At 61.6% G+C, this 64,974-nt stretch overlaps 7 protein-coding genes and 1 long non-coding RNA gene across 11 annotated transcripts; 1 reads left to right on the forward strand and 7 right to left on the reverse strand.

The window, feature by feature from the left end:
- The first annotated feature begins 519 nt into the window (after positions 1 to 519).
- Positions 520 to 11,374, forward strand: FMNL3 (formin like 3). 4 transcript variants are annotated; one of them, XM_057401019.1, is made up of 27 exons: positions 520 to 756; positions 2,670 to 2,753; positions 2,849 to 2,929; positions 3,015 to 3,091; positions 4,037 to 4,120; positions 4,435 to 4,584; positions 5,507 to 5,615; positions 5,704 to 5,780; positions 5,879 to 5,972; positions 6,117 to 6,191; positions 6,268 to 6,378; positions 6,455 to 6,604; positions 6,694 to 6,795; positions 6,865 to 7,111; positions 7,265 to 7,333; positions 7,424 to 7,548; positions 7,620 to 7,822; positions 8,670 to 8,904; positions 8,985 to 9,053; positions 9,134 to 9,214; positions 9,301 to 9,430; positions 9,513 to 9,673; positions 9,804 to 9,905; positions 9,988 to 10,077; positions 10,158 to 10,269; positions 10,358 to 10,455; positions 11,127 to 11,374. In XM_057401019.1, the coding sequence occupies exons 1-26, from the start codon at positions 607 to 609 to the stop codon at positions 10,447 to 10,449; spliced, it is 3,060 nt and encodes a 1,019-aa protein (XP_057257002.1). In that variant the 5' UTR covers positions 520 to 606; the 3' UTR covers positions 10,450 to 10,455; positions 11,127 to 11,374. The 4 variants fall into 4 exon arrangements, with proteins under 4 accessions (XP_057257002.1, XP_057257161.1, XP_057257089.1 ...); XM_057401178.1 differs by having other exon boundaries at positions 6,458 to 6,604; XM_057401106.1 differs by having other exon boundaries at positions 3,018 to 3,091.
- Positions 11,375 to 12,612: 1,238 nt separating this feature from the next.
- ATG101 (autophagy related 101) lies at positions 12,613 to 14,395 on the reverse strand. Its single transcript, XM_057400808.1, has 3 exons — positions 14,241 to 14,395; positions 13,829 to 14,117; positions 12,613 to 13,398 (listed from the first exon to the last, which is right to left on the reverse strand). The coding sequence occupies exons 1-3, from the start codon at positions 14,318 to 14,320 to the stop codon at positions 12,994 to 12,996; spliced, it is 774 nt and encodes a 257-aa protein (XP_057256791.1). The 5' UTR covers positions 14,321 to 14,395; the 3' UTR covers positions 12,613 to 12,993.
- On the reverse strand, positions 13,400 to 13,811 carry LOC130594764 (uncharacterized). Its single transcript, XR_008971166.1, has 3 exons — positions 13,757 to 13,811; positions 13,613 to 13,648; positions 13,400 to 13,465 (listed from the first exon to the last, which is right to left on the reverse strand). It is a non-coding gene; the product is annotated as an uncharacterized LOC130594764 (long non-coding RNA).
- Positions 14,396 to 15,913: 1,518 nt separating the features above from the next.
- Positions 15,914 to 19,171, reverse strand: NR4A1 (nuclear receptor subfamily 4 group A member 1). The gene is made up of 7 exons (XM_057402069.1): positions 18,907 to 19,171; positions 17,704 to 18,503; positions 17,326 to 17,455; positions 17,076 to 17,227; positions 16,788 to 16,990; positions 16,536 to 16,714; positions 15,914 to 16,453 (listed from the first exon to the last, which is right to left on the reverse strand). The coding sequence occupies exons 1-7, from the start codon at positions 18,944 to 18,946 to the stop codon at positions 16,197 to 16,199; spliced, it is 1,761 nt and encodes a 586-aa protein (XP_057258052.1). The 5' UTR covers positions 18,947 to 19,171; the 3' UTR covers positions 15,914 to 16,196.
- A 4,837-nt stretch (positions 19,172 to 24,008) lies between these two features.
- Positions 24,009 to 27,883, reverse strand: TAMALIN (trafficking regulator and scaffold protein tamalin). The gene is made up of 9 exons (XM_057402455.1): positions 27,720 to 27,883; positions 26,356 to 26,405; positions 26,033 to 26,087; positions 25,196 to 25,298; positions 25,016 to 25,109; positions 24,879 to 24,945; positions 24,729 to 24,795; positions 24,165 to 24,651; positions 24,009 to 24,051 (listed from the first exon to the last, which is right to left on the reverse strand). Exons 1-8 carry the CDS (start codon positions 27,855 to 27,857, stop codon positions 24,209 to 24,211), a joined length of 1,017 nt encoding a protein of 338 aa, XP_057258438.1. The 5' UTR covers positions 27,858 to 27,883; the 3' UTR covers positions 24,009 to 24,051; positions 24,165 to 24,208.
- Positions 27,884 to 31,128: 3,245 nt separating this feature from the next.
- ACVR1B (activin A receptor type 1B) lies at positions 31,129 to 43,489 on the reverse strand. The gene is made up of 9 exons (XM_057402330.1): positions 43,418 to 43,489; positions 36,297 to 36,536; positions 35,070 to 35,318; positions 34,579 to 34,809; positions 34,089 to 34,256; positions 33,483 to 33,639; positions 32,941 to 33,065; positions 32,231 to 32,361; positions 31,129 to 32,071 (listed from the first exon to the last, which is right to left on the reverse strand). Exons 2-9 carry the CDS (start codon positions 36,469 to 36,471, stop codon positions 31,946 to 31,948), a joined length of 1,362 nt encoding a protein of 453 aa, XP_057258313.1. The 5' UTR covers positions 36,472 to 36,536; positions 43,418 to 43,489; the 3' UTR covers positions 31,129 to 31,945.
- A 1,941-nt stretch (positions 43,490 to 45,430) lies between these two features.
- On the reverse strand, positions 45,431 to 52,631 carry LOC130595439 (serine/threonine-protein kinase receptor R3-like). Its single transcript, XM_057402201.1, has 11 exons — positions 52,514 to 52,631; positions 52,041 to 52,227; positions 50,073 to 50,149; positions 49,245 to 49,469; positions 48,855 to 49,054; positions 48,665 to 48,764; positions 48,271 to 48,417; positions 47,837 to 48,112; positions 47,383 to 47,580; positions 46,410 to 46,540; positions 45,431 to 46,322 (listed from the first exon to the last, which is right to left on the reverse strand). The coding sequence occupies exons 3-11, from the start codon at positions 50,143 to 50,145 to the stop codon at positions 46,188 to 46,190; spliced, it is 1,485 nt and encodes a 494-aa protein (XP_057258184.1). The 5' UTR covers positions 50,146 to 50,149; positions 52,041 to 52,227; positions 52,514 to 52,631; the 3' UTR covers positions 45,431 to 46,187.
- A 1,523-nt stretch (positions 52,632 to 54,154) lies between these two features.
- ANKRD33 (ankyrin repeat domain 33) lies at positions 54,155 to 57,185 on the reverse strand. The gene is made up of 5 exons (XM_057400565.1): positions 57,151 to 57,185; positions 55,804 to 56,202; positions 55,486 to 55,615; positions 55,010 to 55,150; positions 54,155 to 54,933 (listed from the first exon to the last, which is right to left on the reverse strand). The coding sequence occupies exons 2-5, from the start codon at positions 56,095 to 56,097 to the stop codon at positions 54,155 to 54,157; spliced, it is 1,344 nt and encodes a 447-aa protein (XP_057256548.1). The 5' UTR covers positions 56,098 to 56,202; positions 57,151 to 57,185.
- Between the last annotated feature and the right edge of the window lie 7,789 nt (positions 57,186 to 64,974).

The following is a 64,974-nucleotide window of genomic DNA, read 5'->3' on the forward strand; positions in this document are numbered from 1 at the left end:
CCCCGGTGAGGGCCATGGGGGGCCCGGAGCCGTCGGGATTCCCCCCCCCCGTGCGGCCCTTTCGGGGCGGGCGCTGCCCGGTGCCTCCCCCCAGGCCCCGCCGAGCCCCCCCCGCGTCGCCGCCGCCGCCCTCACCTGCGCGGCTCCGCGTCCGTGCCAGGCCTCGAACGGTCCCCACTCCGCCACGCCTCCGCCGCTCATTGGCCAGCGCGCCCCCAGGCCCGCCCTCCGCTTCGTTCTATTGGCTAACAACCGCCCCCCGGGGTGAGGCGGGGCTAGCGGCGGCTGACGCTCATTGGCGGCCGGCCGCGCCCGAGAGACGCAATTGGTCACACACCGCCTCCCCCGCACAGAAGCGCGACGCTCATTGGTCGGCGTAGCCGTCGCCGAGCCAATCGTAACCTCCTCACTGGCTGCCGTTCCTCTTGAGCGCCCCCCGGTGGAGCCGCCGTTACCCGCCCGTCCTTGCGCGCCCCCTGGCGGCGCCGCCGCGCTCAGGGCCGGGACGGGGCGGGGCCGGGCGGGGCGGGGCGGGGCCGGGAGGTGGCGGCGGCCGGACGCGACGGGCAGAGCCTCCCCCGCCGCCCCCCGGTGCCTGGGCCGGGGATGGGGAACGTGGAGAGCGCGGACGGGGAGGCGCTGTCCCGGGGACCGGGAGCGGCGGCGGCGGCCCAGGGGGGGCCCGGGCTGCTGGCCCCGGGCAAGATGCCGATGCCGGAGCCCTGCGAGCTGGAGGAGCGCTTCGCCCTGGTGCTGGTGAGACCCCGATCCCCGCCGCGGCCACGGGCGCCTGCTGCGCCCCTCAAGTTCCCGGTTCTCCCCGCCCCGTTCCCCGTTGCGCTTCCCCCGCGCTCCGTTCCCGGTCCCGGGGGCTCCTCCTCCAGGTCCCGCCGCGCTCTCCCGGTCCGCCCCTACCCGCGGCCCCTCCCGGTGCGCCCGCCCGGGCCGAACCCTCCCGCGCAGCGCTCCCCTCCCGGCGTCCGGCTGCGGGCGGACACCGGCGCCAAGAGGAACCGGGGGCGGGCGGACAGCGCCGGTGCCGCGGGCGTGGGCAGCGGCTGCGGGGCGGGGGGAGCCCGGCCCGGGACATCCCCGGGGGGTGACGCCGCTCCCGGTGCCAGCGGGGGGGGGGCCCTCGGGACCCGGAGTTTGTTGCCGGGAAGGTCTCGTCGAGGTGGCGGACGGGGCTGGATGCGGATCCCAGCGCGCTCCCGGGGCCGCTGTCCCGGCCGGGGCGGTGGCTACCGCGCTGCGGTCACCGGCCAAGACTGCGGTGCCCCCCGGTACCGGGGCGTCTCTGCGGTGACCCCGGCAGCGCCGCTGTCACGGGAGGCACCGCGTCCCCGGTGGCCGGTTCGCAGGGGTGGGATGCGGCGGCAGGGCCACCAGGACCGGGTGACACCGGGGGCTCCCGGTGGTGGCGGAAGCCACGGCCGGGCAGGAAATACCGAGCGTGGTCCCGCGGGGCTCTGGGAGCAGGAACCGGGGGGTACCGGTGGCTCACCGGCACCACCGTGCCAGGGGGACCCATTGCCCGTCCCCACGTCCCACGCGGGGCGGATGCGGGAGCCGGTCCCGGTGGGGCCGGTGGCGGGGGGGGCGCATCCTGCTGGGCGAGGCCGATGGCGGGGGGAGGAAGCTGACATACTGGGGGGGTGGCACTGGGAGACCCCGGCTCTGTTTCCCCCCCGGTCCCGGTTGCTTCTCACGGGCTGGGGCTTCAGCGCCGGTGGCCAGGGACGATCCAGCCCCGGTGTCCCGGGATGGTCTCCCGGGGGGCGGAGGCTCATTCAACCGAGGGGGGGGTCCCCGGTGCGGGGGGGCGGTGGCGGAGGAAGTACCCGGCCGGGAGCGGCCCCGCTCCCACCACAAAGGCAGGAAGCGAGCGGCGGGAATGCCGGTGAGGGCGGCTGCTCTTCAAAGCCGCCCCCGGTGCCCCCGGCGGGGGCCCCCCTGTTCGTCCCCTCCGCCAGCCCCGGGGTGTCCCCGGGGGCCCCGTTTTACCGGTGCCCGCCGTGTGGCAATAGCGGGGCCCTCTGGGGACGGGGGCAGCGCTCCCGTGGGGGGGTCCCCGTCGTGGCGGTGCCGCTGCCAGCCCCCTGGCGCTGTCCCCTGCCCGGGGGTGCCCGGCCTCGCCCAGGCGTTGTCCCGGTTTCCTGCTGCTCGCGAGGCCAGGAGGGGGACCAGGGAGGGATAATTTTAGCTGCCACGGAGCTGGTGGAGCAAAGGCATCTCCCGGCTGCGGCGGTGACCGGATCCCGGTAACGGCACCTCCCGCCTCCGGGGTGGCATCGCCGGGACAGCGCCATCCCGCACCCCCGTTTGCCACCTTGCTGGTTCAGGAGACGCCTCGTGTCCCGGTCCCGGTCCCCGCCATGGAGATGCCCGGTGCCTTGGGCACCGCGGTCAGGGACCAGAGGCTGCGGTTCTGCGGCAAGGAAGAGGGAGCAGACAGGAAGGATGCGCGAGATTTGGTGCAGCCGGTGGCTGGCGCCTGGCCCTGGTGGCACTGCTGTCACCGTGTCACACTGCTGCCTGTGCCACTCCATCCCTGTGCCACACCATGGCCCCTGTGCCACACCGTTGTCCCTATGTGCTTCCCCGTGCCAGGGTCCCTGGCTGTGTCCTCCGGGGGTGGCAGTGTCACCATGTCCCCCCTTTTGCCCCAGAGCTCCATGAACCTGCCCCCAGATAAAGCCCGGCTCCTGAGGCAGTATGACAACGAGAAGAAGTGGGACCTCATCTGCGACCAGGTTGGGGGCTATGGGGGGCCATGGCTGGTCCATGGGGGACTATGGGGGGCTCTGCTTCCGTTCTGGTGCCACCAACACCCCTGTGTCCTCTCCAGGAGCGGTTCCAGGTCAAGAGCCCCCCCCATGCTTACATCCAAAAGCTGCGGAGCTTCCTGGAGCCGGGCGTCACGAGGAAGGTGAGGGATGGAGGGGGGGTCCTGGGGGGACTCAGGAGGCTGCAGGAGCCGGGGGGCGGCCGGCTCAGCCTTGCTCTGCCCCCAGAAGTTCAGGAGGAGGGTGCAGGAGTCCACCAAGGTCCTGCGTGAGCTGGAGATCAGCCTGAGGACAAACCACATCGGGTGAGTCCGGGCTCCGCGGGGGGGGCTCTTCGGGCTCCCGGGGCGGGGGGGAGCTGCGTGGTCCCGGCCCGGCCGCGCCGCAGCTGCAGGGGAAGCCGGAGGCGCTGCAGGAACTGCTCCGGTTCCTGCCCCGGCCGTGCCGCGGGACCCTAGCTGCCGCTGCAGGTCGCGGGAGCGGATGTTGCGGGCGGGTGCCGCCGGTGCCGCCCCCCGTGGGAGCTGCTCCAGGCACCGGGAGGGGGGGGGTTGACCCCGGCAGGGTCCGGGGAAGGGTCGGGGGGGTCTCCGTTACCGGGGGTGCGCGGGACCGCTAGTGCATGGGCCGGGGCTGAGCCCCGCCACCGGCCCCAGCGCGGCCGCGACTTTCGGCTCTTCCCCAACCGCGGCCCGAAAATAGCAGCAGCCGGAGACAGGAAACGAGCTGGGGCGAGGGGCTGGCGCCGGCAGGAAAGGGGCGGCCCCCGGGAGCCCCCCCCCCATCTCCCGCCGCTGCCTGACTCACGGGCTGCAGGCAGGGAGCAGGCAGGGAACAGGCAGGGCGCAGGCAGGCGTGGGGTCCCCTGAGGCCGTGCATTCACACCCAGCACCCCTGGGTGTAGCCTCTCCCTGTGCACACGGACCCGCTCCCCATGTGCCCGTGCATCCCAACAGCCTTCCGGGGTGTTGAGCACCCCAAGCCCCCCATCCCATCCAGGGGTGCTCTCCCCCAGCACCCAGGTCAGCTTCCCGCGGGCCCGAGCCCTCCCTGCCCTGCAGCCAACAGATAAAGCTGCGCCGGGGCTGGCGCCGCCGATAGCTGAGGGGGCTGCAACGGCCGCTGAGCCCTGGGACACCCCCTCAGCATCCCCTTGTGCTGGGTTCCCTATGGTGGTGATGGGGGGGATCACAGTGGGAGTGGGGGTGTCCCCAGCTCCAGCGGGCTCTGATGGGTGCTCGGTGCTATAGGTGGGTGCGTGAGTTCCTCAATGATGAGAACAAGGGGCTGGATGTGCTGGTGAACTACCTGTCCTTTGCCCAGTGCGCCGTCATGTGAGTGGGGTGCTGGGGTGGGGCCTGGGATGCTGGGCGGGGGGGGGGGGGGCACGGCAATTCCCTCCTATCAGCCTCTGATCAGCACCATGGGGTCTGGAGGGACACGAGATGCTCATCCTCATGCTGCCCACCCAGTCTTGTGGTCCTGGGGCCCTCCTTGATCCTCTCCGTGCTCTGCTGCTGCCACCTGCTTCAGCGCTTGCTGCGGTGGCTGCTGCTGCTCCACGCTGAAGCCGTGTGCTCCATCCCTGTGTGCTCCATCCCCGTGTGCCCCCTTCCCCGTGTGCTCCCGTCCATTCCCCGTGTGCCAGGTTGGATTTTGAGGGGCTGGAAGGTGAGGACGGCGCGCTGGAGAAGCTGCGCGCCTGGAGCAGGTCCATCGAGGATCTGCAGCCCCCCAGCGCTCTGCCCGCGCCCTTCGGCAGCAGCATCGCCCGCTCCGCTCGCCAGAGTGCCCTACGGTACGTACCCACCGCGGCCGGTGGGTCCCGCCAGTGCCACGCTCTGCCATGGTGTGTGCCCTGTGCCATGCACCATCCTCCACTGGTGTGTGTGCCTTGTGCCATGCATCATTCTGCACTGGTGTGTGCCTTGTGCCATGCATCATCCTGCACTGGTGTGTGCCTTGTGCCATGCATCATTCTGCATTGGTGTGTGCCTTGTGCCATGCATCATTCTGCACTGGTGTATGCCCTGTGCCATGCATCATCCTCCACTGGTGTGTGCCCTGTGCTATGCACCATCCTTCACTGGTGTGTGCCTTGCACCATGCATCATCCTGCCATGGTGTGTGCCCTGTGCCATGCATCATCCTGCACTGGTGTGTGCCTTGTGCCATGCACCATCCTGCACTGGTGCATGCTCTGTGCCATGCACCATCCTGCCTTGCACCATGCATCATCCTGCCATGGTGTGTGCCCTGTGCCATACACCACCATCCTGCACTGGTGTATGCCCTGTGCCATGCATCATCCTGCCATGGTGTGTGCCCTGTGCCACACGTTGCCCACGGTGCACCCTGTACCTTGCCTGTGCCGTGCCCGGTGCCACCCGTGCCACATCCCGCGCTGCCCCATGTGTGCTGCTGCTGTCCCCATCCCTGTGCCGCTGCCTCCGCTCGCCCCAGCTCTGGCTCTGCCCCGGGGTAACTCGCCCCGTCTCTGCTTCCAGGCCCGGGTCCCCCTGTCCCCTCTGGCTCTGCTCTCTCTCTCTCTCTGCCGGTAAGTACCGGCTGCTGGCGCCATCCTCCGGCCCTCTCGCCCTCCGGTTGCTTCTCTCTGCCTCTCCCCCTCCCGAAGCCGCGCTGTCCCCGCCATGGTCCCACGGGTCCGGTGCATCCCCACTGGCAGGGTCCCGCTCACCGGAGCCCCGTGTCCCCCCTAGCTACGGGACGCTGCCGAGCCGCAGGGCACTGAAGAACTCGCGCCTGGTGAGCCAGAAGGACGACGTCCACCTCTGCATCATGTGCCTCCGGGCCATCATGAACTACCAGGTACCAGGGCAGGGGACACGCGCACCCCTGGTGCCACCATTGCCACTGCGCCGGTGCCGCTAATGCCGTCCCTGCTCCGTCCCCACAGTACGGCTTCAACCTGGTCATGTCCCATCCCCATGCTGTTAATGAGATTGCTCTGAGCCTCAATAACAAGAACCCGAGGTAAGGGGGCGTCTGGCAATGGGGGAGTCCCTGGTGCAGTGTGATGTTGATAGCGTGGTGGTGATGATGGTGATGGTGGTGGTGTGGCTCTGCCCCAGGATGAAGGCGCTGGTGCTGGAGCTGTTGGCAGCTGTCTGCTTGGTGAGGGGTGGCCACGAGATCATCTTGGCTGCCTTCGACAACTTCAAGGAGGTACCAACAGTGGGACCAGGCTGGGATGGGGGCACTGGGAGCAGCAGGATCAGGCTGGGACTGAGGACCAGGATCCAGGGGATGGGGGTCCGTGGCTGGGGTGGGGGGAGCTCCACGTTCACCCCATATCTGCTGCCTGCTCAGGTCTGCAAGGAGAAGCACCGCTTCGAGCGGCTGATGGACTATTTCCGCAATGAGGACAGCAGCATCGACTTCATGGTGGGACACTGGTCTGTGGGATGGGATGGGATTTGGGGGGGGGGGGGCGCTCCAGTGACACCAGCCCTGCCTGCAGGTCGCCTGCATGCAGTTCATCAACATCGTGGTGCACTCAGTGGAGGACATGAACTTCCGCGTCCATCTCCAGTATGAGTTCACCAAGCTGGGGCTGGAGGAGTTCCTGCAGGTATGGGGGGACAAAGGGGCCGGAGGGGGATCCCTGGTGGACCCCCCCATCCCTGATGCTGCCCCAATGCCCGCAGAAGTCGAGGCACACGGAGAGCGAGAAGCTGCAGGTACAGATCCAAGCGTACCTGGACAACGTCTTTGACGTGGGGGGGCTGCTGGAGGATGCCGAGACCAAGAACGTGGCACTGGAGAAGGTGGAGGAGCTGGAGGAGCATCTCTCCCATGTACGTGAGCACAGGGACACGGGTCCTGGCTGTGCTGACACTGGAGGGGTGGGTCCCGGCGCTGGTGTCACATCCGTGCCCCCCCCCAGCTAACGGAGAAGCTGCTGGACCTGGAGAACGAGAACATGATGCGGGTGGCGGAGCTGGAGAAGCAGCTGCTGCAGCGGGAGAAGGAGCTGGAGGTGGTCAAGGTGAGGTGGGGGGGAGGGTCCGTGGGGTGGTCCGGCCGCCCCCCCGGTGCTGACCCCCTCCCCGCGCAGGAAACCTACGAGCACACGAGCCACCAAGTGCGCACCCTGCGGCGCCTGATCCAGGAGAAGGACGAAGCGTTCCGGCGGCGCTACGGCTCCGAGCCGCCCCCGGCGCCGGGCACCGAGGCCCTGCCCCAGCCCCAGCCCGAGCCCCCGGGGGACACCCCGAGGGTCTCCGTCCTGCCCCCCGCCGAGCCCGCGCCTCCCCCGCCGCCGCCTGCGCCCCCCCTGCCGCCCCCCGCCCCCCCGCTGCCCGGTGAGTCCATGGGGAGAGCCCGAACCGGGCAGCTGGGGTTGCAGCATCCCCGCGATGGGGAGGGAGCCTCCAAACAGGGGTGTCCCTGGTGCCGGGTGACTCCTGAGGATGGGGGTACCCGAAACAAGGCCTCACCCTCCCCTCTCTTCACAGGCAAGTGCCCCCCAGCTCCGCCACTGCCCGGGGCTTCACCCTCCATCGCCCTCACTGTGGGGCTCTCGGGTATGTGGGGACCATGGGTTGCAATGCCAAGGAAGGGGTGGCACGGGGGGGGCACAAGGGGGGGCTGAGCCGGCTCCTGCCCTGCTGCAGCCATCCGCATCAAGAAGCCCATCAAAACCAAGTTCCGGCTGCCGGTCTTCAACTGGACGGCGCTGAAGCCCAACCAGATCAGCGGGACCGTGTTCAGCGAGCTGGATGATGAGCGGGTGCTGGAGGTGAGCCGGGACCGCCCCCTGAGCAGTGCCACCACTGCTCCCCCCTCTGAGCCCCCTCCTCGCCCCACCAGGACCTGGACCTGGAGCGCTTCGAGGAGCTGTTCAAGACCAAGGCGCAGGGGCCAGCACTCGACCTGGTGTGTGCCAAGAGCAAGGGAGCGCAGAAGGCAGCGAGCAAAGTGACGCTGCTGGAGGCCAACCGCGCCAAGAACCTGGCCATCACCCTGCGCAAAGCTGGCCGCAGCACCGAGGAGATCTGCAGGGCCATCCACACGTGTGTGGGGGGGAAGCGGGGGCAAGGGGGCATGGTTGGGGGACAGGGGGATGGTTGGGATGCAGGGGGGATGGTTAGGATGCAGTGGGGATGGTTTGGGTGCAATGGGGATGGTTGTGGTGCAGTGGGGATGGTTGGGGTGCAGGGGGGATGGTTTGGGTGCAATGGGGATGGTTGGGGCGCAGGGGGATGATTGGGGTGCAGTGAAGATGGTTGGGGTGCAGTGGAGATGGTTGGGATGCAGGGGGGATGGTTTGGGTGCAATGGGGATGGTTGGGGTGCAGGGGGATGGTTAGGATGCAGTGGGGATGGTTGGGGTGCAGGGAGATGGTTTGGGTGCAATGGGGATGGTTGGGGTGCAGGGGGATGGTTGGGATGCAGTGGGGATGGTTGGGGTGCAGGGGGATGGTTGGGATGCAGTGGGGATGGTTGGGGTGCAGGGGGATGGTTGGGATGCAGGGAGATGGTTTGGGTGCAATGGGGATGGTTGGGGTGCAGGGGGATGGTTGGGATGCAGTGGGGATGGTTGGGGTGCAGGGGGATGGTTGGGATGCAGTGGGGATGGTTGGGGTGCAGGGGGATGGTTGGGATGCAGTGGGGATGGTTGGGGTGCAGGGGGATGGTTGGGATGCAGGGGGGATGGTGGGGATGGTTGGGGTGCAGGGGGATGGTTGGGATGCAGGGAGATGGTTTGGGTGCAATGGGGATGGTTGGGGTGCAGGGGGATGGTTGGGATGCAGTGGGGATGGTTGGGGTGCAGGGGGATGGTTGGGGTGCAGGGGGATGGTTGGGGTGCAATGGCTCTGGTTGGGGTGCAATGGCTCCGGTCGGGGTGCACTGGGCGCAGGTTTGACCTGGCGACGCTGCCGGTGGACTTTGTGGAGTGCCTGATGCGGTTCCTGCCCACGGAGGCGGAGGCGAAGGCGCTGCGGCAGTACGAGCGCGAGCGGAAGCCGCTGGAGGAGCTGGCGGACGAGGACCGCTTCATGCTGCACTTCAGCAAGGTGGAGCGGCTGCCGCAGCGCATGGCCATCATGGCCTTCCTCGGCAACTTTGCTGACAACCTCCAGATGCTCACACCGGTACGAGCCAGGGACGGGGGCTTTGCGCCCACGGGTGCACCCAAAGGGACCCTGCTGACCCCGCTCCCGTCCCCCTGCAGCAGCTCAATGCCATCATCGCGGCCTCAGCCTCTGTTAAGTCGTCCCAGAAGCTCAAGCACATGTTGGAGGTGGGTTGGATCCTGCCCTCCATCCTCGCTGTCCCGTGTCCTGCTCCTTGCTGACCCCCTTTCCTGCTGGATCCCTGCAGATCATCCTGGCACTGGGCAACTACATGAACAGCAGCAAGCGCGGCGCTGTCTACGGCTTCAAGCTGCAGAGCCTGGACCTGGTGGGCAGCGCTGGGATTCCCCCATCCTGGAGCGGGCAGCGCGGGGATCCCCAGCTCTGAGCCCCCCATCCTGAATCCTCCGGCAGCTCCTGGACACCAAATCAACGGACAGGAAGATGACGCTGCTGCACTTCATCGCGCTGACGGTGCGGGAGAAGTACCCGGAGCTGGCGACCTTCTGGCAGGAGCTGCACTTCGTGGAGAAGGCGGCTGCAGGTACCCCCCGTACCGCACCTCAACCCCCCCCCCCCCGAGCACCCCCTGTGCGTGCCCTGAGCCTGGCCCCACGTCCCCGCAGTGTCCCTGGAGAACGTGCTGCTGGACGTGAAGGAGCTGGGCCGGGGCATGGAGCTGCTGCGGCGTGAGTGCGGGCTGCACGAGCACAGCGTCCTGCGCGGCTTCCTGGCCAGCAGCGAGGGCAAACTGGAGCGGCTGCAGCGGGACGCGCGCACGGCCGAGGTGAGGCCTCCTGCGCCCCTTCAACACCCCTTGTGCTCCTCTTGTGCTCCCCTTGTGTGCCCCTTGTGCTCCCTTTGTGCTCCCCTTGTGCACCCCTCGTATGCCAGCGCTGTCCCTGTCCCCGCTCCAGGACGCCTACAACACCGTGGTGCGGTACTTCGGCGAGAGCCCCAAGACCACCCCCCCGTCCGTCTTCTTCCCAGTCTTTGTCCGCTTCATCCGCTCCTATAAGGTGAGGCTGGGCCGGGAGGTGACCCTGGGGGAAGTGTGCACAGGGAAGGGGCCGTCTCCATCACCCCCCCTCGCTCCGGCAGGATGCGGAGCTGGAGAACGAGACACGGAAGAAGCAGGAGGAGGTGATGCGGGAGAAGCTGCTGGCGCAGGAGGCCAAAAAGCAGGAGAAGGTGAGTGCGGGGGGGGGACACACAAATGGGACCCCCCCCCATTCCGTGCACCCCCCAACCTGTGCCCCCTCCCCGCCCAGCGCAACAAGTGGCAGCAGCAGGAGCTGATCGCGGAGCTGCGGCGGCGCCAGGCCAAGGACCATCGCCCGGTCTACGAGGGCAAAGACGGCACCATCGAGGACATCATCACCGGTATGGCCCCCGCCGCCCCCAGCCCGGCCCCCCGCGGCCTCGCCGCGCCCCGGGAGGCTGACGTGTCCCTGTGCCCCCCACCCCCCAGCGCTGAAGAGCGTCCCCTTCACCGCCCGCACGGCCAAGCGCGGGTCCCGCTTCTTCTGCGACCCGGCGCACCACGACGAGTCCAACTGTTAGCGTCAGGTACCACGGCATGCTGAGACCCCCGGTACCGCTGAGCCCCTCCGGTACCGCGGAGCCCACCCCGGTACCGCCGAGCCTCCCCGGTACCGCCGAGCCCCCACGGTACTGCCGAGCCCCCCTGGTACCGCTGAGCCATCCGGCCCCGCATGCCCCCTCCTGCACGCCCCCTCCTCGCATGCCATCACCCCAGGGTGCCCCTCAGGTCCTGGTACAGGATCCCAGCACCAGATTCCAGTGCAATGTGGAGGTTCTGGCATGAGACCCTGGCACTGGATCCTGGTGCAAGGGGGGATTTGCTGCATGGGGGCTCTGATGCAGATCAGGGTCCTGGTGCAATACTGGATCCCAGTGCTACACTGGATCCCAGGACAGGATCCCGGTGCTACATGGGATTCTGGTGCAGGATCCTGGTGCTATACTGGATCCCAGTGCAGGTTCCCAGTGCTACACTGGATCCTGGAGCTATACTGGATCCCAGTGCTACACTGGATCCTGGTGCAATACTGGATGCCAGCACAGGATCCCGATGCTATATGGGATCCTGGTGCAGGATCTTGGTGCTATACTGGATGCCAGTGCTATACGGGATCCCAGCGCTACACTGGATCCTGGTCCTCCACTGGATCCCAGCCAGGTGCCTCAGCCCCTGACACAGCCCCTTCCCCTCTCAGCCCGCAGGTGGATCCGGCTGTAGCTGTGGCAGGGCCTGGACCCCAGCACTGGATGGGGGGGGCACTACCTGGACACCCCCTCCCACCTGCATTGGGGCCCAGCTGACCCTTGGGGGTGCCCCCACCCCATTGGGGTTCTCCCCCACAGCTCCCCATGGGGACCATGGGGCACCCACCCCTGCGCTCGTCACTTTGACCACAGATGTGAACACTAATTGCCAAAGAAAAGGGACCAAAGCCAGGCTGGGGGGGGGAGTGGCAGGACGGTGCCCCCCCCATCTCAGCCCCAGACCCCCCCCAATCCAATCCCCCCCCCCCGTGACTTTTTGTACATGTGAAATATATGGAGACTTTTACATGGCTGCTGCCTGCTTTGGGGGGGTACAGTGGGGGTTTGGGAAGCATCCCCGCGCTGGGAATCCCATATCCTGGGGAGGGGGGGCACATACATGTAGGCATGAGATCCTTAAATAGTGGGGTGCTATTAACTATAGGGGATTGAAGGGAGGGAGAAGCCCCCCCCTTCGCCCATCTCACTTGAGGTGGTCCCAGTGCACCCAGTGACGGCAGCTGGGGGGAATTGGGAACAGTTTAGGGCTGGGGGGTCTTTGGGAACAAAGGGAAAAGGGGATGGAAGGACAGGATATGGCCTGAGCATCACTGGGGCCAAAGAATGCAGCTCCAGCATCTCCACCATTTGGATACAAGGGGCTGGGAAGGGCAGGATGCAACCCCAGATCTGCCCCCCCAGCACAGTAGGGCAGAAGCAGCCCCCAGGGCAGGGCCCAGCCCAAGGATTAACCCTGACAACAGGGAATAAAAGTTTCCCTTAATCCCCCCAGGGGATTACCAGCACCGCCGCGCCCAGGACCCTTCTAATCCATGAGCACAAGTCCCCGGCGCCGTCCTGCTTCATCTGTGCTGCTGCGGGTGAAGCTGCTGTGGTCCCTCCGTCCATCCCTGCATCCCTGTGTCAATCCATGGGGCTCCGAGGGGTCCCTGGGTCCATCCATGGGGTCAGACGGGTCCCTCCGTGCCCTCGGGAACCCCCTCATGGGAGGGGCGCCGCTCGCCCTGGGCCAGGGGGGCCGCCAGGGGCTCGGCTCTCAGCAGCAGGTTACAGCCGAGGAAGAGGAGAGCCAAGGCGATGGTGGCACCAAGCACCAGGACAAGGGCGATCTGGGCAGCCTCAGCCACCCCCCAGGCGCTGGTCTGGGCCAATGTGGAGTTCAGCATCTCCTCCTCCTGGGAGCAGAGTGGTGGCAGTGACAGACGGGGAGGGTTTAAGTGATGTCAGGGACCGTCTTCATCACCCGCGGGCCCCTCCCAGCAGAGCCCAGCACCAGAGGGAAGGAAGCGGCTTCTTTGACCCTCCCTTGGTGATGTAGGAACTGTCCCATCCCTTGGGTGCACCCAGGGGGTCTCCTCTCCCTGGGGATGGGGGGGGAGCAGGGGGATCCCATTGACTGCCAGGACAGGAGCAGACTCCATAGGAAAGGAGAAACTCTTTATTGTTGCCCCCGTGGGGGCAGCAGCTCATCCCTGGAGGTGCCACCACAGGGGACAGGCAGGGACAGCACTGGCTGTGCCGCACAGGGAGGGCTGGAGGGCAGGCACAGGCAGGGCTGGCCGGGGTTTGGATGCCATCCCAGCTCCCACTGCGTACCCAGCAGCTCTCAGCCACTCTGGGAGCTGCGGAGCCGGTTCTCCAAGCCGGGCAAGTGGCCCATCGTGCAAAACAAACAAGCAGCAACCCCCAATTAAGGCCCAGGCCAAGTCCAGCTCCTGGCAGAGGCTTTCTGGAGGTGAAGAGGAGGGATCTGAGGTCCCAAAGAGCTGGGGGCAGGCAAACCTGTCTTGGTGGCACCTATAGGGCCAGAGTGTCCTTGATGAGGCGGCGCATGGTGGTGGTGACCGAGGTGCCCAGCGTGTCCGTGATCTGATAGGAGATCTTGTAGAGGTAGGGCTGCACGTCCTTCAGGCTGGTGTCAAAGACGTTGTCCACCTCCGACTGCGTGGGCATCTTGGGCAGGTACTCGTGGCGGTTCATCACCTCCACGATGTTGATGATCTTCTCGCAGAGCTTCTCGCCCACCTTCTCGCGGCAGATCTGCCGCTCCTGCTCGTTGGCCAGGTTCACCACGTTCACCTTGATGGTCCACAGCTCCCAGGGGATGCACTCGTCCGAGAAGGGCCAACGCGACTTCTTCTTCTGGTAGAACTCCAGGGAAATCTGCCCCATCCCATCGCTGCCCGAGCTGCGCAGCGCATCCTACAGGGACAGCACATGGCCCCGCTTAGGGGGGAACAAAGAAGTCCCTTCCCATTGCAGACCCAGCCTCAAGCTCCTGCTTTGTCCCTATGGGACCCCCTTTACCTGAGCTCCTGCTTTACCCCCATGGGACCCCCTTTACCTGAGCTCCTGTTTTACCCCCATGGGACCCCTTTACCTGAGCTCCTGTTTTACCCCCATGGGACCCCTTTACCTGAGCTCCTGCTTTACCCCCATGGGACCCCTTTACCTGAGCTCCTGTTTTACCCCCATGGGACCCCTTTACCTGAGCTCCTGTTTTACCCCCATGGGACCCCTTTACCTGAGCTCCTGCTTTACCCCCATGGGGCCCCTTTACCTGAGCTCCTGCTTTACCCCCATGGGACCCCTTTACCTGAGCTCCTGCTTTGTCCCCGCGGGCCCCCCTTACCTTGAACTCCCCCACCGCCTTGCGCAGGGCCCGGTCCAGCTCCTCGGAGGAGACCCGGACGTAGGCGAAGTCGATGAAGTCGCAGTCCACGTCCTGCGTGCCCACGGTGCCGATGGAGTAGGTGCCCTCCTTCTTGTAGTGGAACTTGCCGGTGCTGCGGTGCAGCAGGACCGTGTGCAGCACGGCCAGCATCGCCTCCTCCACCTGCCGGGCCTCCACCGACACCTCCAGCACCTCGGCGCGGCAGTTCATGGCGGGCCCGGCTCGGGGGGAGGCGCAGCACCGGGTCCTGCGGGCCAGCAGAGCCTCGTTGTGCCCCGTGCCCACCCCCGGGCCCCCCCGCCCCGCTCGGACCCGGCTCCCCCCGCTCGCGCGGCCTCGCCCTTGCTCCCGGCCCCGGCCCCGCACTCACCGCCCGGGCCCGACCATCCGACCGCAGGGAGGAGGGAAGTGGGGCAGCCCATCTGCGATGGGGGGAGCAGAACACGCCATCGACCAAAGTGCCAGCGCACCCCGCAGTAGAAGCCGTGTTTCCTCGCTCTACGCCTCTCGTTATTAACACTGTGCTTCTCGGTGGCGCGCCCCTGCTCGGTGCGGCCCCGGCGGCGGAATCGCTGTCCCCGTGCCGCGGCTCCCCCCCTCCGCTGCCTCTCGCTTGGTTCGTTCCGGACACATGCGCCACAGAGCTGGGCCCACCGCCGTGCAGAGCGGCACGCGTCCTCACAGCGCCCCCTGCTGGAGGAGAGACTGCAGCGGGGCTGGGGCCCCCCGTGACCCCCGGTGACCCCCCCCGGATGGGGACAGGGAGAGGCCACAGGGGACCAGGAGATGACACAGGGACACGGGACATAGGGACAGCAATGTGAGGACATGGGGAAAGCGGGGACAGACGGACATGGGACCCTAGGGACAGGGGGACACTGGGACACAAGGGAAGGGGGGCATGGGGGCACCAGAGACAGGGGAACAGAGGAATATGGGGACACGGGGCAAAGGGGATACTGGAGACAGGGACATGGGGACACAGGGACAGGGAGGATGGATGGACATGGGGGAACAGGGACAGGAGGACACAGGCACAGGACACGTTGGCATCAGGCCACCTCTGCCCCTGTGCGGACACGTGTGCTGGTGTGCACAGAGGGAGGGCTGTGGCCATGGCGTGTCACCGGGCACACGTGTGGCACATGTGTCAATGCCATGCAGCCCTGGGGCAGCCAGTGGGGCCTGTGCCAGCCCCGGGGCTATTTTTACCGGGCCCCACTGGCACCATTGTCCCCATCCCTCCTGCAGCAGCTACTGCCAAGGGTTTGGGGACAGGGATGAGGACAAGGTGGGCACCGTGTGGGACACTGCAGCGAGGGGACAGGGCCCCACCGCCCTGCTCTGAGCCAGCCCGTGCCCTTGGGATGCACAGTGGGACTGGCACGGCAGGACACAGACATTCCTGCCCCATGGCATGGCCATTCCTGCCCCACAGCATGACATAGCTATTGCAGCCCAGCACCAAGCCATAACCCCCCCTTTCCCCCCATCCCCGCTGAATGAGGCCATCCTACCCCCCAAAACACCACCCCCCCGCCATGGCCCTGCTGTGCGTCAGTGCTGTCCCCATGGCAAGGGTGGGTGGCAGGGGGGACAGAGGGACCCTTGTTATGTGCTGCCGCAGGCCCCCCCGGTCCAGCCCTTCAATGTGGCCCTTGTTCAACACCGGCTCTTGGTGTCCCCATTGACATTGGCTCCAGGGCCAGGCTGTCCCCGGATGGATGAAGGGGACAAGCTGGGGGGGAACATACACACGGCACCAGCTTGGTCCACCCCCCCAGTGAACCAGGACCGCCGCTCCCCCTGCCGTGGCCGGTGCTGGCACTGGCCACATCCCAAGGGACAAGGGGGACATGGTCACGCTTCCTGGTTATTTTAGGGATCATAAATCAGGCGAGCGACAGGTGCCAGGGGGAGAGTGACGGCTCAAGGGCAGTGGCGTGGGCAACGTGCGGCTCCGTGCCCCCCCGTCCCCAACCCGGCCCCCCCCCCCTCCCCCCGCTGATACAGGCAGGGAGGATGCACGAGGGAAACGGGTGCTTTTGGCAGCTTTCGTACAAGTTTATATACAGAAAATGGCCCAAAGAGGCAAAAAATAAAGGAAAAATATATAAAGGGGTTGGGAGGGAGTTTGAGGGGATTCCCCCCCCCCGCGTCCCCCCGCTCTGTACAGGATCCGTCCGCTCGCTATTTACAAAGGGGGTGTTTTTACAGGGGAGATGGGGAGCACCGCGCCGGCGATGCCCCCCCGGGGAAAAGGCACTGGGGCAGCGCCATGAAGGCACATGTGGGAGCCGGGTTATCCCTGAGGGATGGGAGGGCTTCAGAAGGGCAGCGTGTCCATGAAGATCTTGTCGACGATGGGCGGTGGTGGCACCAGGTCCGCCAGCTTCAGGTAGAAGATGCGCTGCAGCCCCTGCGTGCAGAGGCTGCGCAGCTCCGGCAGCTTGCCCAGCAGCTTGGAGAGGCAGCCAGGGCGGGCGGGCTCCGGCCCCGCCGCCGCTACGTGCTCCTTCAGGCAGCCCACGATGCGGTTCTGCAGCTCCTCCACACGCTTGGGCTCCTTCAGTCCGTGGCGGTCTGGGAGGGGGGACAAGCAGAGACGTGAGGCCATGGGGATTGGTGGGGATGGGGACAGCGCGGGGACAGGGCTGGGTCCCACCTGTGATGATGACGAGGGCAGCGAGGCAGGAGAAGGAGGGGACATCGACGCTCATGCGGTGCAGGCTCTGGGAGAACTCGAGGATGGCGTCGATCCACTCGCCGAAGCCCCGCACGCACTGCAGGCGGTGCAGCACCACCCCGTTGCAGAAGATGAGTTTCCCTTCCTCTGGCTTGGAGCTGTGGGGACAACCGTGTGTCACCCCACTGAGCATACCCCCCGGGCTCCCCACGCCGTGCCCCCGAGCCCCACCGGTATGCCAGGCGCAGGATGAAGAGCTCGAGGAAGGCAGATTCCAGCAGCAGGTCCTGGTCCTCCTTGGGCAGCTCAGTGAAGCCCTGGATCTTCTCAGCCCACTTGCGGATGACGTCCATGGAGCCGGTGAGCAGGTCATAGAACTGCTGCACGTCCACCGAGTCCTCCTTCTCGAACTGGCACGGCACCGACTCCTGGAACTGCCACGGGAACTGGGTCAGGAACTGGGTCAGGATCTGGCCCTGAAGCAGCCCCGGCCGTGACACAGGATGACATCAGCCTTACCTTGGAGTAGTCAAGCTTGGTGGCGCTGGGGATGGAGTCGATGTGTGCCCGCACCAGGGAGGTGATGAGGCTCATGGGGGACGTATCCGGTGGCTGCTTGGGCTTGGAGGGCAGCCGACCCCGTCGCCCCTTCAGGCTGTCGGTCCGGACCACTGCAGCAAGGGACAAGCAATGAGCGAGTCTGTCCTCAGCGCAGGCTGGGGAGCAGGAACCCCCCTCTCCCCCCAACCCCAGGATGGGTTCCCGGTACCTTCTTTGACCATTCCGACTGCCAGGCACTTCTGGAAGCGGCAGAACTGGCAGCGGTTCCTCCGCCGCTTGTCCACGGGACAGTCCTTGTTGGCCAGGCAGATGTACTTGGCGTTCTTCTGCACCGTGCGCTGCGGGAGGGGAAGGAGCAGCCCCAGCTCAGCCTGGGGCGCTGAAGCCACCGAACAAAAGCCCTTCTGTCCTCCCCTGCCTCCCGCCCCAGCCCAGCATCCGGCTCCACATCCATGGGGAGGGCTCCGGGGGCCGCGCTCCCTGCCCTGCCCCTCCCCGGGGTGCCCTGTAGCATCCTCCTCCGGCTGCTGCAAAGCACTGTGGGAGTATCCTGGCAGCGGGTTGGGACTGGGGGGGGTCCCTTTACCTTGAAGAAGCCCTTGCAGCCCTCGCAGGTCCGCACGCCGTAGTGCTGGCACGAAGCGTTGTCACCGCACACGGCGCAGCGGCCGTCGCCGGCACCGGGGCTCCGTGTCTTGGTGGGGGCCAGCGCTGGCCCCTCCAGCAGCGGCGAGGTGGGGGCCAGGGTCAGCCCGGGGAAGCCCCCGGGGGAGCCCTGGCCCGGGGTGAAGGCGTCTGTATCCAGCAGCCGCGGGTCCAGGCGGGACGAGGGGCCCGGTTGCCCCTTTAGGGTGCCGGGAGACCCCCCGGGGCTGGGCGCTGGGGGGCTGAAGGTGAAGAAGGGGGACTGGGACCCCCCGCCCTTGGCCGGCTCAGCCCAGGGCTGCGCACCCTCGTAGTTCGGCAGGGGCGAGAACGCCCCGAAGGAGCCCTCCCAGCCCGGAGCCTGGGGCTGTTGGAAGCCCGGCGTGGCGGGCGAGGGGACGGAGCAGGGGCTGCCGTAACAGTCCGAGCCGCTGGAGGAGAGGGTCTCATCCTGCTGCCCGCCGAAGGCGCTGGGGTAGCAGCCGTAAACCTGGAAGTCCTCCAGTTTGAAGGCGGCGGTGGGCTGGCTGCCGGCAGGCAGCTGGTAGAGGAAGGCATCGAACTCGCCGGCGTAGCCCTCCATGAAGGTGCTGAAGCTGGGCAGGGCTGGGGCGGCCGCGAGGTCGGCTCCGGCCACTTCCATAGGGAATCGGCCGCCGTCGGGGCTGAGCAGCTCTGCCGGGCAGCGCTCGCAGGGGCCGGTGCCCGCTGTGCCGTACTGCGCCTGGATGCAGGGCATCTCTGCGGGGAGAGCAGGGCGTCAGCGCAGACCCCACCGCCGCCGCTCACCACCCGGAGGATGGAGACGGGGCGAGAACCAACGGGGGCTTCCCCGGGGTCCCCCCGTGCCGGATCCGGACCCCCCGAGCCTCTGGTGCCCGGTGGCAGCCGCCACTGTCCCCACAAAAGGTCACTCTGCAGCCAATGGGCGCAAAGGACATTCCCCAAAACGCTGGCTTAGCAAAGCCACCGAAAGGGAAGGAGCAAGGAATGCGGCCGGCGGATTCCCGAGCCCCGGGGCTGGCCCGGGGAAGACGGGGCTGAACCAGGGCTTGAGGGTCCCACTCCTTCCATGACCCATTTCGGGACCTGTCGGGAAAGCAAAGCAGCCGAAGCCACCGACTGCGGGGGATGCAGAGCCCACCCCAGTGTCCCCCAGCGCCGCGGCACAGATCCGGCCCCATGCGGGACACAAGAGGAGTCCCGGTGCAGCTGAAAGCCGAGGCAGGAGTGACCCGGTGGCAAGATGATAATGTAATTCATCTCGCAGACCTTTAAAGGTCACAGCGTGCCCGGCCCCCGGCAGCCCCGGCCCCACTGCCAGCTCAGTCACCGGCTTCCCCCAGCCAAGCCCGGGCAGCTTTCCCCAGCTCCGGGAAAGCCGATCCCTGCCCCCGGAGCCAGGGTTAAAAATACCCAGGCTGGTTCCAGCCCTGGCACCTGGTTTGGGACCATCCACCAGGGATCGTGGCTGTGATGTGCTCCTGCGGTGGGTTCAGAAGGGATGGTGACTCCCCCCAGCTGCCTCCTGTCCCTGCACACAGCCGGAGGACACTGGTGCTTCCTTACTCAAACACTTTCCCCCTCGCTGGTGGCATTTGGGGTCCCCCTGCCATGAACCCCCACAGGGCACAGATCTCCCCCACAGCCCCTGCGCTGCCCATGGCCTGGGCAGTAACTGCAGGTTCCTGATCCAGGAGTGCAGGCATCTGCCCGTGCCTGCGCACGATGGGTGCTGCCTGCACGGGCTGGTGGCAGCCCCTGGCACAGGGCCCTGTGCTGCGGGCGGGTGACAGCAGCCGGCAGCAGGTAACACTGCCCACGTCCTGCCTGCACCCCCTGCCTGGCCCACTGCCTGCACCCATTGCCTGCCACCTGCCTGCACCCCCTGTCTGCACCCTCTGCCTGCATTCATTGCCTGCACCCCCTGCTTGCACCCATTGACTGCCCTACCGCTTGCACCCCCTGCTTGCACTACCTGCACCTCCTGCCCACACCATGATGCCCCCGGTGGCTGCCCCCACACTCCTGCCCGCATGGTGCTGCCCGCTCTGGCTCTGTGCCAGCTCTGCTCGGTGGGGTGTCCCCGGCGGGGTGTCCCGTGCTGGATAGGGAGAAACGGCTCCCGGTTCCGCACAGCTCTTCCGGGAGCCCGGTGTCAGGCAGTCCCCGGGACCCTCAGGACCCATGCCCCTCCCCTCCCGGCTCTCCCCGCTGCCTCCGAGGGGCAGCCCCGCACGGTGCACAACGTCCGGTCCCTTCCACCCTCTCCAGTGGCACCGGGGCTCGCCGGGACTCGTCTGTCTTTTGGACAGGAAGCACCCGAGTCCCCCGGTGCCACCGGGCCGCCCGACACCATGCAATGCACTTTGCAGAACGCCCACAGCCCTGAGCCTCCTGTGCCACCAGGACTCCCGACCCGGTTCCCACCGGTACCATTGGAACGCCCGACCCGGCTCCCCCCGGTGCCACCGTCACTCCCGACCCGGTTTCCCCCGGTGCCACCGGCACTTCCGACCCGGTTTCCCCCGGTGCCACCGACAGTCCCGATCCGGCTCCCGCCGGTGTCACCGGGACTCCCGACCCATGCCCTTTGCAGAACTCCCACCGCCCTGAGCCTCCGGTGCCACCGGACTCCCGACCCTGCTCTCTCCGGTGTCACCGGGACTCCCGACCCGGTTCCCGCCGGTACCACTGGGACGCCCGATCCGTCTCGTCCCGGTGACACCGGCACTCCCGACCCCTCTGCAGAACTCCCCCCGCCTTGAGCCTCCGGTGCCACCGGGACTCCCGACCCCTTTTCCCTCCCGTTGCCCCCGCTCGGTGCCGCCCGTACCGGGGTGCCGGCGCCCCGCTCCCGCTCCGCTCCCGCTCCGCTCCCGCTCCTCCTCCGCGGGCTCCGCCGGGCTCCGGCTCCGCCACTACTTTCTCTTAAGCGCTCGGTGACGCGCGGGGCGGCGCGCGGGTCCGTGACGCACGGCGGGGGGGGGGGGGGGGCGGGTTCCGGCGGGGGCGCGGCCGTGACGCACGCGGGGTTCCATTGACGCAACCGCGGCGCTCGCGCTAAAAATACTCGCGCGGACCCGGCTAAAAATAGCGCGGGAGCCCCCCCCCCCCCCCCCCCCCCCCCCCCCCCCCCCCCGCCGGGGCTCCCGGAGCTGGACGGGGAGGGGACACGGGGGGGGAGGCCCCGGTGTCGGCACCGGGAAGGGCAGGGCGGGGGAGGGTATCCCCGGTGTCCCCTCGCTGCCGGTACCCCGCTGCTGGCATCTCCCGGTGCCGTTATCCCCGCTGGTTCCCCGGTGCCGCTTTGCCCGGTACCCCCTCAGCGCTGGCATCCCCGGTGCCCCCTTGGTGCAGGTATCTCCAGTGCTGTTAGCCGTGGTGTTCCCACCCTCGGTACCCCCTCGATGCCCCCGTCTCCAGTGCCCCCTCGCTGCCTCTACCTCGGTACTCCCATCTCCGGGGCTCTCAAGGTGCCGGTATCCCCGGCACCCTCATCCCTGCTATCCCCGATGCCAGTATCCCCATTGCTCTCCTGTGTCCCTGGTGCCGCTATGCCCACTGCCCCTTATTCCGTTGTTTTTGGTGCCGGTACCCCCGATCTCCTCCCGCTCAATGGCTGGGTACCGGGGGGGGGTTGCAGGGGACGCTGGGTCCCGCCTCACACCCGGTCCCCGCGGGGAGACCCTTGGCCGGGCCGATGGAAAGAGCGGCGGCTGCTGGCGGGCTCCCAGCGCCAGGAACACCGCCCGCGGGCTGGAAAGATGAGCTCAGCCTGTGCGGGGCCGGGCCGGGCCGACGGGAGGGCGAGGGGCGGGCGGAGGGTGTCTCGGTGCCCCCCCCGTTACCGCCCTCGTACCCCCCTGTGCCCCCCGGTACTACGTCGGTACCCAAGGATACCCGGTACCGAGGGTTTTGAGGGGCCCAGGCCCGCCGTTCTCTTTCGTCCTCCCCGGGTTGTCAGTCTCGTTAATGCCACCCCCGTTAGTGCCACCTCCGCAGAGCCCCCCAGCAGCGGCAGAGCCCGACCGGGGGAGCGGAGAGACCTTGGGGCCGGTGTCGCCGTGTCCTCGCTAATAGCAGTCCGCGCTGTGGGGGTGCTTTTCAGGCACCCTCCCATCCCCGGGGAGTCGGAGCTGCAGTGGTGGGGAGCGGGGCCCAAGGAGGAGATGCCGGGACCCTGCCCGGCTTCACAGGAGCCGGCTCCGCGATGGGGAAACTCGCACCGGAGGGGTCCCGGGAGTGCCGAGGGTACCGGGGATACCGGGGGTACCGGCGCCTTCTCCCGCCGCCAGTTCCCGGCTCCCTCGCGCCGCCAACCCCAGGCGAGACGTCCCCGTGACGTCACACCTGGCCGATGACGTCCCCGGGATCCCGCGGTATCACCGGAGCTGCCCCCGCGGGGAACCCAGGGCTCGACCGGCACCTACCGGGGGTTCCCGCTCCCCGCGGCCGGTACCGGGGCTTGGGCCGGGGCTGCGGCTGGTGCCAGCTCGGGAGTACGGGGAGGAGCCCCTGAGACAGGGTCAGGCCGAGGGTCCCGGAGCCGATGGGAGTCCCGGAGCCATTGGGGTCGCAGCGCGGGGCCGGGAGCAGAGCTGGAGGGAGGCGGGTGACACCGGCAGCCCCCGCACACGGGATTAGCTGTACCCCGGGGGTGGAGAGAAACCGGAGCCCGGTCACCCCGGCAAGGCCATGAGGGGGTGCGCAGGGGGAGCCCCGGCTCACACCGGCCTCGGGGGTGCTCACGTCTGCGTGCTGGGTACAGGATGCACATGGCCGGCCCTGGCTCGCAGCCCTGAGTCCATATTTGTCAGCAGTGACCGCCTGCTCCGGGCATTCCCAGCCCATATCCCGCATCCTCAGCCCCCAGCACTGCCCGGCTTCGCTGCGGCCACGCGTGACCGCGGTGTCCCGCCAGCGCCTGGCACACGTCGGGCTAAAAACAGCCCCGTGTGGGGCAGCAGCTGACGGGGAGGGGGCGTCCCGTGATGGCCATGACGGGGACGGGGTGCCCCGACCCTGGCAGCGGCTGAGCGTGGCCCCGGGAGCCAGACCATAAATGTCCAAGCACGGAGCGGTGCTGGAACGGGGACAAGGCAGGAGAGCGGCGGGGGCCCTGCCCGGCTCCATGCACACGGCACAAGCATGGGCACACGCAGCCCCGCAGCACACACAAGCAGCACACACAGGCAGCACACACGTAGCACACACATGTAACACACATGTAGTACACGTGTACCCACAGCCCCTGGGATCTGATCCTCAAATCCTCCTGCAGCCCCCCCGGGGCTGTGGGGGGCTGAGCCATGGCCGGACCCCCTGGGCCCAGTTGTGGGGTGCAGGAGCTCAGAGCTGGGGGGTCCCCAAATTCACGATGTCCCAGCTAGGGATGGGCGCAAGGCAGAGGGGAAACTGAGGCACGGGGCCTGGAGCAGAGCGCTGGAGGCTCCTATGGAGACCTTGTGCAAGGCCACTCCATTGCACCCATGGGTGCTCGCTGCAGAAACCGGGGGGGGGTGTGTCTGTGGACCCCGGGGCGGGGTGTGCGGGGACCCCCGTGCCCGTCCCGGGCGGAAGGGCTCGGCTGGGACCAGCTTCCCGCCGGCTGCCGGAGGAAGCAGGAGCAGGAAGGGCCTGGCCAGGGCCCCGCAGCGCCGGGACGGGGCCCAGGGCACGGGGACACGGAGGGGTCCTCAGTGACATCGCTCACACCGGCAAAGGGGCATCGCGGGGGCCTGGGGACACGTGTCCGTCCGTCCGTCCGTCCGTCCCCCGGGCTCTGTGTCCACCCCAGTCACAGCCACACAGCACTGCAAAACGTCTCTGTATTGGTACAAAAGCCGCTGGGGCAGGACCCCCGTGAGCCCCGAGCTGGGGACGGAGATGGGGACGGGACACGCAGGGTCCCCCCCACGTCCCCCAGTGAGGATGGCACTGGTTCCTGAGGTGAGCGGTGGCTTCATGCACCGGGCCGGGGGGGGTGTGTGTGGGGTGTGTCCGTGTCTGTCCCGTGGTGCTGGGGCCCCCTATGGCTTGAAGCGGCCAAGCCAGGACCCCTGGGGCTGACCCCGAGCTCCTCCCGTGGCCCCCGGAGGGGGCTCATAGTCCCTTGCAGTAAAGAAATAGGCCCGGGGCGGGGATGTCTCAGTACCCCCGTTAGAGGTGACTCCTCCTGGTACCCCTTTAGAGGTGATGCTTCTCTTGGAAGCCCCGTTAGAGGTCATTGCTCCTGGTACCCCTTTAGAGGTGATGCTTCTCTTGGTACCCCCATTAGAGGTCATTGCTCCTGGTACCCCTTTAGAGGTGATGCTTCTCTTGGTACCCCTGTTACAGGTGACTCCTCCTGGCACCCCTTTAGAGGTGATTCTCCTCTCATTAACCCCCATTAGAGGTGACTCCTCCCTGTACCCCCGTTAGAGGTGACCCCTCTGTAGCCCCCGTTAGAGGTGACTTTCCTCCTCCTCCAGCGCCCGGTTCAGCCCCGGGATGAACTTGAGCAGCCGCCGGCGGAAGCTGCTGTGCCGACCCTTGCGGGGGGCAGCGGCCGCCCCCTCCCCGGGGTTCCCGGCCTGGCCCCACAACCGCGCCCCCGGGCCCGCCCCACACTTGAGGCTGGCGCTGCGGGCCAGGGCTGGCCGGGGGCGCGGTGGGGGGGGCGCGGGCCCCGAGGTGCCCCTGTCCTTGTCCCCGTCCCTGTCCCCGTCCCTGTCCCCGTCCTTGTCCCGGTCCAGCGAATCGGCGGAGGCGAAGAGGCAGGTCTGGTACAAGGAGTCATCGCTGCCGCTGGCACGGGGGGAGCCGCCGGGGAGCCCCCCTTCGCCCTGCAGGCACCAGCGGATCGACTCCAGCGTGTCGTAGATGCTGGGGTCCTTGGCCACCACGCCTGATGTGGAAACACGGGGGTTAAAGGGGCCGGGGGTGCCCCACAGCCCCCTCAAGCCCTCCCCGGCCCCCACTCACCCCGCACCAGCCGCTGCTCCTGCACCATCAGCGAGCGGTACTCGCCCCACTTCTCATAGAGCGTTTGCTGCAGGGGAGGGGGTAGGGGGTGAGAACCCCATGGGGGGGTCCCCAGCCCCTCCCAAGCCCCCTCCAGCGCCCCTTCCTCACCTTCAGGTACTGCAGCCGGGCCTCCAGCTCAGCCCTCCGGATGGACGTCCCGTAGAGCGTGTCGAGTCTATGGGGCAGCCACCGTCAGCACCAGGGGCGCTGTGCCCCCCGGGGCCCCCCTGCACCCCCCAGCTCACCGGAGCACATTGCCCGAGCTCTTGATTATCTCCACGATGTCCCGGTGCCGGACGCCCTCCACGTTGAGCCCGTTCACCCCCGTGATTGTGTCCCCTAGAGCCGCATTGGGGGGGACACACAGAAGCTCAGGGATGCTGCTCCCCACCCGGGCCCCCCCGACCCCCCAGGGATGCGCTCACCAGCCTTGAGCCCTGCAGCCTCAGCCGGGCTCCCACCATGCACCCGGCACACGAAGGTGAACATCTCCACACTGTTCCTGTCCTGGTGGTGCAGCCCATAGGTCTGAAATGGGGGCACGGGGGGGGGCTGGTGAGAGGGGCAGGAACCCCCCCAATGCCCAGTCCCCTCCCCATGGCAATAAGGGAGCAACTGCAGCATGTAATAGTGATTGTGGTGATGTGGGGCAGCACCAGGCCTCGGGTGGGGGGGGTTCTCGCCCCATATGGTGCCCCCCCGGCTGCCCTGTGTCAGCAGGGCCGGGGGAGGCTTCGGCATTGAGGCAGCTCCGTCAGCGCTGAAAATAGACCCTGGCTCAGAGACAGGGTAAAAATACCCTCGATGCAAAGCAAGGTGCAGGCTGGAAGGGTGGGGAGCACGGCCTGGGGTGGCACAGCACGGTACAGCATGGCACAGTATGGCATGGCACAGCACGGCATGGCACAGCACGGTACAGCATAGCACAGTATGGCCATGGCACAGCACGGTACAGCATGGCACAGCATGGCATGGCACAGCACGGTACAGCATGGCACAGTATGGCATGGCACAGCATGGCATGGCACAGCACAGTATGGCCATGGCACAGCACGGTACAGCATGGCACAGTATGGCATGGCACAGCACGGTACAGCATGGCACAGCACGGTACAGCATGGCACAGCACGGTACAGCATGGCACAGTATGGCCATGGCACAGTATGGCCATGGCACAGCATAGCACAGTATGGCATGGTACAGCACAGTACAGCATGGCACAGTATGGCCATGGCCCAGCACGGCATGGCCATGGCACCCACCTGGATCTCGAAGCCAAAGGTCTCTTCTGCCTTCTTCTCCAGCGTCACCACCCTCCTGGGGGACACAGGGATCAGGGCCACGGCAGAGCCCCCTGCACCCCCAGCCCTGACGCTCCTGCTCACACCTTGGGATGCTTTGGGGTTTGGGTGTTCCCTGTGCTGCAGAGGACCCCCCCTCCCCAGGATGGGAACCCCCTGGCCTGAGCCCTGCAGCTTGTTCCAAGGGTGCTGGGCCCCAAAGGGAGCTGTGACCCCATCAAATCACCCCCATTTCCAGCCCTCCAGAGTGGGCTCACACCCCAGGACCAACGCCCCCGTCCTACCTGTGCTCCTCTGGAGACTGGCTCGGGGACCCCCACTTGAACCCCGCACCCTGCAACAGAGGGACAGCATCGGGGGGGGACACGTTCCCCTGCCACCCCCTCTAGGGACAGCCAAAACCGGGTGTCCCATCGGACAGCACTGAACCCCCGGGCAGCACCGTGCCAGCCCGGCACCGAACCAGCACCCGGCTGCACCCATAACCCCCCCACCGGTGCCGGCCGGGCATAACGAAGCTTTTATGGGTGCTCAAAGCCACCCTCACATCACCGCACCCCACGCCGCGCTCCGGGGGGGGGCCGCAGGCACAGAGGGGCCCTGTTGTGGCCACAAAGTCGGGTGTTCTCATGTAAAATGCCGTGTGCCCCCCCCGCCCCGGCCCGGGACAAAGTCTCTGTTGTGGAGGGCGCGGAGGCGGAGGGACCCTCGCCGCGGGGCAGGAGGTGACAGCGCTGTCCCCAGATGCCCCTCCGCGGCCGCCCACTGCACGCAGCAGCCCCGTTATAACCGGTGTCCCCGGGAGCCGGGCCTCGGGAGGGGCACACGCGGGGCCATCGGCTCCCTCCGCTCAGTGCCACCAGCCCCGTGATGCCCCATCCCGAGCGCAAACCCATCAGCGCCGGCTGCGTTCAGCGAGCCCGGCGTCAGCCGCTGAGCGACGGGGAGGGGACGCGGGGGGCTCCGGCCTCCTCGGGGCCGGCGCCTTGGCCGGTGAGCGGGGGCCGGGCCGGTGCCAGCAGGGCCGCGGGAGCCGCTTTTGCTCCGGATGTCGGCTCCGCTCCCGCTTCCCCCCGACGCTCAGGAAGCGCCGCGGGGCCGGGGGGGAGCGTCAGGGCGGTGACAGCCCCGACGCCGCTGGAAAGGGGCTTTCCCAGGGGCGCGTGTCCCGCTAGAGCCGAGCCCAGACCCCAGCAAGCCCCGTGGCCCCCCCTCCATGGGGCAGAGCCCTGTGGGACTGCAGGGACATGTCTGTGACACGGCCACGGCCACCGGGGTGCGGGCCTGCCCCCGCGCCCCCAGAGCCACAGAGCAGGACGTGAGGAGGAACCAGGGCAGGACGTGACGCTTGGGGGGGACAACACGGGAGCAGGATGGGGACACCGGGAAGATGCTGCGGGAGGACGGGGGAATGCTGGGTGGGGGGGTCACCGGGGCAGGACGGGGACACGGGGAAGGGGCCAGGGGCCGTCGGGGAAGGACATGAGCCCAGGAGACGCCGCCGGGGCAGCCCCGCAGGGTGCAGGCAGCAGCGACCCCGCATCCCCGCTCCCACTCCGGGCCCCGTTACCGGTCTCAGCGCTGCGCTCCCCAGCGGGAGCGGGCTGGGGGCAGCGGGGAGGCGCCGCCGCCCTGGCCTTAGCCCTACCTTGCGCACCCGGGGCAGGGTGCCCCCGGCGGCCGCCAGCGCTCGGTAAACGGCGGCGGGGCCGGGCAGGTCCGGGGCCGCCGCCGCCACCACCGCATCCTCCTTCGGCCGGAGCCGCCGCCGCCGCCGCAGGGTCATGGCCGGGACGCGGCTCCGAGCGCGCCGCTTTATGAGCCCCGAAGGGGCGGGGCCAGCGCAAACCTCTCCCATTTCTACATCAAACCACGCCCATTTCAGCATCTGACCACGCCCCCAGTTGCTCTCAGCCCCGCCCCTTCCATAGGGGTCCAGGTCCTGACCATCGGGGGGACCCCCGGGGGGGACACACAGCAGTAACCGCAGCAGGGGGGCACAGGGATGATGCTGTGTGTGTGTGGGGGGAACAGTGCAGGGGGCATCACGGGTGGCACCGTTGGGTACCATCACCTTGGGGGTGAAGCGATGCTGCCCCCCAGGGCCTGAGCCCACCCCCCAGGACAAGAATCCCCCCGTGTTGAGGACTGAATCCCGGGCAGAAGCGGGAGCAGCCGGAATGGATTCAAACCATCCCTAGGAGAGCTTTTTGCCCAGGCTTACAATGCTTACTGGGAACATAGATCTGTAAGACACAAAGACAATGATTCATTGAATCCAAACCATCACGTTCAAGCGAGCATCGGGCTGCTTGTTACCCAAGACAATAAACGGTGCAGGATTCCTCAGCTGACTTTGGATTTGCTTTTTAAGTCTAAAGCAACAGTGTGGAGGGCTGAGCAGTGTAAACCAGCAGCGATGCATTGCATAGCATGGGATCACTCTGATAAGGTGAGTGTCAGAGGTGCACAGCACACACACAGCCCAGTCTAGCCCATTTCAGTCATGGAAAGACTAGAAGCCTGGACCTTTCTGTCCATCTTCAGCTGGGGAAGGGGCTGGAAAAGACAAGACAGGGTCAATTAAGAGAAAGCAGCACTTAACCATTCCTGGTACAAAGCCATTCTTAGTTATTCAAAGGTCCGAATGAAGTAGTCTACGTGCTTCAGCACTGGAACCACAGGAGGATGAAGCCCATGATTTCACACCCTGAGATGCTGCGGGAGTTACTGAAGGAATTTGCAAAGGGATTCCTCTGTGAACGCCAACCGCGCCTCCCGTGGCTGCAGTACCGAGCTTTGTCCACAGGATGGCAGCAGTAAAAGCGCTTAGCGCCACGCAGCGCCTCTCCATCAGGCACCACCTGCAGTACCGAGCTTTGTCCACGGGACGGCAGCACCTGCTCGCTTACTCGGTACCAGGGAGGCAGCGGGGTGAGGGTTAGGGTTAGGGTTAGGGTTAGGGTCAGGAGGTTGATGACCTCCTGCTTCCCATTCCCTGCAGAGGGAGCCCGGCCTCAGCTGCACATCCCTGCCGGGTTTGAATCCCACCCTGCCTCATCCTCCCCTCTGCATCCCCACCTTTAGGATCTGGGCAGAAGGATTCCCAGGCCCCCCCTCCCCGGAGATCATGGAGCAAAGCAAGGAGAGACTCCACCACCTGACGTGAATAAAACAACCTTTTAATCATGTACAGCAGAAATCGACAGCCTCGGTTTATATTAAACAAAAAGATTTCCTATCTTACACCGTATTTACACTTGCATACTGGAGGTAAAGTGTCTAAGTGGCTATTTTACAGTCCATTGCTAATAAAACATACAAAACCCAAACCAAAAAGGGGCAGGGAAGTACCAAGAGATGGGTTCTGAAGCCAGCGTACCCCTGCTCACCCGTACCTCTGCCCTGTGGTACCCGACATCTCCCCCTCCTCATCCCCTGTCCTGAACTGCCTGGAGCTGGCGCATCCCAGAGCCGGGCAGTGATTCCTATGCTTGGTCCCAGTCAGCTCTGTCAGCACCGCACCTCCCTGGCACGTGGTTGCATGGAAAGTGCTGTTTAAATGCTACATAATCAGCGTTCCCACCTCGGGTGCTCCTCGGGGAGCCTCTCCCGATGGCATCTCTCCACACACCAAGCTCCTCCTGCTCACAGGGGACCCCTTGGGGCTCCTCTGGCTGCTGCTTGGTTTAGCGCTGAGGCAGATGCATGTGTGGCTACAGTTGGATGGGGCGAGTGCGTCAGTGCCAGTCCCGGAGCTGAGCTGGTCCTTGGGCAGCAGCCGGCAGAGGGAGCAGGGACGGGGCACTCGGGCACAGAGCCCGCAGGGCAGTAGGGGCCTGATGGAGCTGCTGGCGCCGTGGGCTTTCCTATGGCAGTTCACAGTCACTACGACCTCCTCATCCTCCTCTTCCTCCGCAGGGCCCTGGTGCAGCAGCTGGAGTGTCTCTGGGGGCTCTGTGAAGTGGCACCACCTCGGTTTCTACATGGGACTGGTTAAGGGAGACCCAGTTCTGAGACAGAACCCCAGGGGAGGGAGCTGCAAGTTCACAACTGGGAGCCTCCAACTGCTCCAAACCTCACCAGGGACCCCTCCTGCTGCCCCAAGGCCTCCTGAGCACCAACCCCCCCCCCCGAGGATGCACAACGGCTCCAAACACGATGTAAAACCCCCAAACTCCTCACTTGACACCAAGTCACAGACGAGACGGGGAGCCCGGGGACGACGCACACATGGACACACACAGGCAGCAAGAAGAGAGTAAACCAAAGGGAGCGAACCGGGGGTGCAGCAGAGATGAAGCCTCAGCACAGAGCAGGAGCAAGGGCTGAGCAGAAGCAGTTCCAGTGTAAATCGAGCTGTGTGCATTTGGTTTCTTCTCTTTTTTTCTGGGTATTTTTTTGCAGTGATTTCTTTACAAACAAGAGGTAACAAGGAGGGATTTGGGGGTTTCTTCTCGTAGAAAGAAGTAGCAATAGTTCAAAAAAGTTAAAATCCAGACCCTCCCAGAAAATCATCATCATCATCATCATAAAAAATAAGAATCAAACCCACTCCAGTTAAAAGTTATGGCTTCAGAGTTATGCACTGCAGAGACTGACCTAACACCAACAGCCCAGCACTGCCCAGGCTAGCCCTCAGCACAACACCTCCCCTTCCTGCCAGGTCCTGCTGCAGCCAACAGTCACCCATCCCTAACCTGACCCTGATTCAGCATTTCATCAAAGGAAAAGTCATGCAGATCCCCCCCACCCCACGTTATACACAGCCACTTCCAGGTTATGAGCTATTTATATATGGATAGTAAAATGATGGACATTGGTTTCCAGCCCCACAGCCCGGTGTCGGCTCCTGAGTGGGTCACAGGAGGAGCAGAGCACCCCTGGCCCCTGTGTCTGGATTGGGCACTCAGTCTCCTGCACTGCCCCTTCCCCATCCCCAGCGTGGCTCCGTGGCACCTCTTTCCATCGCCCAGGTCTCTCTTTCCACCCTGAATCACAAACCCCGGGGCTGAAGACCTAAAACCCCCCTGGGTTCTGGGAGCAAAGTGTTCCTCGTGTGGTTTGTCTTAGCAATGGGAGGGGTGGCAGTGAGAGAACCTGCAGCAGGGGCAGCAGGGCCCCGGCACCCAGCGGGGCTGGCTCGAAGCAGCCTGTCCAAGGCAGACAATGCTCACGACTCAACAAGGAGAGCACCAGCGCGCACAGCTCAAGGAAAGGACACTCGAGAGAGAGTTGCACATGCACAGGAAGCACGGACAGGGATGAGCCACCCTGCGGGCAGACACTGCACGTCTACAGGAGGAGCTGAGCAGCAGAGGGGACGCGCTGTGCATGCAGACGCGTCGCTCTTCTCGCCTTGCTTTGTCAAGCTGAAGACAAAGGAGGGACAGGAGTTTCACGAAGCTGATAACTGTTCAGGCTCAGCCTCTCAGAGGGGAGCACCACTGAGTTTTGCTTTTGCTGCATTAAACGTGCCAGTCCCTGGAAAAAGTCCTCCGAGCACGGCCAAGGAAACCTTTCCTTTCTCTTCCCACTCCCAGCACCCGGCCTCGATCCCGGCCCACGGGTGAACTTTACGGGGATTTCCATTAAAGAAACAGGAGTTCTGATCATGGCTGAGATCCCTCAAGTTAAATCCCTCTCTAGGAAGTCTTCACGCTCTCAGGAGGTGATCGTAAAAGGTTTCGGATTGTTTCATACCCAAGCAGGGAAAAGAGCATTGCCATAGGCTCCGTCACCCCACCTAGCAGCCTGGAGTCACGCTGTCTCGTTGGTAGCAGTAGATTGGGCAGAAACACGAGGTAGGCCTCCATCACACGTCTACTCTAGCATGGCAGCTTTGTGCAGTTTCCTCCTGCTGGGGCTCAGGGCCTAGATCTTCACATCTTCCTGGACGCTGAGCTGGGAGAGGGTCTTCTTGATGCGGAGGGCGGTGAGCCGCGCCGCTCCGTTGGCGTACCAGCACTCTCGCATCATCTTGCCCATCACCCGGAGTGCCTAAGCAAGAAACAAGGGCAGATGGCAGCGGTTCTCCTCTCCCCCTACCCCAAATAACTGCCAGGCTGCTGCTGCAAGGCTGGACATTGGTAGAGCCTCCTAAAACTGGAGCTTCACTTATGGAGGGGAAGGGGACGTGAAGATGGAAGCAGCCCTTACCTCGTAGCTTTGCCACCAGTTTGGGATATTGGGCCGTAACTTCTGATCACACACAACCTTCCGCATCTCCTCGATAGAAGGATCAGAGGGCACGAGGTCGTAGTAGGGAAGCTGATACTCTTCGTGGATACCTGAAGGGCAGAGAAGGGGAAATGCAATTCCTGGGCTCATCGGCTCAGCCTCACTGGAAGCAGACCAGCACTGGGTTGGACATGACTCATTGCTGGGATGCGTCAATGCTTTGCAGTTATTTCCAAGAGAAATGAAGAGTCTGGGATTTGAGTTTACAAGAAAAATGCAGGGAAATAAAACACAGCTGCCCCAAAGTGGAGGAGTCAGAGCGTTGCGATCACCACCTCCAGCACCGGGGCAGCAGCTCCATCACACACAGCACAGTGTGTCCTGCCTGCCTGGCCATGCCAACACATTCAGTTACACTGGTTCAGGGGAAGAAAGTCACCTCCCAGATGGGCATCACCACTTCTTCATCCATCCAAAGAATAAGCAGCAACCAGTTGAGAGCATTAACCCTCACAGGCCTCTCCTAACAGCACTCTTGGGGCACTTAACTCCCTCAGTGGTGACACATCCTCCTGCAGCCCTGTTCTCCCTCAAACAGGGTCCTTCAAAGACCCTATCAACAGGAACAGCAAGGCTGGGAGAGCCAGGAGGGAGCTGAGCTGCTGGCATGGGGACATGAAGGGTGTTACCTCCTGCGTTGCACCTCCGAGCAATCTCCCAGTAGACCAAGCCCAAGGCGTAGATATCGGCACATTTAAATGAGTCAAAATGCTTCATGTTAATGGTTTCATCCAAGACTTCAGGTGCCATGTATCTGCAGAAGAGGAAAGAAACAGCAGCTTCACTCTGAGATTCAATGCAAGATGGTTTATGGCAAGTCTGCCCCACAAAGCACTTCCCAGCAGTCAAACTGGGCCCCATGGTGTAACAGAGTGAACAAAATAACAATAGCAAGTTGGGAAAGAGGTTAAAAACATCCAAAGGCACATCAGGCTCCAGACAAAAGGCTCCTGAAGATGCCAAGCTTGTTGTCAAGTATTGTTTGAGCTCCCTGGTGCTAGGTTTCTGTAACCCTAACACCTCTCAGCTCGACGGCACCTGGAGACGAAGGTGCTGACATCCCTTCAGCATCAATATGAGGTCCCTTGGCTCAACCAGAGATGCTCAAGCAGCAGCTCTGGTGGTTGCTGGGTGCACTCTGCCACCTCTGAACACTAAACCATTCTCCTACCGTTTGGTTCCAACCCTTTGGTTTGGTGCAATATCAATGGTATCCGTAACAGAATCGTGCCGGACGGCCAGGCCGAGGTCAGCGATGGCACAAGTGCCATTCTTCTTCACCAAGATGTTCTTCGACTTCAAGTCTCTGTGAGCAATCCCCGGCTTTCCTAAGAGAGCAAAATAGAAAGTAGCAGGGGTCAAGGTCTGCTGAAACGTGGTGCAGAGGCAGAACCGGATTTCAGGGCTTTAGTTAAACTCTCGGTGTTGCAACACATCTTCCTGTTTGGATGAGAGCAGAGCTGCCACGCTGTGGTGCCAACGGATGCAGTAGCATCCAGAGGCCTCAAGAGGGACATCGACTCCATCCTCCCAGGCATCAGCCACGTTGATGTGGCTGGAAGGAGGCGGGAATTCAGCACTAATTTTAGGACGGGGAGGTGAAATGCTACCCCACTTTGCAGGCAGCCAAAGCCATCAGTCCATTTCTGCTCAGTACTGACCAGACGAATCCAGGCTGACTCAGGCAGTGTTTGCTGTGCAGCACATTAGCCCCTCTCACCAGTTCTGCTTTACTCTCCTCCCTTCAAGAACCCCCAGCACCTTTTCCAGCTCTCACCCTGTGTGCCCACAATCTCCATGTGCAGATGGGCCAGCCCACTAGCAGCAGACAGGGCGAGCTTGATCATGCCCTCGATGGTCACCGTGTAGCGGTTCAGGTAGTCAAAGAGGGAGCCGTGCTCGTGGTAGTCAGAGACGAGCCACAGTTGAGTCCATGTTCCATTATCTGCAGCAGGAAAGAGACTGTGCTCAGCACACAACCCCAGAGCATTCTGCTTTTGGGGACAGAGATAAGGGCAGGGTTGCAGCTCAACAGCCAACCCGGGGGTAACGAACTTTAAGGCCAAACAGGACTTGAAGGTGCAGCTCGAGCCCCATCGTGCTGCTCACCACCAGCAGCAGTTCCCCATCTTTTGGCACAGAACATTCAGATATGCAGCTCTTTGGTTCAATCCTTGAACCATTTCACTGTAAATTCAAATGAAGAGATGGTCCTTCCACGAGCAGCCTGCCCGGGGGGGAAGCCTTTGCTCTCAGACCCCTTTTACCTTTGTTATCCGCAGCGATGAACCCCAGGATGTTCTCATGGCGCAGCATCACAGTTTGATATATTTCTGCTTCCCGAAACCAGGAACGCTCCTCCCGAGAGGAGAAGATCTTCACAGCCACATCCCCTCCACGCCACCGGCCTCTCCACACCTCCCCAAAGCGGCCTTTGCCAATGATCTCCTGCAGGACAATGGTCCGGGCCACGGTCCGCTGGACAAACAGGGGCAAACCTATGGAGAAGGGATTGGAGGACGGAGAGCCCATTGCAGCAGCATAGCAGGAGTTGAGGAGCTGAACTACTGCTCTGACCTGAACACTGACAGCATCTGCCTAAAACATGCCCTCACATTACTCATGCCAAGGCAACCTCAACAGGCTGATGAGGCAAGAGCCTTGCAGCCGGGCAAAGCTGAGGCAACCAGGAGCCCAGGAGAGACTTCTCCACTCCATGACAAGGTCTCATTCATCATTTCTAGTCATATCTTCATACCTGAGCCAGAGCCAGATGTGGAGAGATCGTAGACTAGATCTTGCAAGGTCTTGTCCTTGGAAAGGCACATTTCACAAGAGGGGTCTTCCATGTCCAGCCGCTGCCGATTGTGATAGACGCGTTGGTGGTGGTGAAAAACAAAGACCACGATGATCATGACAACAAACACGAGGAAGACGGGTCCGGCAATCACTGCCACCAGCTCCACAGGACCCCAGCTCGAGGGGGGTTCGTTGTCTTTCAGGTGTCCTTGGGAGGAAAGGGAGGAGAAGAAAAGATACTTTCAGAGATGGTGGCATTGGGCACTACTGGCTATTTAGCAGAGGGCAGGAGCCCATTCCTTGCTGGATTTGCTCCAAAAGCCTGTATTTTACCTTCCCCTTGACCTCTCCAAGTGGGAGAAAAGGCAACCAGTCAGTAAGGACTCATTTCTCCCTCTTTCCCTTTCCCCCTGTAACAACCAGCAAAGACCTGGACCTGAGGACAACAATTACTTGTCTTATTGAGACCAGATAAGACTTCCCCACTGTACGCAGGGAGGACCCACTAAACAGCAGTCCAAAACGGAGAGTAAGGAGGTATGAGGAAGTACCACGTGCCCCCTGTGTCCCAGGAATGAGAAAGAAGCAGACGTTTCCCACACCCTCCCTTCAAAGGCAAAGCTGCTTCCTCTTTATGTATTCAGAACCCCTCCATCCCACACACTTCTGAACCTGCTGCAACGTTCCCATACTTCAGCACTGACAGGATGTGCAGGCCTGGAAGAAGGAAAGCAGCTCTTGCTGATAAAACCAGGCAGATCTGAGTGCAACCCAGAGCCAGGAATGGGATGTGAGCCGTGGCCAGGGACCACAGGCTGCTGCAGGCACAAAGCATCACGCAGCAGAAGCTTGTATTTAACTGGAGATGAATGTGGTGCTGCTGCTTCTGGAGGCCTGGGAGGAAACTAGCAGCAGGGCTGGTCAGCAGAGAGAAGCTGGAGCTACAGAGTGCAGTGAAACTGCAAAACCCCAAGACTTTGGAAGCTTTTCCTCCACTAAGGCCCAACCTCATCATGTGGTGACACAGGGGGAGTTCAAGCAACTTCAGGTTTTCATTTGAAGCAGTTTGATCTCCAACGTGGAAATAACAAGGAAATAAAACTAATGCTCCAACCTAGGGGAAGAAGTGAAATCAGGGCCGAGAGCTCCTTATTCCCACATCCCATTTCTCCAGCTCCCTGCTTACCACTGGGAACCATCAGATCAATTTTGTTGCAGAAATCCGAGTAGCAGCAGTGAGTGTTACGCAGATCTTCCGAGCTCAGACAATAAAAGGGCTTCCCAGCAGGAATCAGTTTTGCCTTGGGAATGCATGTCCGGACGTGGTGTTTGACACCATCCAGGTTGAAGACCGAGACCATGCAGGCACCATCCGTTTTGCACGTGGAGTTTGCTTGCTTGCAGTCGGAGCAGAGACATGTCAGAGCTGTGGGACCCAAAGCAAAAGCAAGTTTAAAACCCAAGGGAGAGAAACTGCTCCAAGAAGAGAAAACCTCCTTTTTTTAATCCTGTTTCAGAGGGAATTGGCTGGTTTTAGGCTCAGGAAGAACCAGAACAGAACGTTCATACTCAGTGTTTCAGCCCTGCAAGAACCCAAGCAAAGGCCAGACCACGTGGAAGCAGCTGACTGTCCAGACAGCCCTTCTGCCTGACCCTGTTGCAACCACAACCAGCGATGCCCCAAGTCACCCCTGCAATCTGGGCTAGATTGGAGAGCTCCACTCCCAGCCCAACCCAGGCTCCGAACTCGCCCTCCAAACAACCATTACTCAACCAGACAGACTTGATTTCACCCCACTCGCTGCTCAGCTCCACCAGAAAGGAGCTGCCCAGGAGGGGGTAGGGAGCAACGACCACCCCAGCTCATGGGAGACAAGAAGCACTTGACAGATGCAAACCAACCCCAATTCAAACCAACTCCACCAGCCAAGCACGCTACACCCAGCCAGCCCAGTCACTTATTTAGTAACTGCTGCCCTCATCCCAGACACTACCTTGGGTCAAATGAATTCCTGGCTTTCTGCCTGCTCTCCAGGAAGATTCTTTGGGTAAAGGGAAACTCGGAGGCAGATTCCCACATTTTGCCACCTCCCAGCTGTCTTTGTGCTGTTCCCAAGCTGGAACACTGTAAGCAAATCCTCAGCCTTGGGAACAAAGAGGGAACACCACAGTGGCAAGGAGCAGGGTGAGGCCTGCTTGCAGGGCTTTCTCCTGCTTTCATCCGAGCTCTCAGCCTTCCTGCAGGGATGCAGGAACATCCCTCACCCGCTGAAGGAAGGGCCTTTCAGGTACACACAGTCTAAAGAAGTGGTTTAAGAAGATCCCAAGCACCGCAGTGAACTGTGCCCAGTCCAAAAGCTACATCCTCTATGTCTATGGGTACCCTCCTGGTGCTGGGGGCACCTTGAGCTTGAGGAGAAGCAAGCAGGTCCTGGGCAAGGAGGAAGACACCCATTAGCTCTTATCACCAGTGTCCAGGGACATCAGGCAGGCTAATGGCATTACTCCTCACTAAAGGCCACCATGCTCTTCATTTCCTATCTGGTGTGGGGAGCTGCTGAGCAGCCCCAAGGTGGGCTCTGCTGCATTTCCCACCGGCTACATGTGGATGCTGGCAGGTTTGGAACCACCGCATTGAAAAGGGCAGGCAAGAGCCAGTAAGATCCAGAAGAGCTGCTTGAAAAAGCAACATGAGCAAATGTAGCACAGGATGGTTATCATGGAGATGATATGAAAACGGGAGATAGGAAAGAGCTGTCAGGGCACATTCCTACCTTCAAGTGTACTTAAAAGAGGGTTTTAAAGCATCTCCTTTATTCCCGTCTCCAAAACTCAAGGTACAAATTAAAGGTATTTAAACCACACAGACTTCACCATTTCGGCTCTTTTCTACTTGATTTGGAGCCAGCAAAACTCCACTTTGTTCCTGTTCCACTCATTTCTAAGGTCTCAAAGCCAAGATCTAGGCTGTGGCACTTTTCCTTCCACAAGTAAACAAAACACTTCAGGGCACCAATGAAACTGGCTTTGTAAAGTCCTGATGGAAGGATCTGGCCTCAACGGAAGCCTTGCTCTGGGAGGGGAAGCAGAGGAGCTGATTTTAGCTGCTCAGTTCCATTGCTTGGATTAAAGCAATCAGTTTACCTGCAAGGGATGCCACCAGAGCCCCACTGCACGGGGACACAGCGAGAAAGATCCTTATCTGAGCAGACATTTCCTGCTAAGGAGGGCTATGGCCTCACCTCCCCTCATGGTGATGGTCCCCCTTTGAGACAACCTTTATTAACAGCAATCCTTAGGTTTGCACCTCCAAACCCCCCATAGGAAGGGGAGAAATAAAGGCTCTGTCCGATGGAAAAGCCCAGGATCTACATCTACCATCACTACAGACATATCTTCCTTAAGCATCACCTACCACTGGCTGCAGTGCTGCAGGAAGAAGGGGCCCGCTCCCAGCAGCGAGGAGGATTCCAGCACTTCAAGTCTGACTAACCACAAGGCAAAAGTTCTTCTCGTATCAGGAACAGGAGAGAGCAACTGCTGTTTCCCACTGGATTTGGGGGTCAGGTCAGAAGATGGACACATATACGAGGCCCCCACCAGGCATCCCATGGGTGCTATGAGAGCAGCCGGGGACGCCTGGGTGAAGCAGAAGGACACGAGGAGTGAATCAAAGTGGTTTTCGTGCCAATGGCATTCCTTCTATTGGGGAAGAAAAGCTCCTGTTGAGCAGAACATATAATCTACTTAATAAAAGCAACTGACTGGGCTGAAGAAAATAGATGGGGCAAAGGGAAACAAAAGAGCAGTTCAGGCAGCGAGTTCCCCTCTCGGAACGCCCGGGGATGAGTCTGCATGGAAGGTGCTGCACAAGCTGGCAGCAGAGCCTCCTCTATCTGCTCAGAGACAAACCCAACCCTTCAAAGAAGCTGTTTAAACAAGCCTACCATTAAGCTGCAGCTCTTCAGAAGGAAAGCTTTGTTCTCACTCAGGAGCTGGATCAGGTTGGGGTTTATATTGAGGCAAACCCTTGCTGCCATTCAATCCCAGGCAGGTGACAGCAAGCAGGTAGGTGACAGCAAGCACAGCACTGAGCCAGCCCAGGGCCTGTCCTCCCCGCTCTTCCTGACGACTGGAATGGTTGCTTGGCACTGCCACAAGCCAAAAGCTCTTCCTGATCCTCCATAACACAGCCCAGGCTTGGTGCTGGGCCTAGGAGCTGCTCCTGCTCCCAGGGTTGGGTTCCTGGCCATAACCTCCAGGTATAGATGGTCAGATCCTTGGGTAGGAGCTGAAGTCCAGCTCCAGCCTCCCTCGTGCAGCTGACTCTGTCACAGAGGTATCGGTGTCCCTTTGCATTAGCTACAGCAGAGAAGAAAACCAGTGAAGCCCTTTTTTCCCCATTAAAAGTAACCTGTATTCCCCAAATGCCTCCAAACAAGCAGCTGGGGGCTGTGGCTTAGAGCTCTGGGCTCCAGGGAGACTCAAACATGAAGCTCTGACAGGCAAAGAACATTCCTTTTTTCTCCTCAGCATCTCTCTGAGCTCATTTTGCACAGCTCTTCTCGCCCAGGATTGTGTGTGTCAAGATGTCTCTGCAGCCAGGCAGGGGAAGAGTTCCACAGCAAAACGCAATAGCATGGTGTTAACCACCCTTTGGAATCCATCTTCCCAATGCTCCTGAAGCTGTGCTCTGCAAGATGCCATTTGCTCAGGGCTAAATCCTACCTGCTGGAGACGTGTTCACATAAATAACCTGAGGACGATCGGTGGTAAAACTGCCAATAACCACCCCCATATTTACCAGATAAAGAGTTTTGCAGGCTTGGAAGCTGCTGTTCTTTTCCAAGTTGGAATTGAGGCTGGAAGAACAATGATTCCCTTACTCTGGACCAGGAGCTGCACCCAACTTAATGAGCCCCAAGCTGGTCGTGATGGTTTAATGCTGCAGCAAGAGACATGGAAAACAACTGGGTTTGTACCTCTGCTGCTTCTTTAGATGCTCTAATGAAGAGGGACGTGTGTAAACACGCTTGGAAGAAAGGAATCCCTTTCAGTGTTTTGCTATGTGCTGTGCTGGAAGAAAGACAGGAAGAATAACCTTTATCACAGAGTGGTTTGCCCAAGAGCAGGTTAGGAACAGAATCCACTCCCCTGTGGTGAGGGAGCAGAGCTCTGTTCCAGGAGCTTCTTTGTGCTCCTCCTCACCTGGACCACCCCGAGAGCAGGGCTTCAAGAGAACAAACTCCACTCTCGAAGGCAGGGATGAGCCACCCAAAGCCCCTGAGGAAGCCTTTCCTTTCTTTTCCAACAGATTCCCTTCAGTTCTGCTGCTGCAGCTGGGATCCCTACATCCCTCCCTTGGAGATGTCCCCTCCTATGGCCCACCAGCATCTCCTCCAAGCCTCAGAGCCAACTCACCTACACTCACCAGCTCCAAAACCACGCACAAGGCCAGTTCTGGATGCTCCCAGTGCCCCTGTTTCCTGACAAAGGAGCTGCTGAGAACTGATTTCTGTAGGTACAGCACCACCACCTCAAGTATCTTCCCCACATATTGCTGCCCCTTCCCCACATATTGCACCACCTTCTCCTCCTTTCGGATCTCAACATCTCTTTCGCTCCTTGCTCGTGCTTCTGAGAACTCCTGCCCTGCTGCTAAATGAGAGAGTTAAAATTAGCTACCAAGTCCTATGAAAAAAAGCACTTCCATGCAAGTCATCCAGGAACTAAAAATTATACCAGGGATATTTCAAGTTGGAAACAAGAGACCCAACTTCTTCAAGCTGGCTGCAGTCCCCTGGCACAGGCTGAACCTGTCATGGCTGACTACAAAACATAGCCTGAATGGGAAACGAGGCAGGAAGAACGTGCTTTCACCTTGAAAGGGAAGACCTTTCCCTGCATCTACTCAAGGAACACAAAAGGAATGACTTTTAAATGGCTCTTAAAGAAGTGACTTGACAGGAGGCTCCTCACGAAGAGGTTCATGAGAAGAAGGCCTTGACATTTCTGCTGTTGCTGCTGTCTGGAGACACACAGCTCCAAACCCCCTCTCCAGGCTCTGTCCTGGCACCTCTTTTGTGTTTTAACTTGTTAGGAAACCAGTTTAAAAGCCTCCCATCCCATCCCATCCCATCCCATCCCATCCCTGTGGAGAAGTCCTGCAAACCACAGAGGTCACTATTTAAGCTCTCAAAGCTTAACCCCAAAGCTGTATTCTGAGGACAGTGGCTTTTTCAGAGCCTAAATCCCAAGTTGTTCCGTGTGCAGCCTATTCTCCAACCCCCAGCAGCCCACAGGTCATTTCTAAGCAGCAAACCTTAAGGAAGGGTGAGAAAAGAAGTAAATCCAGGTTCAGGATCCAAGGAAAGAGAGGCTGGAAAGCCAAGGGCTTAACCAGAGAGGACAAAAGAGCGCTCCCAGCCCAGGACCTGACTCCAGCGCTCAGCACCAACGCTTCCCCCCTGTAACTCCTCCTGGGGCTGCCGGGACCTGCTGGTGCCGAGCCCGTTTCCACCGTCACCACCCAGTGAACTTTGCTGCTCTGAGAGCTGACGTCTCCCTGCAGGCCTTTCGCAAGAGCCGTTTCCGGAGCATCCACCACCGGCCAAGCCGGAGCTGCCCGGCCACGGGGCTGGGGGAGTCCAAGAATGCTTCTTGGGCCCCGCTGTTCATTTCCAGCCAGAGAAGCCCTGCTTGGAAAGCTGCAAGATGGGACTCAGGGCCCACATGGAGCTTGCCTGACTGAGCGGGGTAAAGGCTTTGCTTTAAGGGGCTGTTACGCATCAAAGCCGGCCCAAGGCTGCTCCCCACGGTGTTCCTTTGCCCTCTTTCAAGCGTGCAAACAAAGCCAACCTGCTCTGGAACTACCACTGCACAGGCACCTTTCCCCCTTTCCTAAAGGACGGAGCATGGGGGCTGCTTTCTCCCCTGTTTACAGATGCCCACCGAGATTCACAGGGATCAGGCCGGTCTTCCAGGCTCCCCTCCTCTGCTAAGATCAAGCACAGGCAGCGGCATCATGGCTGCTCCAGCAGCAGCAGCCACTTCCCAGGTTGAGAGCCCCCATTCCCGGCCATCCTGAGCCCAGGCGGAGCTCCCACCTTCCAGCCACAGCACGCGCGGAGCGGAAACAATAAGCAGCCATAGGAGCCCAGTATCAAAGCACTGAGAGCCTGCAGGAGATGCACGCAGTCAACTGGCCCTTTCCTGTTGCTTTTTCTCTGGCATAAACACCGGCTGCATACGAAGCGCGATGAGCATGGGTGCCATTAACACACCGAAGCTGGAACACCTTCCCCAGGCTGGCTTTTACCTTCATAAAGCAGAGCCGCTCTTCCCTAAAGCGCGTCTGCATTCCCACATTCAACAGGGCTCCGGCATCCAGCCCTCACCTCCAGCCCCAGTGGCGTTTAAAGCCGTTGGCTGCTACTGACAAGTCCTGATCTGCACACACAAAGTTATTAGCAGCCGCTTGGGAACACACAACGCGAAGGGTGAGAGGCTCGGGGAGGAGAACAAACGTTCGGCTCCTGTTGGAACAGGTCCCTGCCTGACACAAGCGGAGATGGCCCCCGATAGCCACAGAGCCATGGGCTGCGGGCAGCCGAGGATGCCGCCAGCCCCACCAGGGGATGCTCAGAGATCCCTGGGGAAAAGGGCCTGGCTGTCCAGAACCGTGGGGCTGCCACCCCGCATCCCCACCAGGCGAAGGGGAAGCACAGCCAGCCCCAGCGCACAGTCTGCCCCCGTTCACGGCCGTTATAACCCAATATTCCCGTTCGAAGGAACCCCAGCCACCCCCCCGCACACCCCAGGAGGCTCCATAGCAAGCACAGACAGCACCGAGCCCCCCTCAGCGCCATGGGTTGAGGCCACAACCCCCTGAGGCCTCAGCAACAACAGCGCGGTGCCCCCCCCCTCCTCAGGTCCCCTCAATCCCGTTTCCCACCGTTACCCCTCCGGACACGCCGGCTCTTCCCAGCCAAGCCGAGGCGAGCGGCCGGCTCCGAGGCGCCAGCACGCACCGGGGGTGCCCCCCCCCGCCCCGCGTGGGTCCCCCTCGCACCCCGGACCCGGGGCCTTGACCCCCCCAGACCCGCCCTTGGATCACCCCGATTCCTCCTGCCCCCCCTCCCCCCCACACCCCCGGGAGCCCCCCCAGACCCCCCCCGCCCGGTTCCTGCCCTCGCCCCCCGCCTCCCCTCCGATCCCCCCCGGTTCCCCTCCCGGCGCCGGGCGGGGGCGGGGCGGCGCGCCGCCATGTTGTGCCCGGTGCGGGCCGGGCCCGGGGCCGCCACTCACCGCGGGCCCCATCGAGCGCCCCGGCCAGGAGCAGGACGAGGAGCAGGACGAGGAGCGGGACGGCGGCGGGGGGCGGCGGGGGGCGGCGGCGGGCGCGGGGCGGCGGGGGAGCGGCCATGGCGAGCGCCGCGGCCTCGGAGCGAGCGGCCGCCAGAGCCTGCGGGAGGGGCGAGCGCGGAGCGCGGCCGGGGCGGGGCCAGCCTTAAAGGGGACGCGCCCCCATGTGGGGCGGGCCTCGCATGTGCGTGTGCACGTATGTACGTGTGTGTGCACGTATGTACGTGTGTGTGCACGTATGTACGTGTGTGTACCGTGTGTGCCTGCAGCCGTGCATGGGTGTGTGTGCACGTATGTACATGTGTGTGCACGTATGTACGTGTGTGTACCGTGTGTGCCTGCAGCCGTGCATGGGTGTGTGTGCACGTATGTACGTGTGTGTGCACGTATGTACGTGTGTGTGCACGTATGTACGTGTGTGTACCGTGTGTGCCTGCAGCATGGGTGTGTGTGCATGGGTGTGTGTGCACGTACGTGTGTGTACGTGTGTGTGCACGTATGGGTGTGTGTGTATGTGTGTGTGCACGTATGTACGTGTGTGTACCGTGTGTGCCTGCAGCCGTGCATGGGTGTGTGTGCACGTATGTACATGTGTGTGCACGTATGTACGTGTGTGTACCGTGTGTGCCTGCAGCCGTGCATGGGTGTGTGTGCACGTATGTACATGTGTGTGCACGTATGTACGTGTGTGTGCACGTATGTACGTGTGTGTACCGTGTGTGCCTGCAGCCGTGCATGGGTGTGTGTGCACGTATGTACATGTGTGTGCACGTATGTACGTGTGTGTACCGTGTGTGCCTGCAGCCGTGCATGGGTGTGTGTGCACGTATGTACGTGTGTGTGCACGTATGTACGTGTGTGTACGTGTGTGTGCACGTATGGGTGTGTACGTGTGTGTGCACGTATGTACGTGTGTGTACCGTGTGTGCCTGCAGCCGTGCATGGGTGTGTGTGCACGTATGTACGTGTGTGTGCACGTATGTACGTGTGTGTGCACGTATGTACGTGTGTGTACCGTGTGTGCCTGCAGCCGTGCATGGGTGTGTGTGCACGTATGTACGTGTGTGTGCACGTATGTACGTGTGTGTACCGTGTGTGCCTGCAGCCGTGCATGGGTGTGTGTGCACGTATGTACGTGTGTGTGCACGTATGTACGTGTGTGTACCATGTGTGCCTGCAGCCGTGCATGGGTGTGTGTGCACGTATGTACATGTGTGTGCACGTATGTACGTGTGTGTGCACGTATGTACGTGTGTGTGCCGTGTGTGCATGCAGCCGTGCATGGGTGGGTGTGTGTGTACACGTATGTACATGTATGTACTGTGTGTGCATGCAGCCGTGCATGGTGTTGTGTGTGTACACGTATGTACATGTGTGTACACGTATGTACATGTGTGTACCGTGTGTGCATGCAGCCGTGCATGGTTGTGTGTGTGTGTACATGTATGTACACGTGTGTGCATGCAGCCGTGCATGGTTGTGTGTGTCTACACATATGTACATGTGTGTGCAGTCATGCATGATTTGTGTGCCTGCAATCACGCATGATTTGCATGTGCATCAGCTGTGCATGCGTGCACACACGTGTGCGGGTGTGCTGCTGAGCCATGCCTGGCCAGGGCACCCCTGCCCTGCTCAGCCCCACATACCTCTCACCCTACTGCCAGCCCCACCGAGGGCCAGCAGCTCCCAGTTCCTCCCAATCCCTAACTGGGAGCAGGAACTCACCCTGGACCACGGGCGGTGCGGACCCCAGCACACGGGAGCATCCGGTGCGTTCCCAGTCCCTCGCGGGCGCAGGGAGAGGGTTGGGATGAGGCTGGAGCGAGGTTTATTGCGGGATGCGGAGCGATACACGGTGCTGAAGCAGTAACTGAAGCCATAAGGAAGCGCCGGGCTGCAGGGTCCCATCCTGCTGCGTGGCCTCGGTGCCCGACGGGGCAGGTTTGGCAGCTCTTCAGCGATCAAATAGCTTTACACTTTATTAAATATATTAAATCTTAATCATTAAATAACTGGAGCAAAGCTGCGGCTGCGGAACATCACAGTCCTGGCCCGACAGCCCTCAACGGGGGGTGGGTTTGGGGATGGTGGCGAGCGGTGCGAGCTGGAGCTGGCCGCAAGGGTGCACCGAAACACCCAAAAGCTGGCAAAGCCCAAAAGGGCTTGGAAAGGGGGGAATGTGGGGAGCCCCTTGGGAAGAATCAGGCCCCTTGGCTGCGGGAGCCGGCGCTCGGCGCATCCCTGCAGCACCGGGGATGCTCGGTGCCGGTGGCTCCTTGTCCTGGGGACCCCCGAGACCTGGCCCTGGGGGACGCTGCCTCTGGACCCGCTTCTCCCGCTGAGATCCAGCCCACGCGGCACAGCCCTGCCGGGGAATTCCTGCTGCCGCCGAGCCCGCGGCATTCCCGCTGCCAACGCGCCGGGCAGGCAGGTCGGGGCAGCGCCCGCTGCCTGCGGTGCCGCGGTGGGTGCCAGCCTCTGCCATTCCCAATGGACAGGCGCTGGATGATGGATCCAGGCCTGCAAGATTCCTCCCTGTGTTTTCCCGTTTTCCCTGTTTTCTCCCTCCTTGCCAATGATAAAGCCCCCGAGGACGGGTGGGAAAGGCAGCGGCTGCAAACAACCTCCCCTTGTGACCAGAAGCCATCCCAGTGTCAGCTTTGCAGCATTCCCAGTGCAGCCCATGGATGCTCCAGCACATGCCCGGCGCTCACTGCTCCGGTTTGGGCTTTTCCAGGGAATTGTTCAGCTTCTTCAGCGTCTTTTTGATGCGCAGGGCGGTGAGGCGGGCAGAGGGGCTCTGGTACCAGCATTCCTTCATGATCTTTGCCAGCGCTGACAAAACCTGGCACAGGCACAAAGAGGGGGGAGCATGGATGGGTGTCATGGGATGGGGTGGGAATGGGATCAGGGCAGCCCCCCCGGGACTCACCGGGTCGGAGAAGAGGCGGTTGGGGACCACGGGGGTCTGCTGGTCGATGCACACCACCTTCTTCATGTCCTCGAAGCTGGGGTCGCTGGGGACAGCATCGAAAAAGGGTGGCCGGTACTCCTCCACAATGCCTATGGGAATGGGGAGCAGTGTGAGGGCACTGGGGGGATGCGAGGCTCACCCCCTGCCCCATGCATCGTGGGGTACAACAGACCTGCCCCGTGCCATGGGGTACATGTGGGAATTGCATCAACCACAGCCCTGGTGCCACATCAGACCCACATGAGCCCACCTGCTGGCCCCGCTAATCTCAGCTTAGTGCCTCCATATGTCTGTGTGTCCACGGGGTTTAACCTCTCTGGTGGGAGCCCCCTGCACCCTGAGGGGTGGCTCCTGCACCTTGGGGTCCTCTGGAGCCCCTTTCCTTGATGCCGTGGGGCTGTGCAGTGGCAGGGAGGGGGGTGAGGGTTAAAACCAGCTGACTGACAGTCACCCCCTGCACTTGGTTGGGTAATTTGGGGGAAATGATTAACGTGAAGGAGCCCTGGGGTGGTAAATGAGATTATCCGGAGGCCAGACTGCGCCTGGGGGAGCCTCCCGCCTCCCCCTTCCATTAATGCTTCCAATGGGCTTTGCTGGTGCTGAGCAGGGGCAGGAGGCTCCTTCGCAGCGCTGGGGACCCTGTCCCTGTCCCCAGGCCCGTGCTCCCGAGCCAGGCCCCGCCGGCCGGAGGTCCCGACCGTGGCCGGGTTCCAAGCAGCAGCTCCAAGCTGCTTGTTTTCTAATCAGCGCTGAACAAACAAAGCGCTGATTGAGTCTAATGGGCCCTTTAATCAGGGAGCCGGGTGCTGACACTAGATTACAGTGTTTATAATTGACAGCTAATCTGGGCAAAGGGAAAGAGGGACAGAAAGGAGCAGAAAGGAGCAGAGAGGAGGGAAGGGGAGCCCGGAGCAGGCGCGGAGCCGCTCACCATTCACCACTGTGCGGCGGGTGATCTCCCACAGCACCAGCCCGTAGGCCCAGATGTCCGTCTTCTTGTAGGACTCGAAGCAGTCGGTGCGGATCTGCTCGCTCAGCACCTCCGGGGCCATGTAGCGCTTGGTGCCCACCCGGGGGTTGTTGCCAATGTCCAGGTAGTCGCTGCCCTGGGAGTGCATCACAGCCAGCCCTTGAGGAGGGAATCAGAGAGGCACTGGGGTTGGAAGAGACCTTGGAGATTGGCAAGGCCAACTGGGAAATGCTGGGATGATGGAGTCAGTCAGGGCCATGCTCGTGCTGTGACTGCGTGATGCTTCATCTCTAGGGCAGGATGGCCCTGGGTACCACATCCCCAGGGTACTGCGTCTGTGGGTATCACATCCTCAGGGTACCACATCCCTGGATATCACAACACTGGAGTACCACATCCCGTCCCCCCATCTCACCCAGGTCTGCGATGCAGCACTGCCAGTTGCTCTTCACCAAGATGTTCCTGCTCTTCAGGTCACGGTGGGCAATGGCTGGCTTGCCCTGGGTGCCAAAGATCTCCACGTGGAGATGGACGAGGCCACAGACGATGGAGGAGGCCAAGCCCAGGCAGGTCTCCACATCCAGGGCTGTCCTCTGCAGGAAGTCGTAGAGCGAGCCGTTCTCATGGTAGTGGGTGATGAGCCAGAGCTGAGTGCTGGAGTTCCTCGACGTCATGTCAGAGGCGATGAAGCCTGGATGTGAAGAGGAACTGTGACCATGGAGCCACTTTGCAGCTACTCCAGGGTCACCAAAGCATCCCTGGGTATCATATCCCCAGGGTACCACATCCCTGGGTACCGTATCCTTGAGTATCACAACCCCGGGTACCACATCCCATCCCGCTGCTCACCCAGGATGTTGTCATGCCGCAGCAGGACAGTGTTGTAGATCTCTGTCTCACGGAACCATGACTGCTCATCACGGGAGGAGAAGATCTTCACGGCCACGCTCTCCCCATGCCACACGCCTCGCCACACCTCCCCATAGCGTCCTTTGCCTGCCATGGCCACAGCACCATGTCACCCAAAGACCCCTCTGCTCACCCCCATGATGGTGTGGAGCATCACAGGGTATCTGTTGACCTGGGCCAAGTGGCACCCACCACCACCCACTCCATCCTCATCCCACCAGCAGCACAGGGGGAGAACTTGGGGTCTCTGTGGGGTTTTGGCTGAGACACCCAGGTCCTGGCTCTGGTGCCATCACTGGGGGAAGGTGGCTGTGGGTACAGCCTCTCTCCTTACCCACGCACTCCACCAGTGTGATCTGCCGGGCCACAGTACGCTGGACGAGGAAGGGCAGCCCCGAGCCACTGCCCGTGGTGCAGTCATCGCTCAGCAGGTCCTGCACAGGCAGACAGTGGTGGGGTCAGCTGGAGAACCAGCCCACGGATCCCTCCCTCCAACACCCTGGGGGCATTTGGAGCTCACCCACCTCCAAGGTGCTGTCTCCCACCATAGATGCCTTCAGCATGAGGTCCATGTCGCCCAGGTCACTTTTGTTGTGGCGGTGCTGAGCCACCTTCCAGCAGAAGAGCGCTGTGAGTGCCACAAGGAGGAGGAGGGCGAGCAGCGGGACGAAGATCATGAGGAGGAGGCTGGGCAGGGAAGGCACCTTTCCCAGCCTGTCTTCTCCTGGGTGGGGGGAAACAAGGGGTGGGAGCATGAAGGTGGACCTGGGAGGGTTGAGGGTGCTTGAGGAGGGTGGCTCTGCATTGGGGTCAGTGGGTGACAGCCGAAGAAGGGACAACCCTGTCCCATCTGGTGACCCTTGAGGTTCTGATGGAGCCCAAGCACACATCCATCCATGCAGGGCTCCCTGTACCTTGCAGGAAGATCTCCAGCTCGGCGTTGCACATGCTGGTGTCGCAGCACCTCATCCCGTACTGCTCCGTCACGGGCGTGTGGCAGTTCTCCAGGATGTGCTGGGAGAAGCAGCCCCGGTGCTGGGTGATGGCCCCATCCTCCTTCCTCTTGCTGACGAAGCACACCTTGCCCGTGCAGGTCAGCGTGCTGCAGTGCGGGACGTCACAGGCGCACAACAGCTCATCTGCACAGTGAGGATGGGGCACGTTGTGCCATGGGGACACCCCGCAGCGCAGCCTGGGACACGCTGCCGGCTTCAGGGACAGTGACATCTGTCCTAAAGTCTCTTGAACCCAACGCTCCCCTCAGGCCTAAAAGCTGCCCCTTGTCATGGCCATGGGGTAGCAGTGGGGCTGGTGGCCCCACGGCTCATCCCTCAATGAGCTCTGCTGCCTCAGTCCTCCCTGCAGAAGCACTGTGCTTGGGTCTGTCCCCAGGTCACTGTGGTTTTCCCCTGGGATCACGCTCCCAGCTCCTCACCATTACCCCTGGGAAAAGCCACGTGCATCCAGCCTGCTCCCATCTCCCCTCTGGTAACGTCAAAGCGCCTGATGAACCAGAAGGAATTGAGCGGAGATCCCCTCTGGTCACTGTCACAGCGGGGAGCCCCTCACTGGGACAACGGGGGTCCCCAAGAAGCTCTGTCCCCCCCCCTGCTTGCTCCAGGCAAGCTCCAGCAGAGGTTTATTTGGAGCAGAGCAAGTGGTGACATTCCCAAAGGGACGAGGGTTTGTCTGAAACCTGATGCATGGCAGGAGCATCACCACGTCACCTGATTGGTACTCACCGGCTGCAGAGCACAGGGACATGGCCATCAGCATCAGCACCGGCACCACCCGGCTGCAGGCTCCACACAGCATCTTCCTGCGGGAGCAGAGGGGTGAGAGGGACCCTCAGTGTTCCCACATCCCACACGTCCCTGCAGCGCCCATGTCCCTGCTGCAGGGCTGGGGAAGGAAAAGGGGCACCTGGGGAGTGATGGAGTGGGCAGAGTGGTGTGAGGTGGGACGTGCTGCTCCCAAGTGGAGCTTGGCTCCGGACGTCCTGGGTACAGCCCTTCCTGAGAGCAGATCCCTGGGACCTCCTGAGCTTGGAGAACCTCCCAGCCGCAGCATCAACACCACACAGCCCCACGGAGCGCGGCCCTCAGTGTGTCCGTGCTGTCCCAACACCCTCCTTCATCCCAGTGGCCGTTCATGGGCTCTGCAGCCCCGCATCCCAGCTTTGGCAGCATCCGAGGTGCCGACGGAGCTCGGAGCCCCAGCCGGCGCCGAGTGCGTCTGGCCACGATCCGGAGCTGGGTCCCGGGGGGGCTTTTGCATGGAGTTTATCAATGACACGAGCAGAGGCGGCCAAATCCCAACCCCTCACCCCCACCCCACCTCCCCCAGCTGGGATTTGGGGGAAGTTTTGCTGTTTTCTGCCTCTTTCTGCCCCTGGCAAGGGCTCGTTCCTGCCAAAGCAAACACGGCGGAGCCGCCGCTGCCCCCCGCCGGCATCGCTGCCCCTTTCCACGGCTCCGAGCGCTCCCCGGCCCCTCCTCGGCTCATTCTTTGTCATTCCCGACATAAACACGCCAAAGGCTCCGTTTCCTGCAATTGAAGGAGCCCTGCCCAGGGCTGCCGGGACAGGAATCAAGATTGTTTAGATCCTGGCCTCGATGGGGAAGCGGAGTCACGCAAACCCGGCCCTCAGGAGCACGCTCCGGCCGCGGCCCCGGCTCCAAACAGCCTTTTTCTCCCCAAAATAGCTGCCTGGGTGGCGCTTGTGGGGAGGAAACAGCAACGGGGCTGGTCCTGGGTGCCCGGTGGGTTGCTGCTGGGGATCAGCATCACCTGGAGCAGGGCTGCTGTGCCCTGAGCCTCTGGGATGCTCCGGCTTTTCCTTGTGAAAGGTGGCATTTAAAGAGAAGCCAAAGTTCCTGGGGGATGAATTCCCCTCTCGGGGGCACTTCCATAGAATCCCGAGCCTGTGGGATGTTTGTCGTGGATCACAATGCAGTCAGGGCCTCAGCCCAAACTTTGCTCTGCATGCAATAACATAACCAAGAGCAAACCTTAACCCAGAGCTTCCCGGGCATCCCATGGGAACAACATCCCAGGACAAACCAGTCACCATGTCTCCATTGCTGTGCCCAAACTTCCTCCCTCCTTTCTGGAGCTGCCTTCCCAGTGTCTGGAGCATCTTCCCAGCCAGGCTGGGAGGTGATGGCAAGCTACATTGCTGTGTTCCATCCTTCCATCCTTTGGAATTTGCATCAGCAGCAGGAGAAGGGAAAGCACCCCAATTAGAACCTCTTGGATGGCGCATAGCTGGGATCAACGGGCAGCTGAGGGTTCCAGAACAAGATCCACTTCCCAGTTGGAATTTCCTTGTGATCCCCCACACGCATGTGGTCACACATGCAGCAAAGTCGGTTGCACCCTCCAGTGTGGCCCCATCGCCATCATTCTCGCCCCTGGCTAAGAGCTGTCACCTTCCCCTTGTGCCTTTCCAAATCCACCCAAATTCCCCAGTTCCCAGCTCAGCTCCGGGCTCTCAGTAGAAGCCACGTACGATTCCAACTCTTCAGCCAGGACCTGGCTATAAACCCGGCTCTAAGCTCCCACCATCACCAGAGCCCCGGTTCCAGCCTCTGCCAACCCTGACGTCAACCCCGGTGTCCCTCCAAACATGAAGGAAACGGGACCAAATCCTGATTCCAGGATAAATCCAGGGGGAAACACAGCTTGGGGCAGCTCCAGACCCCACTCACCTCCAGCATCCGTGTCCCGGTGCGGTGAGGAGCTGGGATGTGGCACTGGCTCAGCCGGGGCAGGTCTCAGTGCCGTGCAGCCCGGCTTGGAGGAGCTTCATGGACCTGCTCCCCTCCTGCCACCCATCCCAGCTCCCGGCTCCCTGTTCCCGGTGGCCCTGTGATCCGAACGCAGCCGCTTTGTGGTCTGGATGTGGGAGAAGTCAGAAAAATGCTTCTTATTACTGCCTCTTCCTGCCTGGCTCCTCTCCACCACTCCCAGCTAATAAAGCATTTCCTATTGCTGAGCACACATCCATGGCCAGCCTCCCTTCCTCCCGCACACCGGGCCCCAGCTCCATCCTGGTTGCTCTCCCTCAGCCCATTCCTCCCACCCTTGTCCTACACCAGGCACTTTCCCACCCAGTTTCCCGGCTTCCCAGGCAAACCCAATGGGGACATCCATCATTTCTTGTACCCTGAGCACCTAAGACCTTCTAAAGCTGATTGCTTTGATGGTGCTGGAGCTGGGAGCCATGGATAGACGCTGTGGGAATGACCTTGATGTGCTTGGCCATCCCTTCCACTCCTGCATCCAACTCTCCTGGGGATGGGAGGGAGCATCCCGGTGGAGCCAAGGGGCTTCCTGGCTCTTTGCATCAGGGGGTGATCACCCTATTGGGGATGCTCAGCCCTGGGCCTGGGGGTGCTGCTCGGTGCCAGCACGTCCCTGTGCCTCCTGTGGGTGCTGGGATGCCAGGGGCAGAGCCGTTCCCACGGTGGGAGGCCGGGCACTTCCCGCTCCGTGTGGGATGCGGAAGCACCGCTTCCCCTTTTGCCAGTCTGTGCCTGTGCTTTGGGCCTTTCTCAGCAGCTTCACCCTCCTCCTGTCCCCCGCCCTCCTCCCAGCCCCTTCCCAAGCCCCATCCCTGCCTTTCTCCCACCAGCATGGGGACCCGCTCCCATCCTCTTTCCCAGTGAAGCTACGGGGCCTGATTTTCCTTTGTTCCCTACAGCATCCCCAACCCCAACTGCGTCCTGAACCCAACCAGCACCCAGAGCAAAGGGGATCACTGCCCTGGGGGAATGGCTGGGCTTGATGGCCTTAAAGGTCTTTTAACCTGCTTGAGTCTATGATGCTAAAGCTGGAGCCCCGCTGGCCGCCTCATCCCCGCTATCGCCTGTGATCTAGGAAGCTTAAACAAACAAAGGCACAAAACCAGGATAAACCATGCGGGACCCTCAGGCCTGACCCTGCCCGTGCCGGGGCCGGAGCTTTGTGGAGGGGAAACGGGCAGTTCCCATCGGATAGGAGCCGCCCGGGAGGAAGCCGGTGCCTGCAGACGCCTTTATCACTGCGACCATCTCTGATCTGATCTGATCAGCCCCTCCTGGGGCTATTCCTGGCTGGTTCCTGTGTCCCTGCCGTCTTCCATGGGTTGATGCACATGGTGGGCATCAGCTCCCTGCTTTATGGTTGCAGTCAGTGATAATGAAGTCATCTGGAGCCAGGGCTGGCCATAGAGCTGTTCCTGGATGCACCAAACCCACCCCAGGGTCTCTGATCCCTGCCCTGATCCTGCATCCACAGCCCCCTGTTCACCCCCTCAAAGCAAGACCTTCTTCATCATTTGGGTCTTCAACATGGTGCATCATCGCACAGAAAGCACCGTGGGCATCCCTGGACCATGATCAAACCACCCCCAAAGCTCATGCAGCATTCCCCATCACAGCAGAGGGGACACTGGCTGGTGGGACCCTGACTGCCCCTTCCACCAGTACAGCAGGATCCAGGCTGGTGCAAGTGGTGCTGCTCCATGTGCTGCCCAGGACAAAGAGTTTGCCCATCTGCATCCCGGAAATACACAGGAATTGGGGAGTGAATGGCACCGAGGGGGTGACAGGGAGGAGAGGGGACACTGGCAGCGATGGGGGAGCTTCCTGCCAGCCTGACAAGCATCCCTGAGCTTTATTCAGCAAATCAATCCTGTTAACATGGCAACCGCTTCCATTTCAGGACCATGCTCCACACACACGCGGCAGCATCCAGGGCTCAGGAAGATCAAAGGGGAAACAGGAATAAAAAGAAGGAAAAAGGACAAGAAGAAGAGGAGGAAAGAAGGAAACCTCCTGCTTTAGCATCTCTTCCCCCCTTTCTCCTTCTTCTCCTTCTTCTTTGCCTCCTCGGCTGCTTTTCTCTCCTCCTTCAGCTCCTTGTACCTCCACTTGGGAGGCTGCAGCAGGTTCTTGTCCCTCCCACGCGGGCTCCGCTGCCTGGTGCGGGCGGGGGGACAGGGGTCTTTGCTCACTCGGATCCTCGGGATCGGCTCCCCTGGGAAGATGCTATTCCCGCGCCGCAGCCACAGCGGCAGGAAGCTCAGGAGGGTCCTGGCTGGGCGGCGCGGAGGGGAGAGCCGAATCTCCAGTGGGGCTTGGCCGTTGCAGGAGGATGCGCCCGTGCTGCAGCCCGAGGTGGGCTCTGGCTCCGTATCCGCATCCAGCACGTGCTTCCCAAGGATTTCCGGCACGGACAACCTGCTCTTGCCCACCTCAGGCGGGCTGTTGGGGCAGACGGTTTGGCAAGCAGTGGCCACGAAGGGGCTGGCCAGGGAGGTCGTCATCCTCACCATGTGGTCCAGGACGCCGTCCTCCTCGGGGTTGCGTGGGAAGCTGATGGAGAACATGGATCCGATCTTCTCAAACAGCCGCTTGCTCCTGGATTTGGGGCTCAGGGCCTTGGCCACCAGCTCGGCCAGCGCTGGCCACTGGGGCTGGTACATGGTGCTGAACTGCTCTGCCCGTGGGCGCCGCAGGAGGCTCCGGATGCGCACGGTGGTCTCGAAGCGGCCGGTGAAGGCTGCCCATTCCCTGGCTGTCTTCCCTTTGATGGGGTCCACCGCTTGCAGGTCAGCTCCTAGAGACACGGGATGCAGAAAGCATCACCCCGGAGCAGCAGCACCCCCCCCGCCAATCCCATGGGAGACGCTCACCAGCCAGGAGCAGCGCGGTCACGCAGTCCTGCTGCCCCTGCACCGCTGCCTTCATCAGCGCCGTCAGGCCCCGTGGGTCCCTCTTGTCCACCTCAAGCCCTGGGTAGTAGTTGAGGAGGTAGTTGACGATGGTGATGTGTCCTTAACAGCCAGAGAGAAGCTGCGTTAGAGTTGCCACAGTTAAGGAGTGGGATCTGCTGGTGCCTCCTTGGAGAAAGGGGATTTAGTGAGGAGTAAGAGGGAGAGGTTTGGAGGGATCAGGGCTGAAAGTGTTGGGTTCCAATCCAAACCATTCCATGGTTTTATTGCTGAAGGAATCTCCATTTTACATCATCTACCCACTGCTAAGATGGACCAGAAGCTTCGATGGGGATGGTCACATCCCTTGGGAGCCTTGGCTTTCCCAACAGCTCATATCAGGGTTTATGGAGGGGCACATCACTCCCAAGGGGTGCCATGGGCTGTGCCACACCTACCTGCCTGCGCAGCCATCATGAGCGCCGTGTTCCCATCCTTGTCCTGCTGGTTGACGTCTATGTAGGGGCACTGCTGCAGCAAGGGCACGATGTCCACAAAGCCCTTGTAGCAGGAGACCATCAGCCCGTTCTGCAGAGGGGCAGCCCTCAGCGTGGGGGTACCGCAGCATCCTCCTCACTGCGGTGCTCCCATTGCCCCCCCTTCCACCCTCCAGCCCAAGGCAGGATCAAGAGGGGAGGACGCACAAAGGTGCTCCAAGGATGGGATCAACCTCAGGATCTCCATCCCATGTCAAAGCCACCCCCCCGGCCACTCACCCTCCCGTTGATGTCCACCTCCGTGGCCTCGCTCCGGGTCACCCCCTGCTCCAGCCTCTCCCGCACCAGCCTGGCATCATTCCTGGCACAGCACTGGTAGAGGCTGAGGTCCCTGGCACCGCCGGCCTCCAGCGGGAGCTCATAGCAGGGATAGACGGAGTCATCGGAGAAGATGCTGCTGGTGTCCGAGGGCTCTGACTTCTCCTCTTCCTCCTCCTCCTCCTCATAGTGCAGCTCTGGGTCGGATGCATCCAGGCTGGAAGCACGTTCTCCTCCACTGCAGGCATCTGTCATCCGGCCCAGCCGGGGAGAGCGAGCCCAGCTTGGCCCCGAGCCCTGCCTGGCGCCAGGAGCCTCTTCCCGTGGGATTCAGGGATACTTGGGACCGTTCACACCCTCCTGTGGGAACACGGAGCAGGCGTGGAAACCCTGCGAGCTCTGCATCCCTCATCCCATGGGGAAGCCTCAGCTGGCTCCCAGCCACGCAGGGGCCAGTTTCCATCCCTTGGACTGGGTGCTGCTGAGGGAGAGAGCATCCCCACAGCATCGTCTCCAGCACGGAGCAGGGAAAACAGGAGGACTTCTTGGGGGCTGAAGGATGGGGAAGTGTCCCAGGTGGGTGGGGAGATGGGAATTGGGATTGGGAATGTCTTGCTGGAGGTACAGATGCTGATGGGGGCACTGAACACAGCCCCAGCAAGATGGGCACATCTCCATCCCACCCTATGGCACACCACTGCTGCACAGCCACAAAGACCTATCCCAGCACCAGAACCAGAGCCGTGTACAAAGAGAAGGGATAAATCCAGCTCCTTGTGACCAAGCAAGAGAATGGAGGCCGGAGCAGCTCCCGGATCCCCAGGGATAAGCCTTATGGCACAGGGAACCTGCAGCCCTGGCAGCAGAATTCAAACCCCAGAGAGAAGCCAACTATTAACTGAGAAAGGAAAAAGCCTTTGCAATGCCATTAAAGCCTCCCACCCCTCTTGGACATCCCAAAGCAGGCTCTGGGAATGAGGAATCCTCACCATCCCCATGGCTTACCTGGGGCTCAGACCTTCCCCACGGCTCCCTTTTGGCCTGGGCAGCATCCCGGCTCCAAGCAGGAAGGAAACCTTGGCAGGAACCAGTGGAACCCCCCCTTTATGCTTTGCAGTGAGAAGGAGGCTTCTGCTCCGGGTCCAAGGTGGCCTTTGGGCACCAAAGCTGTGACGAGCCACACACTGGCGTGGGCTCAGCACAGATAAACCCCTGCTTAAAATGGCTTCATGAGCCTGAGCAGGATCAGGGCTGCTTGGGGAGGATTTAGCATCCTCAGCCCAGGGGGATGCTTTGTACCTGCCTCACCTCTGCTGCAGCCTGAGCAGCCCCCAGTGACTCAGCCAACCCCCCCAGCTCCCTCCCAGCTCCCTTTATATGCTGGTAATCAGGGAAAACTGGGAGCTGCTACTTCAGCCAAGGGCACAAATACCTGTGGCTGCGCAGGTGCATTGGACGAACCCTGGAATTCCACCCTGGAATTCCACCCAGCCCTCCTCATCCTCCTGGATTCTGAAGCCCTCAGGGGGAGCTGCAGGAGCTGGTTGGTTTCCTGCATTGCGTGTGCAACCTGGCTGCTCTCATCTTCGTCTCTACAGGGCTGGTGGTGTGTGAATGGGTTCAACATGCTGGGGCCAGCTGGGATCTGGGAAAAAGGGCGCGTTTAGTCCCTGGATCAGCTGTTTTCATGGCAAAAAGGCAGGAGTTTGGTCCCAGAGCAGATCGTGGGAGGCCACGTTCTCCACTTCCAGCAAGCATTAAGGCAGAGTCCCAAAGGTCACTGTGATTGCATCCTTGAACGTGACAATATGGAGCAGATGAAGGATACCAGCTGTTTCCTCCGTGTTGGGAGCATCCTGCTGCTCCCAAGTGAGAGCTGAAGGTTCTGTTGCTGGACACGAGAATCTGCTGCTGGGCACATCGCGGGGGACAGGCGGGGGGACACCGGGGGATGTCGCCGGCAGAGCCTGCCGGTAGAGACGGGGCTCTGCAAAGCCTCCGCCTGCCACAAGGGGATGCCGGAGGCCGCGGGAGGAGGTTTTCGGTGTTCTTTTGGGGTAAGAAACTTGCACATCGACGTCGTGGCATCCTCCAGATGTGATAGCATCAACTCAGATGTGATGGCATCATCCCAGATGTGACGGCATCCTCCAGATGTGATAGCATCAACTCAGATGTGATGGCATCATCCCAGATGTGACGGCATCCTCCAGATGTGATAGCATCAACTCAGATGTGATGGCATCATCCCAGATGTGATGGCATCCTCCAGATGGGACGGCATCATCCCAGATGTGACGGCATCCTCCAGATGTCATAGCATCCCCCCATATGGTGGCATCCTTCCAGGCATCACCAGAGCCTCCCTGCCTGGGAACCGGTTCCTTAGGGACACCCTGAACCCAGCTAACAGGAAGAAGGACCTGGAGCACTGCACCTGGCAGAGCATCACCCCCTCAGGAGCATCCCTGCAGGTTATGAAGGCCAGGAAGCAGCTGGAGGCCAGCCCTCATCCTTCCCCCCCTGCCCAGGGTCCCGTTGGGAGCACTGAGCCCGGTGGTCTGGCCCAGGTCACTCAACCCTCACTGCCTGGTCATCTCCATCACAAAACCAGGGCGCAATAACTCAGCATGGAAGGGAAGTGGAGGGCGTTGATTTAAACATGGGGACTGGCTCTCCTCACCCTGGCCCTCCTCAGCATGAGCAGGGCTGGATCATGGCCCCGTGGTGACACCTTCTGCACTCGGGTGATGCCTGGAGAAGGAGCGGAGCAGCAGGGAAAGGGCTGGAGGTGGGGAGGTGTCTGGTGTGCCCCTGCCCTGCTGTAAATCAGTGCTGGGTGTCACCGGAGGAGGTGACAAAGCCACCCCTTTGCAGGCAGTGCAAACCTGGGGTCAGGCTGTGATTTACTGTGTGAGGGCGGCTGCGGTTCTGGTGCAAGCAGGAGTTTTGCTGGGGCTTGGTGGGGGTTTGTAGTGAAGGGTGATGTGAAGGTTCCAAACCATGGTGCAACCTCCTCTGCCTTCCCCATCAGCTGCGTGGCCACAGACCCAAACCATCTGCCTTCACTGCTGCCTGCATCCCTTTCCCTTAGCCAGAGCACTGCGGAGCAGGGATTGCCTCCTGGCATGCCAAGGAATGTCACTGTCTGCAAGCAGTGAGGACAAAGCCATCCCTGTATCCACCTGTGCATCCATCCCTCCATCCAGCCCTGCCTCTGTGCATCCATCCCTGCATCCATCACACTCTGCTCAAGGAGCTGCTGCCTGCAATGGGACAATAACCCCTTGTCCTGCTCCTGCCTCGTGTGGTGCCATCCCATCCCCGGAGGTTCCACACGTTGAGCAGGGAGGCACCCGCCTGCCTGCTCCAGCACGTGCTTAAAACCAGGGGATTTCACTGGGATTTACCTGGAATACACCGTAAATCGCCTTACCCGAGGCTGTGGGCAGGTGCCTGGGATGTCGTCTCAGCCCCAAGCTGGACTGAGGGGGTGTGTGGGGAGCAAGGTGCAGGATGGGGCTCTGGGAAGCAGGATATTGAACCAGCTTCATTGCAGCCAGTCTCCATCCTCAGGGGCTGGTGGGATGCTCCTGATTCCCACCGTCCTGTCTCATTGAGGACCTTGGGTCAAAAGAACCAAAGAAATGCCAAGAAAGAGGCTTTTCTGATTAAATTCCAGCCACCGGGAGCCAGGGATCAATTCCAATTTCTCTCTTCTTTTTCTCTTTGGAAGTGGGTGGGGAAGTGCTGGGAATGGCACAGGAGAAGGGGGAGGAAATCAGACTTGCTAATTCCCCAGCTGTAATTATAGCTAAAGAGGAGCGTGAGGTCCCTGGTGTGTGCGGGGTGATTCAGGGCTGCTCGGGGAGGCCTCAATGAGGTTTGGCAGGAGAGGGGCTCAGCCCTCCCTCCCCGGTAATTGTGTTCCTGGTGCCGCAGATGGTGCTGGCTCCGGATCCTTGCTATAAAGAAGATGGATCGTGGCGGGCGGAGGGCGACGGCATCGTGCCTCCATGAGGAGCGTTATCCATCAGGCCCTTTACGAGGCAGCAGTAGCCGGCACAATAAGGAATTGCCCAGCAGGTAAAGGCCATCACATGCAGTGTCCCTGTCCCCAGCCACGGCCCTGCTTTTCCAGCCCATCTTCCTGGTTGTCGCTTCCCAAATCCCCATAGAAGCAGCTCTTCACCGGGGTGACGCGGCACCGTCATGCCTGTACGTGGCTCAGTGCAGGAGATGCCCGTTATTCCCCTGATATTCCAGACATCTCCATGCTCTTGGAAGAGCCGTGAGGTCCCGGCTGCCTGGAAGGGGGCTGAGGAAAAGGCTGGAAATGAGCCCCAGCACCACAGTGAAGGTCCCATGGGGTGGTGCTGAGGAGTGTGAATGAAGGAGTTGATTGTTTCAGGGCTTGGCTGGGTCACCTCCAGGTATTTCCAGTGGCTCCGTGTGATCCTTTTGGAGCCTGGGGCAAAACAGGGGCCAGAGGGACCCTAACAACTGTCCCGAGGGGCTGAGCACAGGGAGAGAAGCAGGGTCCTTGGCTCCGTAAGTAGATGCTGAGTTATCTGCTCCCACAGGCAATAAATGGAGATGGGAGAGTGCAGGGATGGGATCCGCATCCGCCGGGAGCATCACGGTGTGGAAGGGAGGGTGGGATCCCCCGGGCACGGGGAAGGGACTGGGATGGAGCCGGGTTTGGTGATTTACAAGATGTGACAAGGCCAGTGCAGGATGATGGATAGGAGGTGGGTAACGGCGCTGCCCAGCTGGGCCCTGCTGCTGTCAGTGCAGGGGAGAGGATGTCCCCAGCTATTCATCATCCTTCCAGGCCCCTGCGGCGCTGTGGACACCCCGTGTCCAGCACACACGGATTAACCCTTTCCAAGGGGGCAAATCCTGCCGTGCGCATCCTGGCTGCAGCAGGGGGATGAGGTTTCGCTCTCATCCCGTCCCATTCAGTGGGATGCTGCTGCAGGGGAAGCAAGCAGGGCTTGTTCCTGCATGAAAAAGAGTCCATCCGAGCAGGATCAGGCCCGGCAGTGTCAGAGTATCCTGGTGATCCCAGCCCTGCTTCAGCAGTGGGGAAACTGAGGAACAAAGCTGTGAGGGGCTGGGCTCTGTTCTGCTCACCAGCAAGAAGCCGCCTCCTCACCCTACCTGGGTGCTGCTTCCCATCCCGAATAAACCCCAAACAGCCCCTGATGGAGCACTTTGGGCAGATCAAAGGCTTTTTCCTCCACCGTTTAGAGGAGAATCCTGGTGTTTGAGGCAGGATCTCTTTCAGCATCACCGTGGTGGGAGATGCTGGGTGCCATTCCCTCCCCGACAGCCCCGCGTGCCGGGGTGCAGCTGTAACCCAACGCTCCCATTCCTGTCATGTTTTACATGGCCGGGCATGTGGTTATATTTTGATTTTCCAACCTTTGCTTTTCCCAAAGGAGGGAATGAAAGGGTCACTTTATTGTGCCTCCCGAGAGCCCCCCGGCTGCCGAAAAAGCAGATGCCTTCTGCTTAATCTGCCCTGTTGCTATGTAAACCTCCTTCCTGCTTTGATGTCCCCTATAAATACTCCATGTGTTTCCAATAAACTGGCATTTTTATCACTGGAGCTGTTAAAGGCAGATCTGTGTCAGATTTGTCCCTGAGCTCGGCCGGGGCTTCTCTAGGATCACCTCCCTGCCCTTGGAAAGGGGCTCATTGGAGCCGGGAATGGGGGTTTGGGCAGGGGCTGTGCTGCTCCCAGCACGATGGGATGCTAAGCCCTGGGCATGGGACCACCACTGCCCTAAGGGCTTTGCCTGCCCCATTGGGCTCCTCCTCGCAGCCTGGTCTCTTCCAGCCCCTAATTCTGCAGTTTAAATGATGGGATGAGGGCAAAGAGGGCGCAGGGAATGTAACCCAGCGCCCTTCCATGGGGAGCAGCCCCGCAGCAAGGACCTGCCTCCCTTTTGTTAACATCATTGCACCGAGCTTCTCGGGTGAGCCCCACCTCACCTGCTCCCAGAGCCCTCCTCCATCTCCCTACAGTTCCCCCCTGCCCTTTGGCTGATATAAATCTCTCTGATTATCATTGTCACCCAAGGATGGAGCTCAAACTTCCCCCTGCTCCCAGCATCACGGTCACGGGTGCATCCCTGCATCCTACTGCTGGCAGTGATGCTGGCAGCGTGCGAGTCTTTGGGATGCTCAGCCCTGGGGGGAGAGCATCATCCCTGCTTCTCTGCAGCGGGACATGCTCTGGGGTGGATGAGTCCCCCCCATCCTTGGGATGTTTGGGAATGAGGGCTGAGTGTGGCCCGGGGCATTCAGTCTGTGTGACAGAGCGGAGATGGATGTGTGTGGTATCTCAGAGGGGTGTTGGATGCAGGGGACCATGGTCTGGGGCTTCCCAAAGCTCTGTGTGAGGGGTGTGAGTGATGCTGTCACTCTAAAAGACCCTGGTGGGGCACAAGCTCTGATTTGAACCTTTCCAGCCTCGGATGCTCCTACAGGAATGGGCTTTGTGCTGCGGGATGGCAGCTTCATCTCATCCCCCTGGAGCCTGCATCTTCCTCCTCGTGCTGCTGCATCCTTCCCAGGGGAAGATGCTCCTGCAGCTCCTGGTGCCCGCTTCAACCACGCTCTGGTACAGCCAACACTGAGACCCCATCAAAGCCCAAATCCCAGTGGTTCCCTGTTGGGAAGCAGGGGGAGGGGCTGTTGTAGGGATCTGTAATCCCTGTTTTGGCCTGAACCGCGGTGTCGGGAGCATGGCTGATATATGCTGCAAGAAGAGGGGTCGGCAGCGCCGGTATTCTTTATCCTGACAGGGCAATGAAAGTGTTATGTAGTCGTGACGCCTCCCTGCTGCTCCCCCCCCCCCTTGGCCTTTATCAACCTGAAAGAGCCCAGGATCCTATTTATAACCTAACCTGAATTGTGCAGGGCCTGGGGAAGGGGCCACAAAGAGCAGTGATTTATGGAGGCGGATAAAACAATGCAGACCCTCCACGCTCTGCCCCGGCCTGGAGGGGAGACCCCTTCACCCAGCCCTGGGGTAGGGGGGGGTGTCCAAATGCTCCTGCTTGCTTTGCACAAGGTGAAAGCAGCCCCTGTGCTGGTTTATGGGGTTGGGATGGGAAAGGGAGCTTCCCGGGATGCTATTCCCCAGCCAGGGCACTACCACTGCTCTATGGACCATGGTCTGCTCGGTCCTTCATGTGTGGTTGTTGAGTGTTTGTACCTCTGCTGCCCACCCCGAGATGTCCATGGGGGTCTCTCTGATACCATTGGATAGGTTTGAAATGAAGGACTTGGATAAAAAGTGCTTCCTGATGGCACTGACAGATTGCAAAGCCCCTGATCCCACAGGGAAGGGGAGGGCTGACAGCGGAGTCCTCTCCCCAAGGTCAAACCACTTCCATCCCTCACCCTCGCCTTCCTAATGACAGTGTCAGTGTCTCCCTGTGCCACCCATCCTCCTGTATCCCAGCCCGCTGCCCACATTGCCCCCTTCTTCCCCTTTTCCGGGGGTCACCAATGGGCCTCCTGCCCCTTGTGCATCCCTCAGGTTATTGCTGATGACTTTGGCATTTGGAATACCTCCCTTTGGAGCTGTGACACGTTGATGCTTGAAGCAGCACAGCAGGGTTTGGACTCTCCCTATGGCCTAATCACTGCCAGATTGCCGGGCCCCATCCTTGGGGTTGTAGCTGCACATGTGGGAAAAGTCACCCTCACCCCAGCTCCTTGGGAGCAGGTTCTGCAGAGAGAGATGCAGCACCAGGTTAAGCTTATCCATGTTTTCCAGGGCAGGAGGACCTGGAAGCTGAGCTGAGCAGCACCAAGTGCTTCATTAGGGATGCTCTACCTGTGGGTGGGAATCTCCGTCATCCCAGCTCTGGATCATCAGCTGAGGGTTGATGTGCTGGCTCCCGCCGCGGTGCTGGTCCATGAGCTGCAGTTTCACACTGAAGAGCTCAATGAGGGTGTTTCTCCTATCTGAGCTAATCCATTCTCATCCACGCCGAGGTCAGGCAGGGTGCAGGCGCTGCAACCCGAGTGAGAACAGCTCTTGACAAGGGAGCTCTCGCTCTGCTTTCCATCAAGCGTCAGCCCTGCTGCCATCAGAGCTTCCCTTTGGTGCCAGAGCCAGGGACACGGCACATCCCTGCTGCTGGATTGGTGCTGGGGGCTGCCAGCCTGGTGTCCCTGTGCGAGCAGAGCCATGGGATGGGGCAGGAGGAGCGGGATGCTGATGGATGGGAGACCCTGGGGGTATAAGGAGGCGATGGAGCTGCTGATGCATGTTCCTGGCCCTTCCTCCCTCCCCTTTGCACATTTGGGGTTTTGATTCCATTCACCCTGAGGGGGAAATTGGGGGTTGAAATCCCACATCTGCCTTCTGGAATGCATTCACCCTGCTCCTTCAGCTTCTAGCTCCTCCTCAGCCCTCTTCTGCTTCCACCACAGCTTCAACTCATGGGACAACTTTCATCTCCATGAGCAAGAAGGACCAAATCTGGACTTGTATAAGCCTGGGAATGGTCACCCAATTGGTCTCTGTCATAAACCCAAGTACTGGGATGAAGCCCCCTTCTCTTCTTCCAAAACTTCACCAAGTTTGAGGCCCACATCTTTAGATTTAGGCCTTTCTCCATCAAAATGATGCTCTTCCTTCCTGCTTTCCGGAGCTCAGAGGCACATCCACGATGGGTTTGAAGTCCTGCTCCCTCATCTAAAGTCCCGCAGAGGTTCCTCAATGGAGACATTCACAACATCTGAGACAACACCCTCCTGGAGTTCATGTTTCATTGTGCCTTGATTTATCATCTCTTGAGTTAATCATTGACCTTAGCTTTGCCTCAGTCAATATTTACCTCCCTAGCTCAATAAATCTTGACGTTCACCTCAACAGAAGTCAATATCTCTTTAGTGTTTATCTATTCCTTCTGGTGCTCATTTTGCTGAAAGCTTTTCCTTATCCTCATGAAGCTCTCTTGGCACCTGGAGAGGAGCAACCTTTGCTTATCCACTATAGACAGAGCCTTTGCTTCTCTCCGTGGGACACCACGGACACGAGCCAGGCAGCTGGCAGGCAGCTGATGGGTGCTGTTCTCCTGAGCCCACTGCTCATGGAGGGGATCC

Source organism: Pezoporus wallicus, unplaced genomic scaffold, assembly GCF_028554395.1.
Source record: "Pezoporus wallicus isolate ANWC-B61680 ecotype Strahan unplaced genomic scaffold, APGP_CSIRO_Pwel_v1 contig_14349, whole genome shotgun sequence".
In the NCBI taxonomy this organism is placed as follows: Eukaryota; Metazoa; Chordata; class Aves; order Psittaciformes; family Psittacidae; genus Pezoporus; species Pezoporus wallicus.

Bases quoted from the DNA above. Each gene is read 5' to 3' on its own strand.
- ATG101 (XM_057400808.1), bottom strand. From the start codon at position 14,320: ATGGCGTGTTCTGCTCCCCCCATCGCAGATGGGCTGCCCCACTTCCCT. The intron at 14,118-14,240 runs GTGAGTGCGGGG...GCTGGCCCGCAG, and splicing joins CGGATGGTCGGGCCCGGGCG to GACCCGGTGCTGCGCCTCCC. The intron at 13,399-13,828 runs GTAAGGGGGGCC...CTGTCCCTGTAG, and splicing joins AGGCGGTGGGGGAGTTCAAG to GATGCGCTGCGCAGCTCGGG.
- TAMALIN (XM_057402455.1), bottom strand. From the start codon at position 27,857: ATGACCCTGCGGCGGCGGCGGCGGCTCCGGCCGAAGGAGGATGCGGTG. The intron at 25,299-26,032 runs GTGGGTGCCATG...CCCCCATTTCAG, and splicing joins CCTTTGGCTTCGAGATCCAG to ACCTATGGGCTGCACCACCA. The intron at 24,946-25,015 runs GTGAGCTGGGGG...GCTGCCCCATAG, and splicing joins AGCTCGGGCAATGTGCTCCG to ACTCGACACGCTCTACGGGA.
- FMNL3 (XM_057401019.1), top strand. From the start codon at position 607: ATGGGGAACGTGGAGAGCGCGGACGGGGAGGCGCTGTCCCGGGGACCG. The intron at 7,549-7,619 runs GTGAGCCGGGAC...TCGCCCCACCAG, and splicing joins ATGATGAGCGGGTGCTGGAG to GACCTGGACCTGGAGCGCTT. The intron at 10,270-10,357 runs GTATGGCCCCCG...CCCACCCCCCAG, and splicing joins CATCGAGGACATCATCACCG to CGCTGAAGAGCGTCCCCTTC.
- LOC130595439 (XM_057402201.1), bottom strand. From the start codon at position 50,145: ATGCTGTGTGGAGCCTGCAGCCGGGTGGTGCCGGTGCTGATGCTGATG. The intron at 49,470-50,072 runs GTGAGTACCAAT...CTCACTGTGCAG, and splicing joins GTCCCTGTGCTCTGCAGCCG to ATGAGCTGTTGTGCGCCTGT. The intron at 48,765-48,854 runs GTGGGTGAGCTC...CTGCCTGTGCAG, and splicing joins TGGGAGACAGCACCTTGGAG to GACCTGCTGAGCGATGACTG.
- NR4A1 (XM_057402069.1), bottom strand. From the start codon at position 18,946: ATGGGGCCGGATCTGTGCCGCGGCGCTGGGGGACACTGGG. The intron at 17,456-17,703 runs GTAAAGGGACCC...CCCCTCCCGCAG, and splicing joins GCTGCAAGGGCTTCTTCAAG to CGCACGGTGCAGAAGAACGC. The intron at 17,228-17,325 runs GTACCGGGAACC...CCCTTGCTGCAG, and splicing joins AGTCGGAATGGTCAAAGAAG to TGGTCCGGACCGACAGCCTG.
- ANKRD33 (XM_057400565.1), bottom strand. From the start codon at position 56,097: ATGACAGATGCCTGCAGTGGAGGAGAACGTGCTTCCAGCCTGGATGCA. The intron at 55,151-55,485 runs GTAGGTGTGGCA...CTGGCTGTTAAG, and splicing joins CATGATGGCTGCGCAGGCAG to GACACATCACCATCGTCAAC. The intron at 54,934-55,009 runs GTGAGCGTCTCC...CCGTGTCTCTAG, and splicing joins GACCGCGCTGCTCCTGGCTG to GAGCTGACCTGCAAGCGGTG.
- ACVR1B (XM_057402330.1), bottom strand. From the start codon at position 36,471: ATGGTCTCGGTCTTCAACCTGGATGGTGTCAAACACCACGTCCGGACA. The intron at 35,319-36,296 runs GTAAGCAGGGAG...TTTCCTCCCAAG, and splicing joins TGATCTGATGGTTCCCAGTG to GACACCTGAAAGACAACGAA. The intron at 33,066-33,482 runs GTAGGAGAATGG...CCTCTTCTGCAG, and splicing joins CAAAGGGTTGGAACCAAACG to ATACATGGCACCTGAAGTCT.